This window comes from Camelus ferus, chromosome 5 (genome assembly GCF_009834535.1).
Source record: "Camelus ferus isolate YT-003-E chromosome 5, BCGSAC_Cfer_1.0, whole genome shotgun sequence".
Lineage (NCBI taxonomy): Eukaryota > Metazoa > Chordata > Mammalia > Artiodactyla > Camelidae > Camelus > Camelus ferus.
In genome coordinates this window covers 57,465,417-57,537,505 of record NC_045700.1, presented here as the reverse complement: position 1 = coordinate 57,537,505, position 72,089 = coordinate 57,465,417, and the positions used below count along the sequence as shown (strand labels likewise).

The following is a 72,089-nucleotide window of genomic DNA, read 5'->3' as shown; positions in this document are numbered from 1 at the left end:
ATGTGGCCACTTGGGACTACATCAGCAAGGATCGACAGAGAGAAAGAGAGAGAACTCATCTGGGGTTCTGCTTTCATTGGGGTGGAAGATGGGGACCTGGGTTTACGGGGCTTACTCTTTATTAGTGAATTTAAAACATGAGAGTGGGAATTTAAAGAGAAAAAAAAAAAAACTGGTCCAATGGTCAGTTATCAAAGTCAATCAAGATCTAAAGGAACCTCCATGGGGGAAGGCCACCTGGTTCTTTACCTAGTCATATGGCTGACAGTGTGTTTACTTGAGATAGCCATCTTTGAAGTGGATGCCTCTTTGAAGTGAATGCCCCTTTGAAGTGTTTGTGTTAGCAATCAAAGCTTAAGTCAGGCACTTGCATTACAAAAAAAAAAAAGCTGTCAGGGTTTACAGGACTGACACTTTGGTTCACTGATTCAGAAACAAGAAATAAAAAAGGAAATTTAGTAATAACTTGAAAAACAAACTGTATAAGTCACAGATGGCAAATTTCTAGTTATGTGAAAAGACAGGAAGAAACATTCCAGGCAAGAGCAAATAAAAAGCAAAGCTTCATTCTGTGATATATCACAGGAATTTCACAAGTAAGCAAGTTACTTAAGTATATAAGTAGGACTACTGCCTGTAGGAACCATGAAATAAGCACCCTAGTATATGAAGTACATGGTCTATGTACATGTATGGTCTCTGAAAAAGAAAATGATCAATTGAAAGTTCCATGAAGCAAATTAATTAAGTGCCATCTAAAACACTAGAAAATTAGATGTATGATGGAACATAAAGTGATCAGGATCTCTGCTAAAGACCCTGGATGAGATTGGATAATGGATTGAAGTACCTGAAAGCTTTTTCCAAGTAGAAAGTTGACTGTTTTACTTCTAAAGAGAATAGAGAACAAAGGATTTATGTCCTATTTAAGGAATAGTTTCCTGGCAAAAATTATAAGCATAGGAAAGCATTATTGATAGAAACTGCAGATTTCTTTTCCCACAATCGTTCTGCAAAGGATAGGTGTCTGTGCATCTAAAGCAGATTAACATTTGGCCTAGTGATACAGTGGTGTGAATGACACAGCTACAGTGTCCGTTTGATGCTATGGAACAAATACACAAGTTAGCTAATGGACAAGTCAACAACTCTTTGCCCTAATGTCGATCTTAGAAGGCATGGATCTAATTTCAGATTTTTATCATGGGGTGACCTGAGTCCTAGAAAAGTGATAAGACTGCCAAGTGAGTCGGGTCTTGGGCTTAGGCACTGGACAGAGAAAACTGAGTCGTAACTCAGCTCTACTAGATGAAAGATATCTATGTCTGAGACTAAATGGTCCAAGGTCTCAGACAGTGGCCTAAGAAGGCTTTTTAGAGAGTGAAACCTAGATTGATAGGTACAGCTAAAGCAGTTTTCACTTTATGCAGAAGGAAGGAACATACAAAAAAGTAAGTCAGTTCCCTTTTTTAATCCCAAGAACTGCAAGATACTCAGCATTACTTAGAATATGAGGCTCAATTGGGGATTATGACATAACACTTCCAAAGAAAAGGCAATTCTTAGTTTATGAAGTACTTTTTAAGACAATATCAGGAATTTGTATTTTTTTCTGAAACAATTTGGGTAATGTCTTCACAAGTTTAGGACAGTGTAAAGGAACTCCATGAGTACAGGCAGTAATTGTGTGCATTTTCTTTAGAAAACCTAAAAACGGTAATAGAATCAATTTAGACTTTTTTTAAAAAAATTATGCACCAGCAGTTCTAAACAATCAGTGATCAAATACTCCTCCCAAAAAAAATATTTTGTTGGTCTAATATTAAACCATTTCTGCAATTATTGTTGAATTTTAATATTCCATATGCCAGTGTGGCAGACTGCATTTTTCAAAAACAGCTGCAATGATATTTCTAGTTCTATATGCTCTTCCAGTATTTTGTCACTCTCCCAACAAGAGTTGGAAACTTTCTCCCCTCTGCCTTTGTGTGGACTTTTGCGACTGCTTTGTTGAGTAGAATGCAGCAGAAGTATGGTTAGGTCGTATGCAGCTCTTTCTTGTGATGCTTGCTTTTGGAACCCAATCACCCTTACTTTGAGGAAGCCAAGCAGGCACTTGCAGGGTTACATGGAGATGTTGCTGATGGCACTTGACCAAGGTGGCCTTAATGCTCTTCTCAGCTGACTAAATTGTACACAGGTTTCTTCCTAGCTTCCTGACATTCCTCTTTTTAGAGTGCTTTCTTTAGAAAACTTGAAATTGTCTGTTCTTTCTCTGCCTTTTTGAAATGTAAATCTCCAGCCTCCTGCCAGTTTTACAGCCTAGGAAATAGGTGAAACCAACACCATGGATTTTTTTTTTTTTTTTTTTTGCCAGTTTTCACTACACAGTGGTGCCTCTTTCAAAGACTGAGTTACCTTGACACATAGATAGTATATGTTCTATAGCAGTTTTCCAGAAAGGGCAGTAAGTTGTTTTGTTCTAATAAACTTAATGCATTATGACAATTTTATGGAATAAAATGCATCTAGAAAAGTTGGCCGAAAGTTCCTGAGTGGAATAATAGTTATTTGCAATACCAGCATATGCAAATACAAAATTTCTCTGAAAAGATAAAAAATATGACAAAAAATATGCTAAACTAAAAAGACAAGGCACATTTGGAGAAGGGATCTCTAACCCATAAAGCCAATAGAGGATTTTTTTCTAGAATATATAATAAACATCTATTGTGTAAACAAGAACAAGACAGAACAGAAAATCAAACATTTTAAACTGTGAAAGGATATGAACAAGCATTTCTAAGGAGACTAAACCAGTAAACATTAACACTTCCTCACAAGAAATCTAAGAAATCAAATCAAATCAACAATAATACATCTTTTCTTACATATTAGCTTGGCAGAAATTGAAAATTCTGACAACACTTTTTGGAAAGCATTTAGAGGAATAAGTAAGTACTCTTACATAGTGCTGTGGTAAGACTACTTTGTAGAGCAACTTAATAATACCTTGTTAATTAAACTGATTATTCTACAGTGATTTAATTCTTCCATACCCGAAGATACACCTACATTTATACAAGGTGTCATGTGTAAGAATGTTCACTGAAGCAAAAAGAAATGCAAGGAAACTAATCAATCTACTGCTCCTCAGTAGAGGAATCGAAAAAAAAATGTATTTTTTAATAAATGGAATACTCTACGATAGCTAAAGCAAAAGAAGTACATCCAAACATATATATTTCAGAACTATGATGATGTTGAAAAAGAAAACTGCAAAAGAATAAATTGAGTCTAATACTATCTATGCACACTAAAAAGAAGCAATTGTATAATTTATTTGTGTGAATATTATATACATCAATGTACAGCATCAAAAATGGGAAAAATTCACTCAACATCAGGATATTGACTACTTCTGAAGAGGAAGACTGTGGAATGGACTGGAATTAAGGCTGTTTCAGACTAAGGTAAATCTGGATCCTTCTTCGTTATGAAAGGTAAAACTGTCCACAAAGTTTGACTATAACAAGCATCAGCAGAAGACATCCAAGATGAAGAAAGCCCCCATCCATGTGCTATAAAGGAATGTTAATACGCACTGCAGATTATTTCCTTGTTTAGTGACATGTAGGGAACTGAGTCTGAGATCCCACGCTGAAGTAAATGCATTGTTCAGCTGTCATCCATTTTTGTGAAAGAAAAGGTAGACTCCTTGACTTTAAGATAAACATGAAAAATCTAGATTGATCTTTCATTTATGCATTTCATTACCTAAATTTTTTGAGAGAATGAAAACCAAGTATTGTCTTTATGCCTTCATTGTTTAGTCTGACTTTGGTTATAATGAATGTCACCTGGGTTCTAAATGACTTCCATATTGAAAGAGAAAAATGACTCTTGCCAAAGAAGTAGAAATAGATATTCTTCTCAGTCCAAGTGAGTTTTTGGCAGGCATCCCACTTTCTAAGCTATCTAATGAATCACTAATATAGTAATCAGACACAATCCTAATAGAACTCTGGAGGAAAAAAGTCATGCCATGAAAATACGTTTCCTGAATTGGTTCCGCTATTAATGCAACTGAATTTGCAACTGTGGTATTTCTGATTAACCTTGCTTTTCTGAGTGTGCAAGATGGGCAGCAGCTGTTTATCACTATCTCCATGGGAATACAGAGGATGTGGATTTGTGATTGGTTATTATGGTACCAATTAATCAAGCTTATTCTGCTTACTTTCTAAAAACTGCTCTAACTTGAAACAAAACTCAATTTTAATTTATATTTCCCTTCTTTCTTGTTTCTTTCAATTCAACTCACTAAATTTTGAGGATCATGTTGACTGTGTGACAATTTTCTATTATTCTGCTGCTTTCTTTTGCCCCCTAAACATTTTCTCCAAGGCCAAACCTTTCCTCCAAGAATTCTGAGAAATCCTGCTGCAGTTATGACTTTATCCAACCAAAACCCACATGGTAATTCAGCAAAATTTGCCATGCCAATGGGGAAAATTGAGAAAGTTTTATGTATGCCATTAAGAGGGCAAAAGCTATGTCATGTCCCTGAATACGTACCCTGATGAAAATGTACTAAAATGTAAGTTCCAAGAAAATAGGAATGTTTATCTGGTTTGTTTACTGCAGTAGTCTTAGTAGTGGCCTGCAGTAGAAGGTCAATAAATAGTTGGTAAATGGATGATTCAGAAAATGCTGTGCTTGTATCATAGGAAAGTAGGAGGCAGCAACGCATTATGATGAACATATGTTAAACTTAATATTTAAAATTATTAACCAAGTTAGAAACTACCATATAAATTATATTCTATCCTACTTAGACAAATATACTTTCATAAAGATGAAATTGTAAGATATGTTGTAAAGCCATAAATTTTATATGGCTAAAAGCTGACAGAATTCTAAGACATCACAGCTGAATTTTTACTGTGCATATTTGGGTGTTTGGTTAATTGGCCAGTGATGCTTAGACAAATAATAAACTAAATATATACATAACTTATAAGTATTTATATGTTTATTCCATACCATTGATCTTTCCTGCCTTCATTTCAGCAAAACTAATAATTATGTGACAATCAAGATATCACATAATTTTGTTATGCTTTTAATGCATACAATTGGAAATATTTAGTCCAAAGTGTAAATTAAATTAAATTTAAACTTAAAAATTTTTCATTTTTTAAAAACAGTTTTTTCTTCTAAAACATTCAAATTTATCAAAATACAAAGCGCAAATTTTTAATGAATATCACAATTTAAAATAAAAATTCACATGACTGAAATTTTATTGTAATTTTAAAAATCTGACTGTATTATTGTTTTAAGAAAAGTAAAACTGTCAGCAGCTCTACTGTTTAGTGTCCATCTAGTTGCCAGTGTAAAGAATTATTATGCTTCACATGTTATGTATACACACTTACATACAAAAAATTTTAGTTACATCAATTGTTTAATATACCAAACCATTCCTCACACTCCAAGAACAACTATTGCAGATACCTCACTAATTTGTGTGTTTCTTCAGAAAGAGACTTTGGAATTAAACAAGAAGTCAGGAAATGGACACTCAGCACTATTGAGAAAATAGTACCTAGCATCTAAGATCTTCTTGCTACCTGAGAGAAAGGATATAACAAGGTAATTATTTTGATTTTGTGTCTTAGCTGAGCATTTCTGTCCCTCAAATCCTATCTGTGCACAGAAGCAGAAAAATTAGGTAGCTTACAATGGAGAAGCCTGCAGACAACACCTTGATCAAGTGATCAAAGTTAACATCTGTCATCTAGTAAGACATGAGAACAAAACAGCCTCACTTCTCTAACAGTCCAAGAAGAGATTCATAACTTAATTATGAGAAATATCAGGCAATCCTAAATAAGGAGATTCTAAATTTGCTTGTAATCCTCAAAAGTATCAATAAAAGGAAACCATCCTAAAAAATGAGTTTTATCTGTAACATAATATGGAATAAACTCTAAAATATATGTTTTACATTTGAAAAAAGTTGAAGAATAGTACTTTGATTTTGGGAAAAAAAAAATATATATATATATAATTTCCAGAATGGTAAATAAACAGTTAACAGTTGCAACCTCTGGGGGTTGAATCAGATGGAGAGTGAGAGAAAGCTACTCATCTTTCCCTCCTCTATTGTATGATTTATTTTTAACCTGAACAAACATTTTATTTAAATTTTTTAAATAAAATAATTTATTTAATTTATTTGATTATTGTAAACTTTGTTTTTGTGTCAGAAAGTGGAAAATATCTCAGGCAAAATAAAACTACTGTTTTTAAGTTAGTCAACACAAGACTGGTGGTAGATCATTATACCTGGGGTCTCATCCTGTCCTTGTCTTTAAGCAGCCATGGCTGTTCGGACAAGGCACTTCTATTCCCTGGGATTTCATTACTCATCTTATTGGTGAGATTTCTGTTAACTCTAACCTTAAATATTCTTAAAATATAAATTAAGACTTATATACCATGTTGTCAACAGAGGGCAGTACTTAACCACAAGTAGTTCCGTGTTCTCTATGTGCAAGAAATGAATCATTTTCACAGAATTTGAAGGAAGATAATATTCAGAGTACCACGGTTTTTACTCACTGTTCCTGAAAATTTGGATCAGATTCACAAGCACTTCAATCATTTCTTTGTCTCACAAAATTCAGTCTTTAATAAGATAAAACATGATAAGAGATAGAAAAATTTAAAGTGAGTTTAGTGATGACAGAAGAGGCTTTGTCAGTGGGACTCAGATTGTCATTCCTCTCTTCTGATCCCTTGCACAGTGGATGTTAATGCAGTAGCATCCATTGGAGAGACTGCAGAAGAAGGATTACTACATATTAGGATTTACACTGTGTTCAGCTGCTTATTATTTGTAAATGTTAACCTATGGCCAACTGAATTAAGCTTTCCAATGTTCAGATTCCTTCATATTTACAATAGTAACAATAGCTACATTAGAGGATTGTTTATGGATCAAAATAATTATTTGTAAAAAGTATAACAGAACAGCAGGTAAATAGTTTTACTACTTAATGTTTACTATTATCATCTAATGTTATTATAGGTTATTAGTGTCATACCTATTTCCTTGTTTTAGTATAAGAGAGTCTAATAACAGAAGAAATACTGCATTTTATCCTTGAATATATTTGTATTTATGTATGTGAACATATATACATAATATGTATATATTCCTTTATTAAAAATGACTAACATTTTCTTTTCTTGAACCAAATTTTGGATAATTTATACATACTTTAATTAATTAAAAAGAAACACCAGTTGAGCTTTTATCTCAATTCTAAGCATTTTAAAAGAGAAGAATCTGGGATACTAAATAAGAACTCTTATGGGTCAATAAGAGAAACACACACCAAACCATAAAAAAGAGCAAAGACCATAAATAGCAATTCACAAAAGAAAAAGAAAAATGTTTAATGAGAAAATGAACATTTAACTTCAGTTTTACTCAATGGACTGCAAATTAAAACTTTTGCAATGTTTTGCCTGTAAAACTGACTGAGAAAAAGCTTTTAAAATGTCATTGAGGGAGTTGGTACATGGATACTAACATAGACTGTGAAGCTCAAGTGGTTAGAAACTGATATAAAAGTGTAATTTTTAACCGTGAAATTCTATTCTGAAATTTTTGAGAAATTAATCAAGAAGTGAAATGAATAACAAATTGTCTTCTCATTTCAGTATTAAATAATTGAATAATCAATGAAAACCTCCACAAGATAAACTAACACTTTTTTTTTTTTATAAATTAGAAAGAAGCAATAAACTCTCACATGCAGCTCCTGGAACAACTTCTTTCTAAGCAGCTTTAAAGGAGGTATTTTAAAAGGTGAGGTATTCTTTCTTTTGTTCGCTGTAATCCTCGTTCACTGAGTGAGAACTGTGATCGTTAGTAGCATTCAGTGTATGGCAGGCACTAAGATTAAAATTCTAAGACAGAGTTTTATCTGTCTTGTTCTTTGCTGTTTCCTTAAATCCTAGAACAGTGTTTGTCACATAGTTGGTGCTCAATAAATATGTCTGTGTGGTACATTTATGTGCTATTTTATTTTACACTTTGAAATTTTTCCTAAGAAATTTGTAAGTAAAAATATTTTAATAAAATTGTATAAACTTATGAGAAACAACTTTTTAAATTTCTAAAATAAAATGTATCTGTTAGCAGTGTTTTTATGATTCTTACCAAAAATCTAGTCAACTCTGCCTGCCGACTATTCTTGCTTTTGTAGCTGTGTCTTATATCATTGGACAAAGGGAGACAGATAACCATAAAACTACCATTGTAGTGAGCCTTTTTTTCCCTCCAGAATTCCAAATTGACACTGAACAATATTGCTTCTCTGGATTCTCTTAAAAAAGAATAGTGAAAACACAAATATATATTTAACTAAGAGATATAAAAATAAAATATTGTGAATATAAAATTGTTAGCCAAACGCAGCTGAGATTACAGTCAAGGAGAGAGTAAGATAATAGCTGGTCTCTTTTACTTTGAAATTCTGGGTAGGATCTCATTATCTAATCAGCAAGTCTCTCTGAGGGTAGGATCAATTGGATTAGTTCCCTGAATCTAAAACAATAGGAATGGGGATGTAAGGATTATCCTCTCTGAGGCCAAACTTCCCTTAGCATTCCTAATCAATAAAAGAGGTAAGTTTTGGTATAAGTAATTACCCCTTAAACCCAGTCAGTAAAGAGATGTAAATTAATATGTGCATGTTGGTAGTGGAGACTGGAATAAAACTTTCCTATCCATACACACAATCTTTCTGGGAGGTTCAGAATGAAAGTTAGTTCTGTGAGAAGATAGATTTTTTTCATGTAATTTGCCAGTGTCTTTCTTGGCTGTATAGGTAAACCTGTGGTTGGAAATAATTTTTGTCTGTGGGCCTATCAGATTATTCAGTGTGGTGATCTTCAAGTCACTGAGTCCCACTTTGGTTAAAGGAAGGATAGTCTGTCCTAGAGGATTGAGGACTTGCTGCAAATCAACTTGAAGGTAATAAAGACCCAACTTTCCTGGTTTACACCATGCTGTATTCAAACACGTGAGCATCATACATCATATTGTTATCAGTGTAGTACTAATGATAATACTTAAGATAGACACTCTTATAAAAATGAGAGTTAACACTAAAAGTAATAAAGCTAGTTAAAATATTATAGATGGGATTAACAGTACAAGTAATATAAATTAGAAGGCTGATTAAAAATAATGGTATTACAAAATAATTAAAATAAAAGAACCATAAAACTAAAAGCCTAAAACAAGTTTTAAATATAGAAAATAAATAGAAACAAAGCAATTAAAATCTAGAAGATTAAAGAATAAAGCACAAAGTTGTTAAAAGTATAAGCTTCAAGGCTTAATATTCCAGTGCAGAAGCAAGCAAGGTAGAAACCACAGAAGTCAAGATTACTCCTTTCCATTGTTCTCCGAGGTTGGACTTTTCTTTGAAGGGACTCTCCAGGCAGACATCCTAAAGAGAGTGTTTACTGAAACTCAGGTGATCTCAACCTGAGTTCCCTCAGGAATAGGGTTCTGAATGTATTCTCAGCATTCTTGCTTTTCCTTTCCATGGCCTTTTCTCACTTTGTTTGTGATCACCCAGCCAAGGTTTTATGTATCTTTAATGATCCCAACCATACTGTAATGAAATAGGGATCCACTTTGGTCTTAAAAAATGTAGTGAGACAACAATTATGAGTATCATAAATGTTAAGCTCAAGGACTCTGGAGTTGGACTTACTATTTATAAGTTATTTAAACACTCTTGTGGGCTATCATAGAGCTGTTAACGAAAATCACAGGAGTTCACTGAGTTAAAATTCTCTGAATAACAGACTAGCTATTTAAAAGACTGTATGGTGAACAGACAAATTCATTCTTCATTATTGGTGCATTTCATACATGGTGCATTTCATTCACACCTGGGATAACAGATGGGCAAACTGAGACTTTTTCTCACTGCTTATCAAATAGCATCTCACAGGAGTTATATTTTCCATCTAGACTTTTTTCTCTCTTAGGGAAGTTCCCAGAAAGGACGAAAAAGCAAGCTGAGCAAGAAGGCTCTGTCCAGATTTTCATCTTCCACATAGAGTTAGGGAGGGACAGGAAGAAACAAGAGATTTTTATCTGCTGTCTAATGTTTTGTTATTATTATATATTCTAAATGATTTTTTTATTTAAATGTTTAGAATCAAGAAAAAGTACAAGGAATAAAAACCAAAAACTCAATAATGATCATCTACAATTAAGAAATGCTAACATTTCCATTATATTTTCTATTTACTTTATCTAAAACTGTTTATATTATGCCACATACTATTTTATATACAATATAGTGTTATGTAGAACTTTTACACAGAAGATATAAAATATTGCAAATATAGTTGAAGTCCATACTATTCTTTATAGCCTTTCCTGGTTGCATTCCTCTCATTTTTTTTCCAGAGCAACCAACTAACATAGATGTGTGTCCTTTTACTCCATACATATCTTTATTTAATATATAATATTTTTGTGTGTATTTCCAAAGTTAGTTAAGTGACATTGTTCTTGATTTTGCATTTTTTTACTTACTGATTAATTTTTTAGTTTTGGTCATGTTTATACATATTCATGAATACCTACTTTTCCGAACAGTATTCTATCAAATGATTATACCACAATGTATGTATGCATTTTGATTGATTTTTAAATTGTTTTCAATTTTCCATTTTTACAAAAAATATTGCACTTGATATTGCACAGGTGTCTTCTGATATACAAATACAGTTTGTAAATATTTTTTAGAATAATAGAGGTAGGTTTATGAGTTAAAGATTATGCATACTTTCAAAATTACAATGTGGCCTTGGGAAATTTTTTTTCTCTTTCACTAAGAAGGACAATAAATATTTATTATTATGGCTATGGGAACATACAAAAGGTAACAGAGAAGTAGTGCGGCCTAGCAGTTAAGACTGTTCAGAATCTAAACTATCTGGATTCAAATCTCGTTCTTATTTATTATCTGTTTAAACTTACACAAGCGACTTAACCATTTAGCTTCATCTCTAAATGGGGAAATAATATTTCCTGTCTCATGATGATCTTTATAAATAACACACTTACAATAATGTCTGGCACTAAGTAAGCCTTCAACAAACATTATTATTGTCATGTTTGTCATTCATATTATTGTTTTTATATGCTTAGCTATATTATCCTTACCATTGATCAAGGAGTGAGAAGGACTAAAAGGTTTTGAACATCGGAGGTAATTCTCCAGGACTTTTAGTCCAGTTCTCTCATGCAATGTCAGGATGTCCTTTGAACTGCTTCCACATTTCTTCCTTCTCCCTCCCTCCTTACTTCTGGAATGGGCACACTCCTTATTGTCGAGTAGCTCATCCTATCATTGTGAACTACGATTGGTAGGAAAATTATCCTGATTATAAGCTAAAAACTGTGTCCCCAGTATTTTCATCCACCTAGTCATTCTCTCTGAAGGAAAACAGATTATATTTACTCTCTTTCCACATAACTGTGTCCTAAATACTTTAAGATAACATGCATTATGACTCTTCCTACCCTCTAGGCTTTTTCTTCCTAAAGTTAAATACCCTAGATTGCTTCAACATTTTTGGAGACATTTATATATATATATATAATATATATATATATAATATTTTTTTTTTTTTTTAAGGTATCTAAATGTGTACACTTCAAATAACATGGTTTTATCTCACTCCTCTGAATACTCTGCTTTGACAATTTCTCTCCTAAGATTTGGTCCAGATTTGAGAGCAAAATACTACAAGTTTGAAGAGAACATTACTTTTCTTATGCTAGAGAATGAAGATCAGTTATTGTGACCTAGGATTGTACAATACGCTTTTAACAAATGTGTTACTTTTATAGGACTTATTTCACAGAAATAAATATATAAGAAACCCCTATTATTCAGGGGGGAAGGTAGTAGCTCAGTGGTAAAGTGTGTGCTTAGTATGCAAAGGGTCCTGGGTTCATTCCCCAGTACCTCCATTAAAAAATAAATAAAATAATTAAACCTAATTACCTCCCAAAAGTAAATAAATAAAAAGAAACCCCTATTATTCATCATCAAAAAGCAAAATGATCTACTTCTTTATTCATGTATTAGAGACACAGGTATACTTCCCAAGTTTTCACAGAAGGATGTAGACAAACTAAAAAAGATTAGGAAAAAAGCACATAATTGAAGTGAAATTTCAAAGTAGTATCACCGTGCCATCTAATAGAATATCTGATTCTAGAAAACTTAAAGAAATAGCTAGGAACTCAACTCATTTTATTTTCCCTGTTTGACACATTATATATATTTTTAAAATATGAATATGCAGCAATAATTTATTGTGAAATGCAATGTCTAAACACAGATGATAAAGATTACCCTTTTTCCTACTCTGTTAGTTAATATGTTTTGCCTGATGAAGGAAAATCACTCAAAATTTCCACCTGTTAATAATGCAAATTATCACTGAGATTCCGGTGGTGACTCTCCTGAAAGGGCTGAGAAATCCTTAGTCATGACTTCATGGTCCCACATGTTACCACTACGTCTCAATAATCATTCTTTTTTTAAACTGGGGAGGCAATATCTTATTAATAGGAATATGAGTTAGATAAACAAAGATAACATAATGATTTCAGCAGTCATGTTTGCTGAGTTTGTCTGCATTTATTTTGAGTTCCCTGTGAAAATTTAATCTAATTTGAGAAGAACTTGTTTTCCCACAGATGGAGGCAGCTTGCTTGTGACCATAAAACTTCTGAAAACCCTTTTGTTACTACTATATCACTTAACAAGAATTTACTTTAATCTGCAACATATTTCAAATTGTTGGTTGTTTAATTTCGTTTATACTGCTGCTTAACATCAATAAATTTCCAGAGAGAATTCCCCCCCAAATTACTTCATATCCTGCAATGAATTTCATGAAATGAAAAAGAAGACAGGAAACCAGGGAGACTGAGATCATGGGGTCCAAGGGTCTAATTTAGTTCAGTGTCTAAAATAACATAACATAATAATATATATGCTGTTAAGATAACATATCTTTAAAGGAATAAGGTAAGGTAGTAGGGAGTATATGGTTTACTTCTGCCTAAGTTATGCTTGATAGCAAACTACCCCCAAATCTACAAGGTTTTTATCAAGAAAGGATTTATTTTGTCACCTTTGTGAGTCATCTTTATTGGTTCTCCATTTCTTTTTTATTGTGATCCAATTTTAAAGAGTAACCTTTATATGAGGCAAGCATTATCTGGCAGAGAAAATGAAAAATAATTATAGAACCATAAAACTCATAAACTTCTCATAAATCTCATAAAAATCTATTTAGCTGTGGCTTATATTTTTTTATCTGCTCATCCTATTAGCCAAAGCTAGTAATGTAGCAAAAACTTGATGTCAATGTGGAAGGAAATAACTCTTCTCACTGGTGACCCAGAGGAAAGGGTAGCAAAAATGTTGAACAAATGATATAATCTACCACAGAGAGGAGTCAGAAAAGAAGCTAAGTATTCTCTTTCTTCATGATATAGATCCAGTTGTCCCTGCTTCCCTATGAATGGATTGTTTTTTTGAAACTTCCACTTAGAAATTAAGAAAACTAAGCTAAGTGTAAAAAAAATGCATATATCTGAAGATAAATTAATCATGCAGATACTCTGACTTTAAACTCACGCTTAATACCATTAGAGCACGTCAATATTGTTAAAATGAACATGATACTAAATTTGGCTAAAAATGAGGCAGCTGGACTGTAGCTGGTTGTATTTTGGTTTACAACCACATGACATGTTTTGTTCGTTTACTTTTGTCCTTACTCTTTACCCTGGGCAGATAAAGCTAAGAGCAAAGAACAGAGGCTTTGTGTGACTTGCTGAATATATGTCTTAACCCAACGGAGAGAAAATATTCTTGAAATCTATGGCTTTAAATTGTGAGAACTAGGATCTAAAGCAGGAACATATTTTTAATTACAAAATCTTGGTCAAATGTTAATAGATATGACCAGACAATGTGCCTGTCTCTCAGCAGAGGACAGTCAGGGCAGAGTGCAGCCCTGCAGCAAGTGGTCCCCATTCCCATCCAAAGGGTTCAAGAGCCCTAGGGAGAAGAGAAGGAGTGAGGGCAGGGAACATTTGAACTGCCTGAGTTAACCTGGAAGTGGCCAAATTTTAACTGGTAATTAAGTCAGTAGCAAATAGGCAAAGCTGTATTTTTCACATCAACCAAAATAGGGACTTAAGAGTAAAATTAATTGTTAGTGAGGAAATAAATACAGAAGCAACTAGGTACCCATGTTTGTATATGCCATAAATATTATGCAGAGTTTCAATGAATGTAATTTGACAAAGTCTAGATACCATTTGTTTTACATCTGAAATCTGAAAATGTATTGTTTTCCATTTTTTAAATCAGTTTTCAGAAATTCACTTTCAGGAAAAGCAAATCACAACCTGTACATGATTTAGATTTTGGATAAAAGGATGAAAACTGAGGCAAAGAGTGGAGTTCAAGGATTCATCCCTCCCCCTAATCCAATTAAAGACCTTGGCAGTCACACTTCGTATGAAAGTAATTGGTTGAAATATGAAATAATGGAATATATAATTTTCCACATGCTTTGGAGTAGACAGAAATACATGAAATGAGTGTTCAATGTGATAAAACTTAACTTTGTTTTGGATGTTTGTCCAAACTTCTGTATAATTTCTTTTTAACATCTTTTCTAATTTTGATGTTCTGTCCTACAATGTGTACTCTTCTCACAGTGCCTTTAAGGAACCAACTTCCTTCCAGATTTGTCACTTCAAATAGGGTTACCTGAACTTGTTGAAACATTTAATATCTTTTAGTGGACAAAATTCTTAATGGATAAAATTAGGAAATGTTTTTTTAATACATAGGGCAAGTAAAGATAAAAAAATGACTATTTCTTGGACAAGAAATAAATAAACTTACAGGAAGAGCCTGAAATATTATTTGAATTTTGTGAAAGTTGGAAAGAAAAAATTAACAGAACATGGTGAGGAATGAAAAGGAGAGTGCCTAGTATTAGGTGGGTACTGGAACATCTAGATAATGACTGGATACAAAGAACTTTAAGATATAATGGTATACAGTCAAATTGTTGGTGAGAAAATCTTTTTATCCGAATAATTCAGACTTAGTGTTGTACACAATAGAAAGGTGAACTAGTGAGATAGGAAGAGGGCAGGGCACAGCCATTCAAGGAATGCCACAGCAATTAACATGAAAATGGTGAAAGATACAACCCCTAGTAGGCCTTGAGGCTCAAGATGGTAGGAGATTTGACTTCTAGCAGATCTTGAGCTTCATTATATGCTCACTGTAATATATTAACATGATGAATAGCATGCCCACAGGCACCATGGCAGTCCCAAGGCTAGCCACAAAAGGTCAAAGAGTGGGAAATGGCCAACTTCCTGGGGAATCCCAACCCTTTCCCCAGGCTACTTAGACTGTTCCTTCCACTTATTAGCATATGAAGCCACCAAGCCCATAAAAACTGGCAACACTGTACCTCACAGCCGCCCCTCTCTCTCCCTTTTCGGAGACGGCCCACACTCTGTCTATGGAGTGTGTACCTACTTTTAATCTGAGCACCCAACCCCCACACCTCATGGCCTTTCTCTTGCCTTTCATTGTATCTCTGAATAAATCTACCTCGACTCACCTGTGGCCTGCTCTTGAATTCTTTCCTGTGTGAAGCCAAGGACCCACACTTGGCAGGAAATGTCCCAGGGGCTCAACCAAAGCCTGGGACACGTCCCTCCTCACGCCCCACATCCGTTTTTCCTGTATCACTAGTAATAAAACCTCCAAAAGGAGCTCACACAAGCCTCGGGGAGAGAAAACTTGAGTCTGCAGAGCCCTTAAGTAGCAGAGTCAGGCTGTGTTATCTTAACAGTAGTTCATGTCAAGTGCCCACATTCTCATCAGCACAAGAATATCCAATTATGTGTAAATTACATGGAAACAAAATGGTAAAAAGTCTTCATTGATTCCACATGCAACTTAAATATAAAATCAATGATCTTTGGGAAAATAATTTCAGCCCAGCCGGGGCTCTTTCAGTTAGGGTTCTTTACAGATAAAAATAAGAGATTTCTTACATGACCTTAGGGAAAAAAGGGAACTTATGAGAAGGGGATATGTTCTTGAGTACTTAGGAAAACTTGAACTAGGCCTGGGGAAGGACCGTCACTGTAGAGCTCAGGCATCACTCTCTCATCTCTTTTGCTCTCACACTTGACTCTTGCTTTCATTCTTTCCCTATTTCTCTCTCAGAGGTAACACATTCTCTTTCATTTATTCCTTTCACTATTCTAGCTTTCTCCACATAATTATCTTGCACACACTATCATGGCTGTCAGCACTCCTGCCTTCATGGCTTTTTAGTTAAGAGCCTGGCATTTACTGTGTGCTTTTTTTCTATAGCTCTTAGTTCAAGTTTCCAAAAAGGAAATCCGATTGGCTAAGTGTACCTCTATCTGAGTAGAACCTGTACATTAGCCAAAAAATGAATCAGTGTCCACTCCTGTCCAAAAACAGGCAATTTCCTCAACAATCTGAACAAAAAGGGAACACTGAATGTGCTAGAGTTGCAACGTGTGCGGTAATAAGGGGTAATAATTATATAACAAAGTTCTGTTAAAAATAAAGTTTCAAAGCATAGCAAAGTTTTGTTGTGGTGTAAAACCCAGAACACGGGTGAGAAAGAAGTATAGAAGAGCATTTAAACATCTGTGCTCTGAATTCAGACTACTTGATTGGAATCAGAGCTCCACAAACCCATAAAATGGTCACGTAGAGAGGGCCTTCTGCATAAACTAGCTGTAAGAATTAAATGAGGTAATTTATATGACAGACACTTAGGAATTATTCAGTAAGTACTAAAAACACACAAGAGGAAAAATTACTCCTTACCCAGAGGTCAAAGAAAAGAAGCAAGAAAAGTTGAAGGTAGAGAGAGAATCAGAGTTGGAAAATACAAACTTTCTGACGGATTTTCTGATCAAATGACTTCAGCCTTCATGGCAAAGTAGATTCTACCATCTTATAAAATCTTAGTCTGATATAACCATATTTCCATTACAGGATTAACTTCAGTGATAGCCAAATACAGTAGAGCAAGCTAAGTGATGCCTTCTAAATATTTACATATTGTGTAAAATAATAATTATGACATAAACAATAGCAATACGCATGATCATTAACATTTATTGAAGGTTTGGAGGCCTGTCTTAAGAGCTTTATATATATATATTTATATGTTTACATACATGTATATGTATTAATCCATTTACTGCTATCTAACCTAGGAACTTTTATTATCATTATTTTAGGGAAAAAGAAACTGAGGCACAGAAAGTTTAAATAATTGACCAAAGTTGCAAAGCTAGCAAGTAGTTGAGGCAGGGTTCACAGCCTGACATTCTGCAACAGGCAATAATTTATATTTCCTCTCTAAGCAGAGGAAATTTCAATAGCACTCAAATTTTTTTCATAAATACAGTGACAATACAGATGAAATAATTTGAAGAGGATAAGAAAATAAACTGCAAAAAGGGGTCATTTAATTAACTAACAATGTAATGACAAAAATATAATGTTTAAAAAATATGTAGCTCTGGGGAAAAAGTGTGTTTTTTGTAACTGATTACAAAAAGAATCCTGGAAAGAAAAAGGAATAGTAATTTTGAAATCTTAGTGTAAGCTGATTCCTTTGTCTGTTTCCTCCATAACAGAAAAGGCTTTTGAAGAGTTTGGCAAAATTAGCCTAAAAAGAGTTGGAGTGACCTAAACAGGAAGCCTGGCTATTCCCAACTGCCAGTGATCTCTGAAACCGGCTCTGAGGCTCCTCTTTGCTCCAACAGACAGAGCGACTTTGGGCTGGATAAACGTCAAATTCTTACCTCGCCCTTTCACCGCTGGCAGGATCAGATTGCATTTCTTTCATTATTCTCCATTCTCCAGTTTCTTGATCTGTTTAAAAGAAGAAGTAGAAAAGATAAATCCTCTCTTCAATGCCTGGAAGGGAACACAAAATGACTTCAACTCCGCTTTGAAAAAAATCTTTCCAAGAACTTTCTTCAGAGATTTTACTCGTGAGTACTTGGCAATATACTTTCTAGCCCACGAGAAATAACCTTTATTTCTTTTTCTTGGGTGAAAAGCAGGGTACTGAGAGGCAAAGACTTGCAGGAGAGAACCATTGTCTGTACCCTACAATGAAATTCCACCCTTCTCTGTAAACAAACTCATATTGCAATGCAAAATTAGATCTCAGCACTTTGCATTTGGTTCTTAGGCAAATATATATGCAATATATGCTTATGCTTTTAAGATCATGAACATTTCTTTTTTAAGTTGGTGAGATATAGCCTTCTTTATAATTTTATGCTTGTTGCGGCAATTCTTTACTAATTATGTCTTTAATTGGAATTTTCTAAAGAATATTTTTACGTTTAAATATTATTTAGTAACATATAAAGAAATAAAATAAAGAGGCCATCTGGCAGAGTTCTGTTTAAAGAAACATCTTTCATTGTCATTAATTGGTGATATTTAAAATGAGGTATAACCATGAGAATTCTTATCATCTAAATTAAATATTTCATGCCAGCATTAGCTAATTTCTCTAAGGAAATATTTTACAATTCTACAAAGACAAAAGTTCATATTTTGAGATAACTTAAATAAGAATAGATAGGATTATATTATATGTGGTACAATTACATAAATTAAAGCAATAGATTACATATCTATATGATGTACTGTCATGTTCTTGTTGCTTATAAAACAATATTAAATTTAACTTCTGATAGTAAAGGAAACCACAAAATATACAAGTACACAACCACAAAACTATAATGAGACAAAAAATTATATAACTCTGGAAAGAGCTCATTGGAATAAGAGCATTACAAAAAAATGAGAGCTAAGAGCAGTGTCGTGCAGAAAAAAAAGAGAAGATAAGCAATAGCCACACTGTGACTCAGTGCTCTGGAAATTAGTCACAAGATGACTTTGTATAACTGTGATAACATAAACACAAAGGGCAGAACCCAGGCAGGAAACATACAGCCCAGAAAGTCATATTTTATGTGTAAAAGCATAATATTTACGTCAGAGAGGAAGTTTTGTCAATTTTGAGATACTGCAAAGTTTTTTAACCTGGTAAGATCCTTTCATAAAACACTTTTAGGATTGTTTTATATTCATCATTCTAGTGCATGATTATTTCAAGCTATATTATCTATGTCTTACCTAATCCTTAAAGTGTAAATAATCTCTTTAAAAATGAAAATTCTCAATAAAGGCTATCTCCAGCCACCTTTTTTTGTATACCATCTAAAACATTTAGCTCAGGGAATTTGATTTGCAGAATTGTCTTTTTAAAAATATTTTTAAATGCATTATATGTTTTGGTAGAGATCTACCAATACTGTAATTATTTCTGGTTATTATAATGTACATTGGGAGAAATCTGAATTCAAGATATGGAGTGACTCTTGAAGTCCTTGTTTCTGGATAGTAAGTCTCACCAAAGTGAAGAAGGGGTGCAAGTTACCCCAGAGAGTTTTTGGGTTTTGTTTTTTGTCTTTGTTTTTTAAAATTCTAATGCTAGATCATCTCTCTTGGGTCTCTGAGATCCTCAATAATTGCTTTCTTGGTGTGAGGTATCATTTCCAGGAGCCCAGTTTTCCCATTACCCTTCTCTTCCTGTCTTCACTTCTCCAAGTGGCAGGTGCCAGGTAGCAGGTAGAACCAGCAACTACCAATAGGATGAGGGCAATCTAGTCATTTCCACTTTTCTTCTTTCCAAAACCAATAACAAAAAAGCACTGAGTGCATATCAAATCTGCTATGTTCACCTCTCTTCAGGCCTTCCTTTGGAATTCTATATTCCTTCTTAGTTGGAACAACCACATTTTTAAATTATTTTAAAAACAAAAGGGTAAAAGGACATCATGGTTCATGGTAGAAATCCCAGTGTTGCGATATTTCTCTCTCAGTTGTTCCATCTGGTACATGTCCCTGGGGAGACACTGACTTTCTGTAAAGAATTCCCCAACTGAAGTGTGATGGTAGCATTCTTTCTAGACTGAATAAATATTACATGTTTTTGATTAGGCTATTTCAACATCAGGAATGTGAAAGTTATCATCAGTATAGCCCTGATAAAAAGTTTTTGTACCAAGTATAGTGTGCCTTTGACTGTACCACACCCTCAGTGCCACCACCATCCTGCTGCCAACCTCATTCTATCTCTTCTAGTCATGATTCTTATCAACATCTACCCCATCCTTGAATCTTGCAATAATCCATCTCTTAGCATTACCTCATTCTTCGTTTTGCAAGGCTTTAGGAATGGAATAAATCTCAGAAATTGGGTTAATCTCTAGAATAATAGTGTTTATTGCAAAATTTTGGTAACATTTTTTTAAGTTCATCTATGAAGAAACTTCAGAGTATCCCAGAAAATGAATCAAAAGGATTATATCAAAATATCATATGCCTACTCTTACTCTTTTATGTGCAACTGATTTCAAATATACATGACTATAAAATGAATTTCTGATTCAAGCTACATGAATAAATTTGAAAACATGCCAAGTGAAATAAGCCATGCACAAAAGAACAAATAGTGTATAATTTCACTCTTCTGGAATATCTAGAATAGGCAGATTCATAAAGAAAGAAAGTTGAATACAGTTTACTAGAGTCTGGAGGAAGGGATGAATGTTGAGCTATTGCTTAATGGATACAGAGTTTCTGTTCAAGGTAATGAAAAAGTCTGGAAATAGATAGTAGTGATGATTGCACACTAATGTGAATGTAATTAGTGCCACTGAGTTGTACACTTAAAAATGGTTAAAATTGCAAATTTCATGATATATTTATTTTACCACAATCAAAAATAGTAAAAGAAAAATAGTAGTATTTTGGGTTTTTTCTGTTTTCAGTTTATATAATTTCTATCATCATGTCTTTACTTATCTTTTCTTCTATGTCTAATCTGTTTATATCCCATTTAGTGTATATTTAATCTCAAATATTGTTGTTTTCATCTCTAGAAATTCAATTTGAGTCTCTATCTTCTTTCCCTGTTTAATACACTCAATACTTTCTCTAGCTTCTTGCACATATGAATGCAGTTAAAATTATACACCTTGTAATTTTTATTTGAATGCCTGATATTATGAATTTTCCTTCTGGGATGCATTCCTATAAATAATCTTGAACCCTATTCTAGAATGTAGTTTAATTACTTGGAAGCAATTTAGTATTTTGTTATCTCACTGTCAAGCTTTGCTAGGCAAAATCAGAGAAATATTTATTCTATGGTTAATTTTTCACCAGTACTGAGGAGAAAACATTCTGATGCCTCTACTGGGACAAGAAATATTCACAGCTTTATATGTGTTGTAAGTGTTACCCCTTCTAGTCCTTTGAGGTGGTTCTTTACCCAAACTTGAGTATTTTTCCTTCATGCATGCACTGATCAATATTAAGCTGAAGAGTTGAGGATCATCCAAAGATTTCTGATCTCTACTTCTGCATAGCTCTCTACTCTCTGTTTCTCTACCCTGCATATTCCAGATGCCTTGGCCTCTCCAGACAATGTACTTTGTCTCCTAAACTCAGGGAGATCACCAGGCAATCCCAGAATCCCCCTTCCTGAATTTCAGTGCGGAAACTCCCTTTAGTCAGTGTGCTGGAGCAAATCGGAATATAGGGCTGAATCATGTTACTCATAGTTGTGGGATCTCTGCTTTTCACTGGCCAATACTTAATTAGCTGAAAACCATCATTTCCTATATTTTGACTGTTTTATTTTTTAAGCTGTTTCAGGTGGGAGGATAAATCCAATGTTAATCTATTGTGGCTGGAAGTGGAAGAGCTATTTTTTTAAAATTATATTTTAATGATATCCTAAAAAATAAAAATAAACTTAAGTAGAAAGGAAAATTTTAAGGGCATATACACTGTAATTCATTCATAGTCCTGGATAAGATAAAACATTTTTTGCCTGCTGTATCTCAGCAGTTATGCTAGATAAGTAAATACATTTACATGTTTATAAATGAAAAACTTAAATTCACTATTTCTGCAAAATAATTATTTCATCTCAGATAAGCAGCTTGATTCATTATGTTTTTCTGATAACAGTAGCTGTTGGGCAGCTAATATTTTACTCTCTTTTATTTTAGATGACAAATGAATTCTACAAGGTTAAAACCAATCAAGTTGTCACTTGAGCAGGCATTTCCAAAACTCTTGAGTGCTGAGTGTTGTTTACCTAAAGCCTCCAGAGTTTTACAACGAATTAAAGATTGCCTTTCCTGATAATTTCTTATCACAGTTTCTCATAATTATCTTTCCTTCCCTGCTTCCTGGATACTTCTGTTGACAGCTCAGAATGTTCATTGACAGCACAAATTAAAACTTTCTCTTTTTATGAAAGGAAGCTTAGTTTCAGGTGTTTCCTGCTTAATTATATATACCAGTTGAGGTAAATAGATAGTCCCAAATGACAAGCATTATAGACAAAATGTATATGTAGCATTAGAATTTGTTTTTATACTTATGTAAGAGTGTACATAAGTATAATAATAAGTAAATTATTCAAGTTTCTATGCATCTTATTTGAGTTCTATGGTTTTGCTCTCCTTTAACGTATTCAGTCTATGAGGAAAGGAAGCAGGTAACACAGTAAGGAAATGGGTATGACATCCACATCCTGGCACTAATGCAAGTTATCAGAAAATTATGAGATAAGCAATTTCTCTTAGAAACACTCAGGCCCTCCTTTCAATGCCAATCATTTTATTCAACTTCCAGACTTCCCAGGATTAACATCTTTTTGTACGTTTTTCTCCTAAATAGTTGAAGAATGTGCCAATGGAAGAAAAATGTTTAAGTAGGGAGAATTTAGATTAGGTTCAATTCACGCGGCAAGAGTTTTTTTTTGGTCACCACTGGATGAAACTCCTTTAAAGCCATTTTAACTTGCATTTATTAACTACAGCCCTTAGCAAAGTAAAAGGCTCCAGTGTTTATCCTATCACTACTATGTCAACATTACTCTCCCCACCATCACTTACCTGCATTCTATATTATCATCTCCTTATTTGGAGATCAAAGAAAGACCATCTGTCCTTCCTAATAGGTACTGGAAGCCTCATGTGAAAAGGCATGAGTGAGTGGGAATTCATGGATGTTCCTCAAAAGTGTGTGCGAAGAGGTATCTGGGCATGCATGTACTGCACTTTAGAAGACAATCTGTAGAGAGAATCTCATAATCTATAGCTTATACTTCACCATGAAAGATGTATTTGAGAGATGATTAAATATCTAAGGAAAGCAAGATCAAAAAGAGTATCAAGTAACATCCTTCAAAAAGCACGCTAAAGATTTGAAAGGCAGAACTTAACTTAGGAGGGGTAGGGGTGGGGGAGGGATGAATAAGTTATCCTATGGATAAGAAATCTTCGAGAAAAGATCTTTTTGAGAAGCCTAGAAAGAGATTAAATCATTTAAGACCTTCAGTTCTATCATTACACTTCAATTAGCAGATTCAATTTTTAATATCTGCAAGCTGAGCGTTAACTATATGTTTTTATATATTAGATCTTTTGCAAGATACAAAAAGTATACAGTGTGATCATTTTAACCATTTCTAAATTAATCTAATTATTAGGATTTGAAATAAACTGCAAAAGATCAAAACTCTGGTTTTCATTCTCAGAAAATTACATTCAGGGGAATTAAGTAGGGCATTTAATAAGAATATGCTCTCCAATTCCTGATTATATGATTATGTGTTAGGTAGAATTTGGATAGGAGAAAAAGGAATGGCAATTTGGAGAAACTAGCCAGTTATTATAAAAATGTAAAATAATGAGCATTCAATGTGAGGAACCAAGAGAAAAACAGAACTATTTATTGGACGCTGTGAGTAAAAAAAGTAAGTGATACCAATTTCCTGTCATTCTCTGAGCCCTTAGTTCACTCTTTCACGGGTCTGACATTTTAAATTCTGAATGGAAGTGGCTGAAGATCAACAAGTTGATGGTTCCTGGAAGACCATGACTCAGCTGCCTGAGGCCCCCTGTTCCTTTGCAAAGATGATTCAGAAGGTTGAACTCAGACTGTCATTTAAATACATGCATGTAGTCACCAACAGCTGCAGTTCCAATCTTGAACTAAGCTCAGTTACTTTTCACTAGAGCACAATCAGAAATTCCTGGATTTTTCACATTAGGATTTATTTCATCTGCAGAATTACTCTCACTGAGAAGGGAGAAAATTGATTATTATGGGTTCATTATGTTTATTGTACTTAAAGGTTAAAAAAACTTTAGCTAATATTTGGAATCATAACACCTTTAAAGTCAGAAAGAAAGTTACCTGATCATTTATCTGAAACCAAGTATGTCCTAAATATCTAGTCTCAGGTATACTGAGTATAAATTTTGCTTCTCTTTCCCTCAAGGAAGTGATAGTATAGGAATATTTTGTGAGAATGTCCTGTACATGGGCTAACATTTTGCTCTCCTTCTCTCATACTACAACTATAAAAAGCAGAAAGTTGAGAATTCTCCAATATGTTTGACCAGAGACAAAATCTAAGATAGCAACAGACTTTGAGGGGAAATGAGGAAATAAACCTTACTTTAGCTATTGATCCTTAAAAAAAAGGTGTTATCAACCTGAACTACAGAAGCTGTGAATCAAGGTTCTAATTAGAACCCTGTTAGGAGAGTCTCAACTATCTTTCTGTCTTTCCAAAAATACATATACCTCCTGCCTAAGACGTCACATTCAATATTAATTAATAGATTAATTAGAATTAATAAATCAATTGTATAATCAAAAGAGAGAGATTGATTGATAGACATATAACTAGAGAAACCATGGTTCTGAAATACCATTTTCTTATCTTACTAAATAATGGGTACCTAGAAGAGCAGATACAAACAGCATAAAAACCAGAATCAGCCGTAGGTCTTTCTATATCATTTATTTCTTAATATGGACAGTAACGATGATAGAGAAAGACGTTAATATAGTCAATCCTTTTCTTTTTCCACTCACTGTATTATTTATTTATTGTATTTATTTACTTATTTGCATTATTTTTTATTTCCTTTCATTTGGTGCTACTGGCTTCAGTAGTTGAGCAGAAATCTCCATTTTGGTTTAGACATGTAGTACCAACTTTTTACTTAGTTATTTAGTTATTTATTTTCCCACTTAGAGGAAAGAAATGAAAAGAGCATACTATGAAGAGCTTTGCTGTTAAACAAACTGGATCAGATGAAAAATAAGAGTCACTGTGATGAAGAAAGGTGAACTCATTCAAAGAAATGAATGCTACCTTCTTTTGGCAAAATGTCTTATGAATTTAACTATAATATCTAGACAAAATATTTCTACATATTATTTTCTAAGAGTTTTAGTAGTTACGGGCAACTCTAAGGAGGAAGAATCTTTGTTATTATTTCCTTTATTATGTATTTATACTTTATTTTCCTTTGTTCATTGTATTTTTATTAGTAAAAAATATACATTAGTCTTTTCAGATTTTACTGACTAATTTTCAGTAATATTTTTACGTATTTACATATTCTTAACTTTCTAATTATTTACTCTATCGCTCTTATTTTACTTATAGAAGTTTGGCCCAAACCAGAGAATAAAAATCCCCTACTTATGAATTGAGAAATTGCTAATTCCTAGAGATTGTAAATAATCTGAAATTCACTTTACCAAAAAAAAAGAGGAAGATTTTTGTAAGAATAACTGGTTCTTTCTTAGGCTTGCAGTTGCCCTTTTTTGAGATGGTCACAATTTCTATGCTTGAGGTGAAGCTCTGCCATTATGCAGATATAAGACTTTGGGGGATAAAATTAGCTCTGGGCTTCAATTTACTCATTAAAAACCCCAGGATATTCCAGATACTTATCCCTGTAGTTTCTTTTATCTCTAGCAGTATATAATTCTTTGATCTTGTCCTTCATTTCCGTTTTTTTAATTTTTAAAATAAAGTTAGTTAACACATGTTGTATGCTTGATTGTAACTGAAGATACTCACTTTTTTCCTGTGGCATTGCTATTTCTTTTCTAGGGTATTTTTTTTAAGTTTTATCTCTCATATTATGAATGACAAGAGATCAAACCTACATAGTGAACAGCTTTTAATGTATCATTCCTAGAGGAAACTTTCCTACTTTATAAAATCATAGCTAACAACTACTTCTATATCTAAAAGAGGTAGAGTAACAAACTTTTTTATCTGTGAAATTGTCACCATGCTTGTTCCCAGGCAGAAAATACAGAGAAATGTTGTGATTTGGCCTATTAGCTAACATTAAAGAATTCCACATTAAGCAATTCTCCAGAAATATGACTTCCTGTAACAAGGGCCAAATCCAACAGACTTTTCCTAGAGGATTGGTCAGTCCTTTAGTAAACATGATTAGAGTCAATAGTCTGCAACTATTTGGGGAGGCTTGTTTTCTGTTGTTGTTGTGGTTTAGTTTTATTATTTTTCTCATATTAATTTACTTACTAGGTTCAGAATGTTTTGCTTCATTGTTTCCCACATTTTAGCATTAGTCTGGTTATATTTTTAAAATAGAATCTGAATATTTGTTCCATAGCAGAATATCAGGCATTATTTTAATAGAAAAATAATTTTAATGATAAGAAAAGGGGATTCTGACTTGAGCTTTACAGTGATGATATTATTTTCCCATCCTACAAGCATCCTCCAATGAAAAGCGCCAAAAAAGTGGTTAATAGTCAGTTAGTGAAAGCAAAAAAAGCAAAATTGCTGTCAGGTTACATTTGGTTGCTAGAAGGAAAAATCCATGCATATGTAGCTTAAAAATGAGGCCATTTACTAGCTCACATTATACAAAGTACAGAGGATGTTTCAAGATTTGTTAATTCAACACAGATCCAAGTTCTTTCCATCGTCTTACTTTATTATTAAAAGCAGGTTGTCTTAATCTTGGGGTAGTTCTCCCCAGGATGGATGCTTCAGTCACAGGAATCACATACAGACAAAACAAGTGGAAGGAAACATCACGTGACCCTTCCCATGTAGCTTCATTTAGAACAAGGATCTTTGTCAAAAGTACCCCATCCCACCCCTGGAAGATAGCATACTTCCTCTCTCATCTAATTGGTCAGAGAGTAATCATATTGAAATTTCTAAATCAATTACTGTAAGGGAAATGGAATCATCATGATTAATGTGGATTAATGAAGGGATTATTTTTATAAATTTATTCCTTAGGTGGGCAGTAGGCTGTCCTTCCCTGAGAGCTGCACTTATGAACATGTTTAGCTCACCTGCTCTCAACGAAGTGTGGCAGAGAATGGTTGTTGCATAAGCAAATTACATGACTGAAACAACATTTTAAAAAGTTGGAAAAAAAAGAAAATTTCATCCATAATCTCACTGACCTGATGTATTTTCCCTTATTAAAGCGTATTTTCTGCATAAACATCAATTTTTGCTTAGTTCATCTTAAAGTATACATATATTTTTGCATACAGCTTTTAAAATTCATATTACCATGATTGATCCTCACTTTATCTTCTAGTCATTGTCATTACCAATTTAGCTTTGTGTAATATTACATCTGATGGATGGAGGTACTGCCTATTCTAATAATTGTCATTAAGTTGCATGCCTACATTGTTTAAAAAATATTATGTTATTTTCTATGCTAAAGTGAACATGAATGTGCATTTAGTCACTTTCATATTTTTAAATTCCCAGGTGTGATAATAACCGCCTTAAAGTATCATTTACATTTTTTAACAAAGAATGTACGCATCTAGGAAAAATTATTAGTTGATGATTAAATAATAAACCACTTACATACTTCCTCTTGCCAATACTCTTCAAAGCCCTGCCTTTTTTGTCCTTTATCTGTCTCCAATTGATAAAATCCAACTGTGAATCCTTCAAAAGTTTAATTTCTAAATCTGGAGGGATGGGGCACTGAATTTTGAAGACTTAAACTACTATGTATTTAAAGTTTAGGATTCCAGCAGCCCAGAAATCCTTTAACATTTTTAATACCCCATTTTATTTTACCTAGAGAAAATGGCAAATCCTTTTAAAACCTTCTAAAAGTCCACTAATTCTTGACATTTTGAACAGAAAATCTCAACTGTTTCTTCACTTAGAAAATTGAATTACAAGAAAATCTCAGTTTTCTCTCTGCTCCTGAACAACTCCATCACAAAATATATGCTCACACACACACCTGAAAATGTATCCTATTCCCCCACCGTCAGAGAACTCCCATTGTAACGAAAGATACTCTTTTCCAGGCCAGAGTTAGACCCTCTTCACTTGTGTCTAGGACTCAGCCTCTATTTATTTTATTTTTGTTTTAGCTTTGTCTCTTCCTCTCTAATGGCAGAAACGTATTAAACTATGTTTTAACCAAACGTTTCCCCTCTCTCACTTTTCAGCTTAGATTATGAAACGGTATCCTTAATTGCTGTTTTCACAGCCTTTGTTCCAATTCCTTCCTCAGGTCACCAGCTGCTGCCCCCAACACTGTACCAAATTTTCTTTTGCAGTTTTGCAAAGGTATTAACAATGCCATTGTCACTAAACACAATGCATTGGTTTTTTTTTTTTTTTTTTTTTTTTGGCTCTTGCCTCAGTTGAACCCTCTGTGCGCTACACACATTGTAAACGTGTGACAATTTTATGAAGGATTGACTTCCTTAGCATCTGCGTCACTACAGCCTCCCAGGTTTCTTCTGCTTTCCTGGCTATTTCTTATTCATCTTCTTAGACCTATTTCTCTTATTCTTGTTCTCCAGAGTTCACTTCCAGGGTGTCCCTTTCCAGTTTTCACATTCACCTCATAGAGTCACTATGAGGATTATATGAATTAACATTTGTAAAAGCACTTAGAATACTACCTGCTTCATATCGAATGCTAAGTAAGTACTTTTACACAAATCATCCTCCATTCCACAGAAGTAATTATCGTTTATATATTCTCACATTTCTGTCTCTATCAGAGATGTCTACCCTGAGGTCCACATCTACGTATTAAGCCTCTTATTTCATAGCTCCAATGAACATCTCACAAATACTTCAAACTTCAAAATACTTCAGTGCTTCAAAACAGACAGTAAGCAAATAAATATATAATGTGTTACATAGGGATAGATGCAGTGATTTAAAAAAAAAATGAGACAAAATTGAACACAATCATGGAGCAATTTTGTGTGAGGTGTTCAAGACAGGATTCTGAGAAGACACCATTTGAGCAGAGATTTGATACAGAACCAGTATATCCATAGCATTTATGAGATTGAGTCAGAGCACAATTCCAGAGGTGGAGGTGAGGAGGGCCCTGAGAGAAGGGATTTACCCCAGAATTTCCTCACTGCCCTGACTTCTCATTTTCCTAAAATCTTGTGGCAAATGTTATATACTTAGCTTTCAGGCCCTTAGGATTTTGTTTTAATAAACTTGATTATGCAAAATTATGAAAAATCTAATCTTAAAATAAAATTTCTCAGTAATTTCATAGTTAGCCCACGAAAGTAAGTGAATGAAAATTATCCTCCAATTTCAAGTTACAAGAACTAACATACAGGGCAGTACTTTCTGCTTTGGAACATATGATTTGCAATTACGGTTGAATGAATGCCGAGTCTTTCCTTCTTATTGTGAACTTTAAAAGATACTTTCTTCCCAGAAGAGGTTGTAGAGAATTATTTTCTTAGAACACATGTCCCCTCTTAGTAAATAACAACAGTAAAAGCCCTACAAAAATACCTAATTTGGAAGAACTGGTTACCAAGCGTCCTTCTTATATACGTGATTTCTACATTTCCTATAGGAATGTGGTAGGCCATGGCCTGTCCCATCTCAAGCTTGATAATGCAAAAAGAACTAGGACATGGAAGTCTGTAGCTGTTCAGGAAGTAAAGAATTTGCTTACACATTAAAAAGTAGGCTCAAGGGCTGATGTATCTCCTCCCACGGCCTAATGACAAAAGAGATGTGGCCCTCACTTCTGAAACCAATTTACTAGCCAATTTACTACCAGTTTACAAGTTTAGAATCATTTTCTTAAGAAATGAGGAGGGGTCCTGCTATGGACTAAATTGTCCCTGCTCCTTACATTTGTATGTTGAAGCTGTAACCCCCAAAATGATTGTATTTGGATATCGGACTTTTAGGAGATAATTAATGTTAAATGAGATCATAAGGGTGGTCTCCTGATCTGATGGGATTGGTGGCCTTATAAGAAGAGGAAGAGAGAGCTCCTTCTCTCTCTGTATGCACACACAGAGGGAGGGCCATGTGAGGACGCAGAGGAAAGGTGGTATCTGCAAGCCAAGAAGAGAGCTCTCACCAGGAGCCTAAATCTGCCAACACCTTGGCCTTAGATTTTCCAGCCTCCAGAACGGCGAGAAACTTGTTCTGTTGTTTAAGATATCCAGTTTGTGGTATTTTCTTATGGCAGCCCTAGTAGACTAAGACAGCTCCTGTGAGCTTTATCTGCAAAATCACTTGTATCCTTACCTAACAAAAATCCATTTCAAGTCTTGTTGACTGGTTTGAAGTGATGTCAAAGAAAAACCACCTTCTAACTAGGTCTGATTAAGCATTCTTGCCTGACCTCAAACCTGGACTAGGTCACTGAAGATTGCCTATCTTAACCATTGAAGCTCTTTTATTCATTTTTTACCAGCTGGCCTATCAACATAAACTTCATTTATAATATTGTGTGCTCAGAGTTCCAAAAACCTTATCCTGCCAACATGGTTTGGAACATGATTCCACTGTAAGATGATGACTGTTATAGTCAAATCTGTAGTGTCTTTCTCAAATCTTTACTTACCATCTTTATTACAACAAATCACACTATTTAATCTACAGATGAATTTGTAAATGTAATTTTTACTAATATTTAAATTTTATTTTACAAAAAATACTTTTTAATCTGACAGGATAAAGCAATGCCAAAGGCATTTGCTTTAGAATTAGGTATATCTATACAACCACTTACAAGCTGTTTTCTTAGAAAAATTTATCATTTTTATTTTCTATTTTATTTTACTACTTTATTTTCTGTATCAACTGAGGATAAATTAATATCCTCTTAGGGTAAGTGTGAAGTATAAATAAGAAAAAAATAATAATTAAGACTCATTATTGGAAACTGCTATTCACATTATGATTTATTATTATTAAAGTGACAAAATGTAATTTAACAACCCATGGTTAAAAAAAAAAGTGGCTGAGAAGCAGGCATCCAGGGAGAAAATCTGAACAAAGACCTAATCTACAACACAAAAATTAATCCCAGATAATTCCACAGCTGACTCTAATTACAGGTTTGAAATGGGGCCTAAATAAAATAGGAATGTGTTCTTTTCAATTCAGGTCTTTAGCCAGATTTTTTTAAATGAGTGTATACGTGGTATCTATTTCTTCTTAAGTTTGGGAAAAAAGAGAAAATATGATACTTAAAACAGATTTTTCAAATACCTCTTTTAGATGTCCCCTTGTATTGGCTTGTTCTAATCTATTTATTTAGGCCTTCACTGCTGGGTGAACTTTGGTGTCCTTTCCCCGGGTGTGAGGGGCAAACATCCAAGGTTTTCTAAGGCTTATGGCCCATGCCCTTTGCCAGTATGGCTTGCTAAGGCTTGGGCCAAAAACCAACTACCCATATACGTAGACAGAGTGATGTGGGAATATTTACACAGTAATAAGTATAGTCACTAACGAAGTATAAAGTTAACGCCAGGAATAGAAAACATTTAGGCAACTTACTAAATCAAAAATTACAATAATGATCACAGTAAAAACTTATGTAGATCAATTAATCATACTTGTAGGATTAGTAAATCACAGAAATCAATTTTTTTGAGAAATCAACTTTTATCCTGTAGTTCCTTTGGTGATGTTACGTAATCATCTTCTTCAAGTCACAATAAAGGTAATATTTCAAAGAGAAGTATAGAAAGATTTAGTGATTAATACACTTTCCTAAATTAGATTTGGTCTCTATTTCACAAATCTTGTTTACACGAAGGGTGCTATAGGATCCTGCCCTGCCTCTGTCACTTAATAGTCTAGTCATCTAGGCCTATGACGTTGGAAAATAAATCATGTATCATAAATTCAATATACCTGCCCCATTGGCTACACAGCATTATTATCAAGATGCGGTAACCTAATAGATAAGAAACCACTTCAAAAAATAATAAATCATTACAAAATACAAACATTTTATAATGATATATCTTTGCATTTCTATTATCATGCTTAAAATAAACGTGGTGTTTACACCATACAGCCAGAGCCTCATGAAATTTGATCTTAATTTTAATCACATGTCATAGATAAATAACCCTGATGCCAAAATAATGCTTATAGTGATGACTCTAAGTCTGAGGAATTTGGGATCCAGGGAGGTAGTTAATAGAGAGATAAAGAAGACTCTGTACTGACTTGTTAGAATTTGGTATGTGGCAAATGTGCAGTTACACAGCCTTAAATCTCTCTTGGGAAACTGCCCAAACATTTGCATTTCCACAATGTATTTATTTAGAAAACACTCTTTTCCTGAGAAAAATCTGGCTCTCAAACCTCTCACTGAGATATACAAGGTCAGTAACTCTCTATTCAGGAACAAGTTGTAACTCCAGTAAGAATTGTTTTTAACAAAAATTCATTTCCATATCCTAGTTGTTATGAATATTTTGGAATTTTCAGTTGAAAATACTACTTATAAAAGATGAACTTCAAAACAAAAAAGGAAAATAGAAAGCTGTAAGAATCTCCATTAGATTTTTTTTATCTCGCTCCCTCCACCATAGATTTATTCTAATGTTTCCTTTCTTCATTCATTATCCTTGGTATTAAAGTGCTGCAAACTCACCCAACATGAGAAGCAGCCAAAAAAATACATAGGTTAGAGATAAAAGCAGGTGTTAGGTTTCAGTGGGCAGTTCCCTGGGGATTAGCAAAATTGACCAAGAAGATAACAACATTAGCCACTGCTGAGCAGAAAATTGGAATTATTTTTCAAGTTACATTTTTTCTCTTTCTGGTTGTCAGGTTTTGTCTCTCCTGTCTTTCACTGGTACACTGCAGATAAATAAGCAGTCAAAATTGAGATCTTTCTTTTAGACATGGCAAAGTACCCATGAGCTTAGAGATTAATAGCAAAATTTTTAAAAAGAGTAAGTTCAATGATATGTGATAAAGAAAATCTGAACCAGAAAGTTTAAATTGTATAAGCACCATGTTGATAATATATATGCAAACACAATATGTGATTTTCCAGATAAATTTATAAGATGATATTAAATAACAGGAGTTTACTGCAAAACTTATGATAGGATGGAACAACACCTTCTACATGTTGTTACATGTCTTTCCCAAAATGATGTGCTAGAAATTTAATGGTATCATTCCAGCCTACTATTGGTCTCTTCCATTCTCTGTGAGCGTTTTGCTTTTTGAATCTTGGCACAAGTTCTCATCCACACCAACATCCACTGCCATTTCCTTTGAGTTGTTCTGTATCAGTCACCAAAGTCAAATTGCCAACATATTTCTAGTTCCAATGGACTTGGATTCTTAGAAAAACAGTCACTTTACATAAAGATCTGTATTGCCTCATCTTATAACTTAGAGTCCAGCAAACTTCCCATACCTAACCAAATTAGAACAAAAATGTCTCTCAGTTTGGCCCTAAAGTCTTTCCAAATCAGTGCTATGTTTTCAATCTTTTAGACTTTCAAGGAGCCTGAGATGACATTCTAAACAAAGAATAAGCTCCATGAATATTGTGCTTCCATTTTTACAGTGCACCCAAAATGATGTCAAGAATTACAACAATTATAATAGCTAACATTTATTGAATTAGTCATCATTCTAATTCTAATTCTTTCCCATGTAATCCTCACATCCTGTGAGGTACATTTTAGTAACATACCCATTCTATAAATAAAGAGAGGATAAATACACTGTCAAATTCATATAATTAGTAAGTTACAGCACTGGTGTTTGAAGCTTTATGGTCTGTGCTGGTTGACTAGGGCTGCTGTAACAAAGGACCACAAACTGGGCGGCTTACACAGCAGAAAGGTATTTCCTCACAGTTCTGGAGGCCAGAGTTTGAGATCAGGGTGTCAGCAGGGTTGATTTCTCCCCAGTAACCAAGTTTGTTTTCTATGTCTGTAAGTTTGTTTCTGTTTTGTAAATAAGTTAATTTGGCTTTTGTTTTAGATTCTACATATAAGTGATATCATATGGTAAAGACACCAGTCATACTGGATTAGAATCCACCACAAATGACGTCATTTCTCATTAATTACCTCTTCAAAGGCCTTATCTCCAAATACAGTTACGGTCTGAGGTACTGGAGGTTAAGACTTCAACATAGGAATAGAAATCATTCTGTCTGGAAAAATTATACTCCCTTTCTGCGCTCCAGTTTTCTTAACATAGGTGTAATATTTCATATAGGATAGGATTTTTTAAGGGGATTATATTTGATATGAAGTTCATAGATGAGCTCATATCCTCAACAAGTGAAAAATCTCAAAGTTCTTCCTTTTTTCTTTTTCTTTTTGTCTCCTTACTTCCTAGATCCACACAGACAACTTGCCTTTCTTTCACGTACCATCTCAAGAATATTAATATCATAAATAAATCATGAAACAACAAATAATACATTTCTTTCACTAATTACCTTTTTTCTAAGCACATCTTTATTTAGTATTATCTCTTTTGATTTGATTTACGCAATCACCCTATTTTCCTACTTCAATTTGGAAAAATATCTGTCACTTAAGCAAAATTTTATAAATATGAAATCTGCACTACTTGTGTTACATTTTCTTTGAAAAATTTCTTTTAAACAAAATTTTCAATTAAAATGTTTCGTACTTACAAAAAAGTGGAAGTAAGCAATACATGAAGACACATTAGAAAAATGAGCATGAATAGATGGCTTTCCATCACATTGTTTCTAATCTCTCTTAGTTTTCGGTGCTGTTGGTAGAAACAAATAAAACTGTGGATATATCTAAAGATCCATATTATAACATAATTTTAATTCACAAAGTTTATCCTAATTAACTCACTTATTCATCATATCATTATTATTTGGGGTACTGAACACAGAATTGTGAATGTTAATGCCAAGAATGGAAAATGCTTTAGTGAGGGAGACAGTGAATAAGTATACAAATAAATATGTAAGTAGTAATAAGTGCTATTCAGAAAACAGGGCAAGACATTACTTTTAGAAAAATGTAAAATGGTGCAGCTGCTTTTGGAAAGCAGTCTGGCAGTTCCTCAGATGACTAAAGAGAATTATCATATGATCCAATAATTCCACTCTTAGGTAAATATATAAAAGAAATAAAAACATATGTCCACACAAAAACTTGTGTACAAATGTTTATAGCAACATTATTCATAATATCCAAAAAGTGGAAACAGCACAAATGTTCTTTAAATAATGAATGGGTAAATAAATGGTGGTATATCTATAGAATATTTTTAGCAATGAAAAGAAATTAAGTACTGATATATGCCACAGCATGGGTGAACCTTGAAAATATTATGCTGAATGAAAGAAGCCAGACACAAAAGGCCATATATTGTATTATTCCATTTTATGAAATGTCTACAATTAGGTGATATGTCGAAACAGAAATTATATTAATTGTTTCTTACAGATGTGGACATGGGAAAGTTGGTGAGGGATGACTGCTAAAGGATGGGGAGTTACCTTATAGCGTAATGAAAACGCTCTAAAATTGATTGTGGTGATATTTGTACAACTCTGGGAATATACTTAGACCTATTGAAATATTTTTAAAATCAAATCTGTAAAATTAAAATTTGTGCTCATCAAAAGACACTTGTATAAAATTGAAGAGATAAGCCATAGAGCAAGATAAAATATTTTATATATATATATATATATATATATACACATATATATATACATATATATATATACATATATATACATATACACATTATATATAGAGAGAGTAACAGAGGAACTGGTGGTTGTTACTTTTAAAATATGGTGCTCAAAGATGATCTTTTGGAGGACAGGATATCTGACAAGTGTTCTGACTAAAGGAAGGGACATTGTCATTCCTGTATCTTGTAGAAGAGTGTTCCCAGGACAGGAAATAGCAATTTTAAAGTACTAAACCTAGAATTAGTATTGTCTGATCAAGAATCAACTGTTTCAATGGAGCCAAAGGATTAGGAGGAAGTATCCATAAAGCTAAGTAATTAAAGAAAAGACTGACAGAAAATAAAGTTAAAGTGGGAACTGGGAATGACTTATTGGACACCCTTTCCCCTGGTGAAAAAATGATCCTACCTCATGATCGTGATGATGATACAGCAAAACTTTTCCTAGCTCCTGCCCTTATACTGGTCCACCTAGAAAACATAACCTCAGATTCACTCTCTCCTGACATAATTCATCCCTAATACGTACACCAGTTAGTACTAGTATGAATTTACCAAGTTGTATGACTAACACAATTCATTCAGGATATACTTGAATACTTTGTCCTTCATATCCTGTATCTACTCAATTATTCAGTTTTATCAATACTAACTCAAAACGTCTCTCACACCTGCCCCTTTCTTGGTAGTTCCACTGATAACCCTCTGTTCATAATTTCAATCTGATCTGCAACATTCTAGCTGTTAATTCTACTTATAATTTTGCCCTTTCAACATCTTTCCAACTCAACATCATTCCAACACAAGCTGGATTTTATTAAAGCACAAAGCACATTATGCTTTTTTATATTTCTCTGGCTCAGAAAAATCTGGCTTTTCCTTATCTATAACGTTATTTCTCTAGATAGTTTCCAAAATATTTTATGAGAAATAGTCCTTTGACATATAAATTTGGAAATACAGTTACTATATTCTCCGATAGAAGATACTATCACACATTACCATATTAAGGATTCTTTAAAAGTTCTACAGTTGAGAAACCAATATTAATTTTTAACTCAGGTATAAGTATGTATTAACCTATGAACACCTTTTTAATGTAACAAATAATAACATCCTGCTGAAATGCTATTGTAAGAACACACCTTGACCTAAAGGAATAAAATTGATGCTGCAAATTATCATTGAAGTTAATAGAAAATGTAAGTTATACAACATAACTGTAAGTTATTCTGCAAGTGAGTAAAATGTGTTAGTTCAAATGCATAAATTTTTAGAACTGAAATGGAAATTAAGGACAATCTAGCCAAAGTCATGCCTTTTATGAATCAGGTTCAGAAACATAAATTTATTTCCAAAGGTTACTTGGGTTGTGGCAGAGCTGAGTTTAGAATTTCTAGTTTATTGCCCCAATGTATAAATACTGTTTTTATTCAAGGTAAATAATTTAGCATATATTTATTCTCCACTACTATGTTCCTGGTATATGCAAAGATATTCTCATAATTCATCTTGGCACGTAACATTGCATTTTTATTTAACTCAATTGGTTGCGTATAAATTCTGTAAGGGTTAAGGCTTTCTCTAGATTTTTAAATCTCCCTTAGTGTCTAAAACATCTTGCTATGTGCAACTAGTTACTAACACGACATGACACAACACATTCATATAATATGTTCTTGCTTAAATAACTTCTGATGACATGTTAGAAGTTAAAGGGGATTTAGCAAGAGTGAAGGCCCTCTTCTGCATTCATAACTGGTGCCTTCTCGCTCTGTCCTTACATGATGGAAGGGACAAGGAACCTCTGTGGGATCTCTTTTATAAGAACACTAATCCCATCCCTCATGACCTCTGAAAGGCCCTGCTTCCTAATACCATCACTGTTTGGGAGTTATAATTCTGCAAAAGGATTTGTTGAAAAACAAATGTTTAGACCATAGTATTATCCCACCAACAATGTTGGAAGTCCACATCCTCCACGACACTTTGTATTGTCAGTTTTTATTAATTTTAGTTGAGGTATCTCACTATAGTGCGAATTTGCATTTTATTGATGAATAGTGATGCATCTTTTAATATGCTTATTGGCTCTATGTATGTAACCTTTTGAAAAGTGTCTATTAACTCTTTAATCCATTTTTAATAGGATATTTATTTGTAGTTTGTTATACTTTTTCAATATTGTAATCTCGAGATATATGAATTTCAAATACTTCCTCTCAACTTGTCTTTTCAATATCTTAATGGTACTCCCTTTGATGAACAGAAGTTCTTGATTTTAATGAAATCCAATTGTCAATATTTTATTTTAATTGGTGCTGTCTGTATCCTGACTCAGAAATCCTTGCTAACCTAACCGTGAATATATTCTCCTGTTTTTTTCTGAATTAATGTTTTATCTTTCACATTTAGATCATTTAATTCTCTTGAATCAATTTTTGGGTATAATACCAGGTTGAGGAGTACATATTTTTAATGGGGCCAGCTATTTAAGACAGTAGAGTGTAGAAAGGTACAAGGATGTGTAAGAAGATAATCAGTGCACTGCTTCAGTTTGAGTTTGTTTTCTTGTTTGTGATTTTGCAATGTTAATGGTGCATTTTGAAATTTAAAAAATTAATTACAATAATATATAATTAGCTTAGTTCACTTGAATTTATCTCCACAAATTATAGTTTTATGAGTGTTGTAATAAGACATACTATTTTTTCAGTGATCAATCTTCTACTGGGAAACTGAATTATTTGGTGCTTTGGCCTCTTTTCAGAGGCAACTTTGTGGAGAAGAGCACTGAACTAGCAATCTGCTGACTTGGATTCAAGTTCTGTATCTGCTGTTAATTAGCTATGGTTTGCTATAGTGTGTATGCATAGTTTTTTTCTTTCCAATACCCTTCCTTTCTTCTGGAAGCAATAGTCCCCTCCTCCTGGGAGTTATATCTGTCCACTCCACTCCTAAAATCATATACTTACATTAAGATTTGCAGTGTTTTTACATTTTTCTATTCCCTGACCCCTGACATTTTAAGGTCCACCAAATCTGTGCTAGTCTCCTGTAGCTCTCCACTTCAAACGTATACATCCAAAGTGGGACACTTCCAAATTTAAACTATCAGTGCTGTTCTCAAGCTGTTCGAACCTAGCCCATAGAAATAGGCATACTATTTTGATTTGGCACGATTCCTTCATATCCTTGGGTCCTCTGTACCAGCAGTTGGACACTCAAGGATTCAAGCAACTGTGGATCATGTAGTACTGTAGTATTTATATTGAAAAAAATTCATATATGAATGGACCCTGCAGTTCAAACCCATATTGGTCAGGGGTCAACCATTTATATGTATATCTATGCATACATTTAAATACATATATATTTGTGGACTCAAATAGTTTATGATATGATGTAGAAAGTATATAACTGCATGACTAAAATTCAAAAGTGTGTTAACATTTCCAAAGTATTGTGAGAAAATAGGTTATACATTTCACTAGTGATTTTAATGAAGCTTAAAGCAAAATGACATTTATTACTTTATTATTTATTATAAGGCTACACTTTAATGATGTATATTGCAGCTGTGATCTACTAAACATAATCAGAGAATTCTCTAAATTGTTTTTGATGAAGTATCTGTTCTTGCATTTGTGACTGTTTACTGATAAGATTGCTCTCTCCTTCCTGATTCTGACAGCAGCAGCAGCTGAACGTGCGCATGCCTTCCCTTCTTATTCTCTTCCCTTGCTTTGTAAACAATATACATTTCCTTCTACTGTTGAATATAAAGGATAAATAGCCTTAAAGATAAAATGTATATATGCTTTTCCATTATTTTTCTGCTATGGATCCTTAAATCATTTTAAAACAGAAAGTTTCACTTTCCTACTAAAATGTTTCCTATGGAGTGTAAATGTGTGGGTTTATCACTTAAATCACTGAAATTCTTGAATCAGTTAACTCTCTAAGTTGAGGTAGAAGAACTAGAGTAAAGGACTGGCTGGAATGTTAGACATTTCTTTTTCAACAGTTCGGTTTGCAATCTCAAAGAAAACCTGTTTAGGAAATTAGTTATGAAAACAGAAATACATTTTAAAGGAAACAAAGATGAAAATTTGGAAATGTGTTTCTTTTTAAAACATTGGAGTAAAGGGGGAGAAATTAGAAATTCAAAGTTGTATTAAATAAATAATAGAAAAATGCAAGAAAAATTAAAATATTATTAGTACTGACTCACAAAAAACAACAGCTATGAGAAAGATGTGGCAAATAGAATTGCGTATGAAAATGGCTCTTAATACATACTTAGTCATGTTGATCAGCATTTACCCATGTCTTTCAGTTATTGCCATTTTAATTTGTATTTTGAAGATTGAAATAAGACCTGTGTACTTGGATATTATTAGATATATGCACAGAAAGTAGTGTGTCTACAATATTGAATGCTTCATATACATGTTTTAAATCTGACTCGTGGAATTTGTGGGCAGATATGTATGAGAATACACATTAAATGTCATATAAATTTACATTTGGAACTGTGCACAAGATTCCTACTAGTCTATATATAATCCCACATTAACCCTTTATTTATTAGATATATCTGGGTTCTATATTTCAGAGATGAATTACACAATGAAGAAAGAACAGATTTTTTTGGCTTTTGTATGCCTGCTGCTTAGTTGTGCCTCTGCCCCTCTTACTGCTGTCCCTGAGGAAGATGAAGAACATACAAACAGCACAGGTAAAATCTTAGCATTCATCATTGTAAGCTAGTCATATCTCTCAATTTTAATCCAAATACTTAACATTTTTCTCCGTCTTGTAGGAGAATCAGTTTTTATTGAAGTAACATTTTTCCAAAACTTTGGTCCAAAAACGGTCAATTTAGCAATAAAGATCTCTCTTTTGCAGCCTCTATATTAAATACTGAAGTATCTCTGGAAAATTGCAAGGAGCAAAATGCTGTAGAAACAATGCTCTGTGAATCTTGCTGTTACCCTTTTGCTGGGAAGAGTATGAGAAGGAAAAGGAAAATGCAGACATCTGAGGTTTCAGCCATTCTCTCCTTTTTGCCCTTATTCCCCAAATAAGAACTTTCCAGATAAGTCCAATGTGAGAATCTAGTCAAGCAGGACACCAAGAGATCTAATCCCATAGAGTTCTGCGTCTAAAAATAAATTACAGTTGACCTTTGAGCAGCGCAGGGTTAGGGACACCAAAAATCTGTGTTGTCAAAAATCCATATATAACTTACAGTCAGCCCTCTGTATCCACGATTCCCCTATGCCTGGGGTTCTGCCTGCAGATTCAACCAACTGTGGATCACGTAGTACCATAGTATTTACTAGTGTGTGTAAGTGGACCCACACAGTTCAAACCCATGATGTTCAGGGGTCAACTCGATAACAATAAAACAATAGGACAAGGAGAAGAGCATGTAGTGATTGTTATTATAGATTTATTTCTTTCTTAAAAGTAGTATTTTGTGGCAAATTAGAAAAACATTGATAGAAATCTCAAGCATTGTTAATAATGAGAGACTGAACAAAGTGATAGTTTCTATTTGTATGTATGTTTATGATGTACAAAAAGATTTGCATAAATACATTTTTAGTTCATATCTCTAACAGCTCTTTAAAGTGATTTTGTTCAGTGTACTTCCCTTTGATAAAGATTGTATAAATACATCTTAAGTGCCTGAAACTCTGGCTGGTGCTAGGGAAGAAGTGATGACTGAGACGAGGTTCTCCAGAATCTCTTGGTTTCACAGGGTTTCACAGAGACTGAAGTGTTGACAGATTATCTAGTATAATGTAGTAAATGAATTGATAGAGCCAGGCATAGGGTGCTGCTGTTGATGCAAAGAAGGGGACCCATCAGGCTTGGCAATGGGAAAGTTTGACACAGAGAAGTGGCCAAGTGGTACATGCTGCATCACTTCAGTCTGCACCCAAGAATGAGACATTGGGAACAGATCTGAAGATCTGGACTCACAGCTTGACGTCCACCTGCCCAGGCAGACCCAGCTTACATCTGCCCCGGCCGACCAGTGGACAAGAAGCAAACTTCTCTGGGATCAGAAGGGCCACTCACATCCTACTAATGGGTGAAAATTAGAGGCTTATTGTTATATGCCACCAGAAAAAAAATGTATATTGTTAGGAAAATTTCCTAAAGATGGAACATTACTTGATACAGTAAAAACCATTATGTATCTTTCGAAAACAGAAATTTGGGCACTATGTATGAGATGAGCTCTAATCCCTCACTTGGCTCATTTCTCAAAAGGGTTGGCTAAAGTTCTAATATTTTGGAGGTTAGGTAAAGACGGCATGTGGAGGTTAAAGTAAGTCCCAACAGGGAAAAAGCAGGCAATCTCATCTTGGCAAGCAGGAGGAGGAAAAAAGTCCAAGTGTTCGCAATATTCACCTAGTCTAAGCTCCCTCCCTTAGGCTGAGAAAATGCTTGCCAGTTAATCAGGTTTCTGATGTTGTTGCTGCTGCCATTGTTGAGTCAAGGAACCAGAATTAACTCACCTATAATTAAGCCAGAGTTTAAAATCTCTGGATAAATCCAGACCAAACCCAGCTGGAGAAGGAAAACATTTGATCTTAAAGTTAGACTTGAACACCACTTAGCTGACTGGCTGCACAGTCTTATCTAGTTTTGGTTTCGTGTTTGTTTTTAATTAATCTTGCAATAGCATGATCCTGCATCTGAATCAATTCAATTTTGGAGATACTATTTATCACATTATGCCGAGGTCATGCCATCATTTTATAGAAGGATACCATTTCATTGAAATAATGTATTATCATTTTATTGAAAAACATACAAGATTTTATGGCTTCTCTCACAAGTCAATAGTAGACTTTTTAAAATTAGTTTAACCAGTAGTGAGGATGAAATAAAAGAAATTTCTTGGTAAGACAAAAATGATAAGAAAAAACTAGTGGTGATAAGCTTTAAAAAAAAAAATCCTTTGGCCTAGGAGAGAGATTAGCAGGGAGCATTTAGAGAAAGGCAAGTATCTTTCATAACATTTAGAATCAGATAGATATAAGTTTGCTTGTGTGGTTTGCCACACAGAAGCTTTGCAAAATTAGGTGAGTTTATGTAAACTCTCTGACTCCCAGTATCCTAATCTATAAATAAGTGATATAAATGACTACATCCAAATGGTGGTTGTGTAAACTGCATAAAAGCATGTGGCACTTTTTCTAGCACAGAGAAGGCAGAGCACATATCTGTGTTCTTCCCTTGCAGAGAAATAAAAGCTTTTAGTCAGAGTCAAGTAACATGCAGACTCCTAGATTCCCAAACAAATTCCAGGAGAATAATTTTAACAGTCAAGGACAGGTATGTTCCCAGATATTAACATAAGCCTTCCATCCAACATCCCAGGACAGGGGGAGAGAAGAGTGAGATTGTAATCCTCAGACTATGTGATATAAAAATACAAGCAATTAATTATGAAAATGATTAACTAATAAACTGTAATTCTATTTATGTTGCTTTATCAGATTAAATTCCTGTTACATCACCCAGTATGTGTTTTCCAGTTTTATGGCCTTAGGTAGATTCTTGTCACTGTCAATTCTTTCCTCAGTTTCAAGTCCCAGGAAGTTAACCCCTGACCCCCAAGCTTAAGTATCTCATTATACACTCATGAAGCACCCTGAACTTCTTGAATATTTTCATAAGTGAGTCTTCAGTGTCTGCATGCTCCATGAAGGCGGAGGGGCGGGGGGTTACTGCCACCTAAGTTACTATCATACCTGCCATGACAGCACAGTGCCTGACACGCATGATCAATGCACGGCTGTTAACTTTTGAAAAGGTTTATCCAGAGTAAGGAATGAAAACGAGACAAATGTTCATCCCTTTTGAGTGGAGTGGCATGGCTGTGTTTCCAGTGAGGCCACCTGTTCACTCCCCCCATTCTGGAATGCTGTGCCTGAGTGAGAGGTTGCAAGCTCACTGCACAAAAGAATATTCTAAAATAGAATTCATGTAAGACATACATTAAAATGTGAATGGTAAAGATGAATAATTAGATAATAGCTAATACAAGATATCAATCAAAGTGAATTCTTAGTATTTTCTTTAGGAAATTGCTGTAAAATCATCACCTGCTTTCATCATTGAAACCATTTTTAGTGTTTATAAAGTGAAGTTTAGAAGAAAAATTATTGAGTGGAAATAGTATGATTAAATCTATGTGCTTGACCTAAATGCTAATTTAGGAATCACTGCCACACAGATCTGTAACAATATCGCTCAGTTATTAAGAAGGTGTGAGATATCTGGTATAAAACTGTGGAGGTCAATACTAAAGCCATCACTTATGGTATGAACTGAGCAATTAATTTTTGAAGTGCTATTTTATAATTAGTAAAATTCAGATGGTGATATATAATTCATAAAGTTGTTACAATCATTAAATAATATAATTATAAAAAGTTTGTTGCACATTAGTTACTCAGTAAACGTTAGCTGTTACTGCTGTTAGAACGACAGTGTACTATATTTTGTGTCTGTGATGCACTGTCACCATCTTGTGGCGTAATTACTAATAGCAGGTTGAACTTGAGGCATAGCCTTCATAATACACAAAATGTAAAATAAGGGATTTGGTATGATGATAAGGAATGTCAACTATATGAAGAGTCAAAAGCAGGGCAGTCACCAATGAGAAAGAATCTGATATAAATTATTGATTTATAAGAAACAGTTTTCCCTAACTATATAGTATATGGCAACTCAGGTATTAGGCAAAGCTGTCTGTGTTCTACTGGTGGATATCTCTATTAAAGGTGCCTGTCTGAAGCACTGCTTCAGTAATCTGATGTCTGTAAAAGTTCTAAAGTGACATTAACTTGGGAATCAGGACCATAATTTTATAAGAAGTGCTATAGGAATTTCTGAAATGATAGTATATAGCCATAAGATTCAACATGTCAGAATAGTTTTATTCCTAACTGGTTTCTCAAAAATTGTTCATGTGACTTCTGAGATTCAATTCTATGATCAAATATTTATAGAACTGATAGGTCAAATTTTTGTCAGTCTTAGAAAAATGTATCTAGAGTAGACAAACATAAAGTGCTGATTCAGTGACACATCATGGGCCATCTCTCAGTCAGATGCATCACTTAGCATCCTTAATGCAAAGCTTTCTAGCTGCTCACGACTTTTTAACTACTCAATGTCAGTTATAGAATTCTCAATCTTTAAGTAAGGAAAGAGAATATAAACTGCATTTACAATTATTCATAAATGTACTACTCAGAAAATGCTTCAGTTATTTTTCAGTTCACATTATAATTCAATGATAACTTCAGTGATGAAGGGAAAAACATTTTTTAGGTCATTTTTTGTTTATATGCAGATTTTTATCTGTTAAAAATATTGTCATCAATAATCTAAAACCTTATAATATATAGTATGAATTTCTATAGAAAAAGTACTTGTGTATGCAAATTTAAGAAAAATAAATACTTTTTATAATTTACGATATTAACCACCTAAATTTTCATAATTAGGGAGTGGCTTAATATAGTATGATATATACACACACATATATGAATATAAATATACTGTTGCTTTTTTTTATGAGGGTTGTGGTCATGTCCAATCCCTGATCTGTTGCTTTTAAAGAGTTATTCTATATGTAAAAATATGACACAACTGTGTGTTAGGGAGATGTCTTTTCTTATGTGTAACGTCAACATATCATCTTACAACTACTACTCAGTTCCATGTTGGTCAACTGGTACAAGCTTAAGCAATTTCTTTAACAAGGGTCTAAAAAAATATTCGATAAATGAATAATCAATTACTATTAAAGTTTAATAAGGTTGATAAGACCTCTCATTTAATAAATTTATATACTTTATCTACCTCTGCTAACTTTTCATAGTTTCTTTTATCACTAGCCTGTTTTATTATTGTTGTATTTTTCCTTAAAATTAAGATGTATTAAAAAGGAAATAACATTATCACAGTGTTGTTATGTTATTCTTTTATTTTGGGGTTGTATGTTATTCTTTTATTTTTACCTTGTAGATGCTGAGTTGCCACCTTTGAAACTTGTACATTCATTTTGTGCATTGAAAGCAGATGATGGTCCATGTAAAGCAATGATGAAGAGGTTTTTTTTCAATATTCACACTCAACAGTGTGAAGAATTTGTATATGGAGGATGTGAAGGAAACCAGAATCGATTTGAAAGTCTGGAGGAATGCAAAGAAAAATGTACAAGAGGTAGGTTTCTAGAGACATTTATCACTCAGGAGCATTTAGGGTTATTAGATCTAATCATATATTAGATAATTTTAGAAAAAAAGTTAGAACTATTTTAACATTCCAATGAATCATTATAAAATATATTAAGCTTATTGTCCTATACTCTTCTATATAATAAAGAGGGAAAAAAATCCTTAAGTTCTCAGAACAGGTTTTATATCTCAGACAAATCAAGTGTAATTCAGCCTTCATGGGCAGCTATGAGTTGGTAACAAAGAAATTATTATTCATCATGACTTAGACTTTCCTTTATGAATACAATGATCTCATAGCTGTCTGCTGCCAAGATAATAAACCTGATAATCAATTCTGAGGCTCTCAATAGCTACTAATTAGAATATTGTAGAAATTTATATAAGAAAATTAAATCATTTTCTTTGGAACCTTGGAATAATGGAGAAAAGAAAATTTCATCCCTACTAACTTGTGAAGACCTTACTGAACCCAACTTTTCTCTTCATATTTCTGCAAAGTTATAAAGTTTAAAAGCATATCACATTATATTGTTATCAACCTTTATTGAACACTCTTATTCTCTTTTAATCATATTAAAACAACATTTTTTAGAAAACTTTACAAATTACAATATTTTATATGTTTTCCTCTCTTCAGACTGAGATGAATTCCAAAAATTACTGGTCAAAATTTTGATCGTTTTTATCTTATTCTTATTTTTCTGAATTGTGAGCTACTTGAGGGATAGAAGAACCCGAATTGTTTTTATTTCTCCAGTTTCTAGCCCCAGATTTTCCCACTGTATGTTTTTAGAGCCAGGTGAATTGAACTGTAGGGTTATAGAGATGGTATCTTTAGTTAACACTGGTGTCTGTTTTTTTGCAAAGCGGGCATTTCTGTATTCTCACTCTCATAATACTTTCCTAAACAGCTTTTTTAAAATGGTCTTGGCATCATAATGCTGTTGGCCTGTGGGAAAATCTCAATGTGGTAAAAAGAGAACTTATCTCCTCTGTGACTCTGTGAGATGCTTTGTTGTATACTCTAGAGGTGACAGAAAGGAAGTGATGTGAATATATTTCTTTATCTCAGAGCAATTATTTCCCTATTTCCGCTCCACAGATGTGCTAGAAATGTTAGTAACACAGATTAAGCAGTTCAGTCATTCTCTGTGGTACCTTTGGTTTTTCTGATTGCCTGTTCATTTTCAATTCATCACAGATTTCTATACCCTGTTCTCTTTTGTACCAGGCCAAGTATACTTCTGTGTTGAACTATCACTCAGGTTCAGCACCTTGGCTAGAGGCCTGGTTGCCTCATTCTTTGTCATCTTCACTTTTTTCAGGTAGCAGCCTGCTTATTTTAATCAACTGGCCTCTCCTCTGAAATACATACCTATTTTGTTTTTACAATTCACAATTCTGTTATTTCACTATTGTGAAAAGTTACCCTTTTCCTTAGAAATTAATCAAATATAATCATTTTGTTCTTCAGTGAATCCCCAGCTATAATGTCTTCTCAAACATCATTACTGCCTACCACAAATATATGACTTTTGACCCCATCTCAACTTTCTCTCTTTAAAAGCCATTTAATATCATTTTTGAATATATAAGTATTTTATGTAGTAAGCAACCATTAAGAATATAGCTGACATATAGAAAAAGAATTACTAAGCTTTTAAAAAATCATCTAAGGAGAAAATTCTGTCTTCAGCTGTGATGGAGTAACTGGAACTGAACTTTCTCTCCAGAAAGTTGGACAAAATATATGAGTCATCTTTTACAGACATTGATTAAAAGGCAGTACAGGGTTGTGATTTCTGAGAGAAGAGAAACATGTGAGGTGAGCCCTCCAATCTCCTCTACATTCTGCATGAAGGTACTTCTTGACTACAGTTAAAGGAGGGAAATCCAAGCACAGCACGGTCGTCTCCCTGGTGGAGGATATAGAAATTGGAGACTGGTAGACTGAGGTGGCTGGGTTTTGAGGGACAATATGTGAGAGAGAATGGGCATAGGTAGAGAAAAAGGTAAAAAAATCTGGATAAGGGTCCCTTTGAGTTTGTCACTGAATGATAAAATTGCATACATTTGTTGAAATTCTGTGAGTTTGAGAAAATTATTAAAGGGATATGTAAGTGGAACAATTCCCAAAGTTCCCAAATGACTAAGAGAAATTTTGCATTTAATTTAGTACTAGGACTAAGTTAGACCTAGAGTAAAAGTTCCTTTAGGCTTGCCATAGTGAAGCTCAAAACAAAACTTAAACATTCCAGATGATCCATATGTAACTTACTACCTGCCAAAAGGCACTTTGACATTCTTTAAAAGAAGACAATACAGAATGGCCATCATCCAGAAGTCCAAGAACGATAAATGCTAGAGAGAGTGTAGAGAAAAGGGAACCCTCCTACAGAGGGAGAATGTAGTTTGGTACAGCCATTATGGAAAACAGTATGGAGATTTCTCAAAAAACTGAAAATAGACTTACCATATGATCCAGCAATCCCATTTCTGGGTATGTATCCAGAGGGAACTCTTTTAAGTCGAAAAGACACATGTACCCCAATGTTCATAGCAGTACTATATACAATAGCCAAGACATGGAAGCAACCTAAATGTCCGTCAACAGATGACTGGCTAAAGAAGTTGTGATATATTTATACAATGGAATACTACTTTGCCATTAAAAAATAAAATAATGCCATTTGCAGCAATATGGATGGACCTAGAGATCATCTTTCTAAGTGAAGTAAGCCAGAAAAAGAAAGAAAAATACTGTATGATATCACTCATGTGTGGTATGTTAAAAAAAAAAAAGTGAGGGGGTACACTATGAACTCATCTACAAAACAGAAACAGACTTGCAGACTTAGTAAACAATCTTATGGTTACTGGGTAAAAGGAGTGGGAGGGAATAAATTTGGGAGTTTGAGATTTACAAATGTTAGTCACTATATATAAAAATAGATTTTTTTTAAGTTTCCCTTTTTTTTAAGTTGCAATTGGGGGTTGTTATTAATTTTTAAAAATCAGGTTTTTTTAACATTTAAAATACAATTAGAATTATACACATCCATATATATATACATCTTTTTTATTTAAAAAGACTATAGATAGACTAAAACATGGTAAAACTCAAAAAGGAGATGAATCCCATCACCTTATCTTTTATAAACATTCTACTCTCCAAAGAATAACTGCAGATCACTGGCTGAAAGGAGCATTTAAGCCAATTCATATTCTCCCCTCTCTGCCTCCCTGTCTGTCTCTCTGGCCATATAACTAATAATAAGCTGCCTTGACCAAAGCTTTTGTCAATAACACAAATGATTATACAACAAAACAAATATCAGTTTCCTAATGTTTATATGAATAAATGAAAACTTTACATATTATATCAATTTGAATTTCATTATCTATCATTTACATTAGAACTTAAAATCCATACTTGAAATACAGTAGGTCAAAGGTAAGTAGCATTCCAGTTCTTGAGTGAAGTTAAGTTCCAGTAGTCCTATGAGATTAAGCCAAAAAATACATCATAGATACCTTTTGCATGATTTCTCCTCTGTACCTGGAAATAATAATGAAACTTATAACTGAATTGAGATAATGAGGCAGAGGAAGGAATCAGGAAAGAAGATAATTCTGGTTACTCTCACTCCTACTCTCATCCCTCTATAGAAATTATCTTTTTTATAGACAAAGTAGACTGTTTGAATTACTTTAATATTTCACATTATTTTAATAAATATTTTAATCTTAAATATTTTGAATAGCAAACTTAGTTTATCATGAATTATTATTTTTATAAAAGTTCTAACATAGTTTTTGTACATTATAATATTAAAATATAGATACCATGGTTATAATAATTTAAATAATTTAATCTTTAGAGAAAATAAAAAGAAATTTATTGACATTCTGTATAAGAATAATTTTAATAATAATAAATATATCATACTAGTTTGTTAAATTGGATTCATAACATTGTATTATAAATTGTAGTGCTTGATACACATATATTGTTATTCTTGCAGATTATCCAAAGAAGATTAGGACAAAGACAATACTGCAAAAAGGTGAACATTCATTTGTGTGCTAATTAGCAGCATTTACATAAAGCACTTGGAATTTCAGTTCTTAGTTTTCTCTGATAGAGGATTCATCATAAATCCATGTGATCTTTAAAATGCTGTTTTGTTTTAGTGAACATAAGGAAAAGTTAGAAATAATATACATGATATTTGGTAAGGAAGACTTCAAACATTATATTTCCTCATTCTAAAGCAGCATGATGTTTAATTAGATGAGTAACAATCGAGAGCCATGCACATGCTATTTTAACATCTCCCAAATATTTAGATGTTGCTGTTCTTACTTTAGTTCTCAGATCTCTAATCTCTTGATAATCTCAGCACTGTGTGGCTTTAGTAAAGTTTATTCAATATTCCCCTCAATGGATATATGTCATTGAATTGTCAACAGTCTATATGCAAAAGTAGGTGGAGATATTTAATGATAAATAATTGCTTGTCACCAGTATTTAGTGCATGCTAGCATATTTTTTATTTTGTGATTTAAACTATTTTATTTATAGTTTTTAACTAAAAGAATTACTTTTGGTGAATATATTGTATCAGCACAAAGCTGTTACAAGAGATCAAAAAAGACACATTCCTTTTAATAAGGGTCTAGAAACTGATGTGGCCCAATTACCGTTTACAGCATTTCGTTTGGATGAGAAAATACTGAAAAAGATCAAAGTACTTAACTTAGGACATGAAAGAGCTACACAATTCAAAGTGAACTTTAATTTTACTGACATTGATTTAATTATGTGAAAAAGAGTTGAAAAATGCTGTGATTTACTGATAAGCTTAAGACTAATATACTGGCCGGAATTTCAATCAAAATTTATAACATAAATTCAGCAGCAAGGTTTGTACAAACAACATAAGTGAATGTATTTATTTACAAGTTTAAAAGTAACTTTCTATAAATATTGAATTAATTTTAACAAAAGTGTTCAATACTTCAATTAAATGAAGTTCTCATTCTGTAATATCAAAGAATACAGTGTATTTATAAATAGGAGGTTTTGTCCACAAGTAAAAACAGTAATGTTCAACATTTAAAATGTTGGGATATTTTTTCAAACATGTAGAATTAGGAAAAAATTATATGCAGGGAAAATCTACTAGAAAATTATGCCATATAGTTTGTATTTAATGATTCAGATTTCAGTCCTTCTTAGTTCATGAAAGTGAGAGAATAAAGCTATCAATTCTATTCACATGTGTGAAAAATATTCAGATGCTAAAACCGTTCCATAGTAAAGGCCTCTAAGCATATTGACTGGAAGTTAACTTTGTGATGTGCTTCCTAGCATCAGAATCAGAACATGATAAAGACAGCAAAGATTCTTTACAACTCCTTTGGAAGAAAGTTCTGTTTAAGACAACTGCCAAGTATATAGCCTCAAACAAAAGTTAATAGTAAAAATCACGTGTCTTGTGGAAGTTGGTTTATAGCTTAAAGTCTGCATTCTGTGTCTTAACTGAGCATTAATTTAGAGCAAGAATTGTGTGTGCAGATTCAATACAAATGTTACTTTATTTATCCGAAGAATATTGAGTATGAATTTCTTAATTTGTAACCATAAGGGTTTTAAACTGTAGGCATAAGCAGAATCATTTTACAAGTGAGCAATTTCAACTCCCAAAATAAATTTATGTCCTAGAATGGGGCCTTATATTAAACAGCAACTTCTAGTTGTATAATTCCTTAATTATATTTTCAGCATAATTTGTTACTGTTTCCTGTTTGTTATATGCAATATTTATACCTACTCCCTTTTGTTAAACATAGAATTCTTATATTACCTGTTAGTATGATTTAAAATGTCATAGGAAGTACATACTAAGACCAAAACAAATCAAATTAGTAATAGAATATAGTTTTCTCTTTCTCATAATATAGTATTATAAAAATTTTAAAAAGTGGGTTTTTTCCTTGTCTCACATGTTAAACTTAACCACAAATTGTTACTATGGGAATAATAGTAAATTCACCTTGAGAAACAAGAGGTAGTAAACAATAAACAAAATAACTTTCTAATTGGTAATTTGAAAAGTTCTAGAAAATAGATATTTTACACTATATTAAATAGCATGTTTTATTTAATAAGGCAATTTTTTCACAGGGGATTGATTTTTCTGCAGATCTGCAACTGTTGAAGAAATCATTAACATTATTAAATACCTGCTCTTTTTATAGTAAAATACTTGTGAATATTGCTTCCCTGAGATAGATGCAAGATGCTTTAAAATGTGAAAGGATACTACGGTTTATTTTTGCTGCTATGGTAATACATAGTTGCAGGGGGAAATTGGGGAGATTGCAGCTTTGCCCTAAAAATTTCAAGCCCAATATGTCTTGCAATCCTAATAACTTAAAGAGTAATTTAATGCTCTTCTTTACAAAGTAAGCATGTAAACAAGGCTTGTAATGTAGATCACAGTGGCACTTTTGCGACAGCTGTGTTTAGAGCCTGGTTTGGAGCACTATCAAAGAATGGGTATTAAACTTTTTCAAAAGCCTCGCCAATCCCTGAGCATGTATTTCCTTTCTGCCTCTGCACTGTTGGAGTCATTCCAATGCCTGGAAGAAGAAAACTAAGAGACACAGAGGTGGAGGATGTCATACCTAATACAGATATTAATTTTGGCAAAAGAATTCAGGAACTTCTAAGTATAGCCATGAAAGCTTCCATACCCTTCAAAGCTGCTTCTGCACTAAAAAATATTGAAACTATTTTTAGTGAAGAACACATTACACTCATTGTGTAATGGAACTGCACACCTGAAAAATATGAAATATTTGTAGATCTTTCCTAAATGACAATGTACATAATCTTAATAAAAATAATTACACCAAAATTTTGCACTTCCAAACCAAGGGTAAATAATCCAATATCTTTTATTCTCTCAATTCATTAAAGAGTTGATAGTTAAAGCCCAATTAATTTATTATGAAAAATTTAGAACTTGAAATTCCAATAGACACAATGTATGACAATAGTTACATCTTCCTTATTCTAAATGTCACAGTAGATATAGTAATATTAGTATTATATAGCTGTGGGTAAAGTTATATTTTTATCATTTATCTTTAAATTTCATATTTACTCCTTAAATAACTTCAACTTAACCAGTTAATTATATGTTTAATTAACATAAATAAATTATTCACAAAAAGGAATATTGCTTTTTGACATTTTTATCATTTCTAGAAAAGCCAGATTTCTGCTTTTTGGAAGAAGATGCTGGAATCTGTCGAGGTTATATTACTAGGTATTTTTATAACAATCAGTCAAAGCAGTGTGAACGCTTCAAATATGGCGGGTGCCTCGGCAATTTAAACAACTTTGAATCACTGGAAGAATGCAAGAACACCTGCGGGGATGAATGTATGTTTATTCTCATCTTATTTTACTTTATTTTGTAGGTGTCCTTTTAAAAATAAGGCATCTTAGAGGATGTTCAGGTTTACCCAGATTTTGTTTCAGCCATGCAAATGAGCTATTTGTATTCACTCTAAAGCTGACAGAAGTTAGTCACTATGTTAGTTATTTTTAAGAAACAGAGAATTAAGAAATTTATAGCAGAAATTATTTCCATAGGCTTGATTGTTTTTTAGGTTACATTATGTAATTTTCCTTCCTAAGAATACTGTGGTACAATTTAGGCACAAGAGTAGGACTGCTGAAATTCCTTAGGGTTATTACAATTTGAGGGCAAATTGTTCTGTGGAACCTACCATCTAAAATCAGTCAGTTTTATCTGACCATAAATTTAATTTAAGGAGTGACTTTGACATTAACTGTTACCTTTTTTTTTTAAACCAAGAACCACAAAGTAATTCATGGAAACATTGTCTTATAAGATATATATATATAAAATTTATATACATACATACACATATATATGTATTTAAGGATGCACTGTTCACTAATTTAACATAGCAACGTGAATAAAGTTTCTAGACATCTACTTTTCTTAACACAACTTCTGTGCTTTGCTTTATGTGTGCAATTATGAGTTTGTGACAGTGTCTTGTATTTTAATTGGCTGTATTTTGTCCCAGTGAATGATTTCCAGGTGAATGATTATAGAACCCCGCTTGATGCTGTGAATAATGATTCCTTGACTCCTCAGCCTACCAAAGCATCCAGCTTCTTCGGTAAGCCCATTTTATTTTAATTGTTGCCAGGAAAACATTATCATAGTAACAGTAGAAGTAGAACGTGTATTAGAGCTATGCTTTCTAAAAAATTATACCTCTTCTGTTATATAATAATAGGTGTGTTGAAATACTGAGATTCAAAATTGCTTAAGACCTTTAATCCCATAAAAGTGATAATGTTCCTCATCTATTTTAAAGTATGTTGTGAAGTATGCTTTTATTACATATCACATGAAAACTTTTATATGATGTTTAACTCTATGCCAAACTTATCCTGTAAAATAACGCCAGGAATTATCAGCCTCAATGTCTAATGGTAAATCATTGTTAACGGCAGCACTGTGTCAAAGGCAGTATAAAATGCTCTTAAATTGAGCACAGCATTGGGCAACGTCTCTGGTGTTAGTCACAGGACTTATTAGGAATTTGTTGACTAACCATCTGAGAGGTTGTGTCACTCTGAGGGCATTTTCTTTTGGATGTATGCAGAACTCTTGTCTGGATACTACCCTGTCAACATATTTATCGAATTTGAACAAACATGCATTAAATATGCCCAAAAAATGCAGAGCTGTGAAAATACTGGAAAACATAACCAGATACCACAAATATCTCGGCAGTTAGAAACAACCTAAAAAGCTGAAAGTTATTGGGATAAATGCAAGGTCCTTTCTAAATTTAAAAAAATCACACATGCTCATTCAGAAATTGGGGATTTTGCTTAGAAGTTAGTGTAAAAGTGTTCAATGTAAAGTTGGCATGAATTGAAAGAGTTCTGTGGCTATTAAAATTACAGCCTTAGGGTAAAAACGGACATAGTGTCCAGGAGAAGGGTTCTCCACCCTGTCCCTGTATCAGAATCAGATGGATTTCGGAATCAGAATGTCTTTAAGCAACTCTCTTTACAACAAACAAGCAAACAAAGCAAGCAGGCAAACAGAAAGCAAACAAAATTTCTACCCAGATGGATTTAAAGCACTGCAAATGTTGACTGTGGTTTTTCTAGAATGAGGAATATAGTCCCATATTGATCTGGTGGAACTTGCTTCAGCCCTGAATGCAGTATCTTAGAGGTCACAAAGAGAACTGGAAACATGTTTCCAGAAGGACTGGAAAGTGTAAGGGGACGTGAGATCTAAGAGGGAACATTATACATGCTCTCAGTACCTGAAACACTATCTGTGAAAGGAGAATTACATTTTGTACATACCTCATTCTCAGTCCTCTCCATTTCAATCTTCCCTGTCCACATCCCTTTCCCTCCCTGCACCCCGTTCCTTACCTCCCTTAACCCAGCCTAAGAATCAGGGTGAATGCATGATATTTAAAGCACAAATTTCTTTCTGTAAAGTGTTTATTTTTAATGTGAGGTTCTGCGTACATCAAAAATTAATGGATGCCTCAGGGATTAAATAAGCTGTAGGCTTTCAAGCAGTGTTCCAATAGCACTTGAGATGTCATAGAGGTTATGCAAAATTTCAGAGGACTTGGACAATATGATACAGTCAGCATGCCTTCAAGTCCTTAGATTCTAAGCTGTGAATTCAGTGCCAGATGAATTTAAGTCTAATTTTTAAATGCTACTTGGTTTGTAAAAATGATAATAAGTATTTTTGTAGTTCTGATTTTTTTTAATCTATGAAATTAAGTAATTCCATTGCATTGTTTCTTTGCATTCCCCCACCCCTTGTCTTTCAGTAACATTTTGTTTAATCCAGTTACATATCACATGTTGAAAAGCATGCTAAATCTTATGGCTTGGAAAGATGTGAAAGTTTAGAATAACAAATCTATTAATGAATTTAAAGATACATGTGATACAATATATCTACAAATAAATGTATAAAATCAGTTTTCAATATGTTTCAATATTTTTTGTTTGGGTTATTTTACTAGTTAAAATAGATACCTTCAGTCATTTACCATTAAAATGAGTAGAGTAGGTTAGGGGATGATTTTGCCTTAAAGTTTTATGAAGTATAAGAAGCATGATTTTTGGCAGGCACACCACCAAAATAGAAAGGGGAGAGGGATAAAGAACATAAGAGGAGAAAATAAATGAGTTTTAAATACTGTCTAATAAATGTCCTCTAATTTTTTATGTAGATGAACGCTAAAATGTATAATAGACAAAGTAATGGTGACATGAGCAAACTATTAACTAAAGAAGCAAATTCACAATATAAATTTAAAAGAAAACAATATTAAGAGAATTTTTATTTAAAATAATAGGCATTTAAGGGAAAATTCTTTCATAGCAACTGCATTTAAAATTAGGGCAAATGGTCTCCTTTGTCTACAGAACTATTTTATTTTTTGTTGTATACATTTGCTTCAAAATCTAAATTTCTCCAGCCATTTGATCTCTCTTCCTCTTTTTCTGGGAGCATTCTCTTCTTATTTTTTGTTTTGTAACATTCCTAATTTAAAACATGAAACAATGTCACAGTAACTTCTGTGAGAAGTTTGATGTGAAGGGCGACTTAACATGTAAAGTGTGACAGTGAAGCTTTGCCTCCACTCTTCCTAAGACCTACATGATCCCATGTCTGACCCATCCAAGATGCAGAAGATGGGAATGCAGCTGTCCCACTCCATCATCTAAGACCTAGGTGATCCCTTCTTCATCCCATCCAAGTGGCAGACTGTAGGAAGGCAATTGTGCCTCCATTCTTCCTAGACCTAGATTGTCCCTCCCCCATTCCACCAAAATCTTTGCTGAGGTCTATGAAGATACTCAACGTTCTAGCTCAAAAAGAATTACATCTGTCACTGCTTGCAATTATTATTAATACATTTTATAATAATTTAAGAAATTATTATATATATGTCTATGTATAACCTTGATGTTCAAGGTTTTAGCAAATGTGTGAGGCTCCTTGTGGATATTCGTTTCTTTTGGAAAAATGTAAATCCTTTAAGGGTTTTGATTCAGTGTACAGGAATAATAACATGCCCCACAACACAAATAGAATAGCATTCATTTAAAATTCTTTCCATTAAAAACAATCCTCAGGTATTTGAATATTCCAAAAATATAGCTAGATTATGCCATTGTTATTAAGTGAAATGTTTGTAAATATAACTTTAATGTTTCTCCTTATGATGATATTAAAAAAACATTTGAGAAGTTTTGTTCAATGTTACCATAAAATTATTTGGTAATTTTTTTAATTGCTATTTATTCTTAACCATAATACTGCCAATTAGCTTGAGAATATATTTTTTCCAATGAACCCTCTTGACTCAAGATATTTGAATGCTCAGTAAGCACAACTGAGGTTTAATTTTCCCCTTTTATTCCATATTTCAGTATTAACAGTTAATAATTCCATACTTCAATATTAATACATAGGCAAAGACTGAAACTTACTCTTCCTTAAAGAGATTTTTACGAATGTTTTGTAAGCATGCCACTGTGCACAAGTGAGAGCGAATGATTTGAATTTGATTTATCATGCTGAAATATGAAGATGTCCATGTAGTTACAATAAATGTTTGTTCTCAATAAACCTGGGAGAGAAATACTTCTAATGTAGTATCTCTAAATGTGTGCAGTTCTGTGTATGATCTTCAGAATGAAAGATTAGCACAACTGCTCCTTCTTGACTTCCCTGCTGTGATTGGCACTGTTACATAGAAGATAAGAGAAATAACTCTGAGCCTGAAGACCAGGGCTCAAATCCCATTTCTTTCACTTACTGGCTGTGCAGCCTTAAGATACTTCTTAATCTCTCTGAACCTTCTTCTTCCAACTGCAAAATGAAGGTAATGAAAATATAGTACTTACCTTATAGGTTTTCTTGTGAAGTGAAATCAGTCAATATACATAGTGCACTTAAAATACTCCCTGATACCTATTCAGTGCTATATAAGTGTAACTTATCATTGTTATCCATGTAGTTCTGAGCAATACAAGTCTTAGTTCCAGGCCTTAGTTTCTCATTTATAAAACAACTCTGTAAACTCCCATTTTCAGGAAAAGGTGATATTTCAGCCACTTATAAAACCTCTAATTATTCAGATAAGTGCTTCAGTACATCTACTATAATAAAATTACAATTAACCTTTAAAAGAGAATTCACAATAGAACTGAATTAATACATATGGGGAAACAAACAGTTCAAATGTGTTTACTGGAAAGAAGTTGAGAATATTGGCAAGCAGAAGTATCATGAGGCTTTGAAACCAAAAGAATTTTATTTGTATAATTTTTCTTTATCATTTCCAATATTTCCAGCTATCCACATTTTCAGACTTCTGCCACCATTTTCCCAATTATTTCAGCATGAGCATTTGTTAATCACTTTTGATCACTTCTCTCCTAGTCAGTTGTTAAATTCTATTGCCTTTTCTGATGAAATGTCCATTTTCGTCTTCTCCATTTTCAGTACTGCCTGTTCTATTCAGACTATCGATCCTTTGTGTTTAGATTACCTCAGCTATCATATGTCATCCAAACTGGAATGCTAATGAAAATGAAAGGAGGATGCTATAAAAATTATGTATTTATTAAAATATATATGTATGGGCAGAATATTGGGTTTGTTACTTTGGTGGATAAATAAATAATTTTATTTTTTAAGTATTTCAATTTTTTAAAAACTCATATATGTTGGAACATGATACACTAAAAACTAAGCATGAACTGATAGTAGTTCAGGCAAACCAGGCAGTATAGACATTGGTTAGGTAGACAGGGAAGGATAAACAGATAGATAGCACCAAGATCAGCTATAACTTAGATATACTATATACATATATTATTAAAATAGTTGTATGTCAGGCATAAGTCAGGTAAGCCATTTTATGTGTATGTGTATGTGTATGTGTATGTGTATGTGTATGTGTATGTGTATGTTCAGAGACAGAAGAGAGAGGCAGAGAATGAGAGCATTATACATAGCATGTATTAGATATGACCTCTTAGACATGATTGTCCTCCTTCCATACATCCATTATGTTAGGGTCAAACTATCTTTAATCAAGCAAATTTACATATTTCTCTTGCTTTATAGAAAAAATTAACTTAATGGATACATTTTCTTTCTGTGTTAGTCTAGCCTCATCTGCTTGTCTTAAAATTGTCTCTGTTATCTGTTAGCCCTCTACCTGTTCCAGATTTTGTCTCACTGTCCTGTAAATATAAAAATTTTCTGTCCATTTAGAACAAACACAAATTATCCATTCTCTTCATTATTATTAAACACAAAGTATCCATTCTCATTTCATGTGATGTTTTATGTGCTGTCTCCCATCTAAAATTCACTGCCTTCCTCATTGTATCTAAGCTGCCTTTTCACCACCATAAGGAAGATTTCTTTCTCTCTCTTTCCCCTGGCTTTTTATTGTGTGATGTTGTATTAACTCTGCCTCACTGACTACATTACAAGGTTTTGAAGGAAAAGACTATGGATTTTTTATTTTATAGACTCCCCTCCCCTAGTGTTAATCTCACTGTTAGGCACAGGACAAATGACTTACATTTTTTTTTATGTATTAATTTTGTAATCCACAGTTACAACAGAAAGAACAAATGATGGTTGGAAGAATGCTGATCACACTTACCAAGTCTTTCTGAACATCATCTGCATTCATGCATCCATGTTCATTTTAAGATTACGTAGCATTTTATGCATATGTTAATAATTGTGCTTTTGACATTTCTTTAACATTTATATAGTATATATGATGCCTTCTATAGCATTCTATTAATAAAGTTTTAATATTTACATGCAGAGAGTTAATATATTCCTCTCAATATATCTCATTGGTAAATGTCTAACTAGCAAAGAAAAACTAATGTTCTCAAGTGTTCATACTGGGTTCTGGACCTTTTGACTGACTCATTCATGAAAAAAGTGAGTAGTCTTTCTGGTTCTTATAGCTCCCTTTGCTTCTATATATCAACTCTTAATAGCTGCCTTGGGACTACGTAAGCTTTATGATATTTTGGAAAAAAATCTTTGAATAGACTTCAAAAGCCTATTGTCAACCCAATGTGGTACTCACTCTATGATTAGGAAAAGGAACACCTATATACCTGGCCTAGTCCCATGTTGCTTTCTGGCAGCTTCCACGTCAAAGGAAAATGATTGGATATTATTCTGAAGGCCATTTGGATACTTGGAACTCTTCTCTCTCCTGACTGTATTCACTGTATAACCTAGTGGCCAGATTCCATACATATGTAAAAAAAAAAAAAAAAGAAAGGTAGAAAAGAAACACACACACATGCACACATATATGCATATATAATACACCTTTTAAAAAAATGTTTATCATTAGCCTTCTGGAAGAGGTGTTATGCTCACACATTGCCTGATTGACACCAAACACCATCACTGATAACAGTCAATTTACAGATTTGCAAGAGAATACTATCTTCTATTTGGCCTCTTTTTGAAGATGTGATATCATATAGAAGAATATCACAACCTTGGAAACTTTTTGGAAAGAAAATGTATCTCATCAGATGAAAGAGTTACATGTTTAGCTGTATCCCACAGTTAATCACTAGCACTGTCAACAATTCTGAAAACCCCCACTTCATCAACAGCCTACTTCCATAGTCCCAGAGAAGTATCCTGTTTTTCATACTGTGTTCCCAGACCAAGAAGAAACTTCCCTCATAATCTAAATATGCCTGCATGGTGAATTTGGTGCCTTCAAGCTGGCTTCCCAAAAATAGATAACAACTTGTGGTAAGAATCCATTGAACTTACTTCCTGCCAGGAGAGCTCGTGAGAAACAAAATTGTAACACTTCATCTCTGCCAAGATTGCTGTCATCCGAATACGGTCATTCAAGGTGACTACTGACTACTTCTGTTAATCCTTTTCTTCCTGGACCATCTCTGGTTTTAACAAGGAAAAATTTTTGCCTCAGTCATAATATTCCTCCAGAGAAGTTGTTTCTCAATATACAGATACCTCTAAAAGAGAAAATTCAGACTTTCATTTCAGAAACCAAATTATTTAGAATGACAATTTTATATGAACATGCAAATAGGTAGGAATAAAATCCTTATGCATGTGACCATTACATAAGTCAACAAAACATTCATAAATTAATATAATACAAACTGCAAAAGAATAAATTAATGATACTAATTCATGACTTATTTGATGGCACGTGTTTTTTGCTAAAGGGGAAAAATGCCTATGATAATATGATTTTGGTATGGATTGCTATAGGATAGGTTAGGAACGAGTTAGGAATAAGTTAGAAGAGCCTGTCCTGCCCTATGTTGTGTATAATTCTCTGCCCTTTTTCTGCTTGAATGCTGGACAATCTTTGCAGGAATCAATTTGAGAAGCATTGATATAAGATATGTTGATTAGGAAAATTCCAACTCTTTCCTAGGGACACAGCAGAATGAGGGTTCTGGTTTTCTATAACATCTTAATGCTATTAAATGGACCTCACTGGCCAGTGCAGATATAATCAGAGAGAGCATAAAATCCGGAACTGTGGTCTGTTTCTAGAAACTTCCCAGGTTGAACATGCCAACGCAATAATTCTTGCCTCTAAATGTTTGAGCTCTCTGAATTCTGTTTGGCTCAGCACTGTTACTCCCAAAACTTGTTTTCAGCCTCCTCCTTTGATGATCTGTTTTAATCAGATATCTTTCTCCTGTTCAGACTTGATAAATTCCAGTTTTGCTCATGTAACTTGAGGGTAAGAAGAATCTAAGACATTCTGAACCTGAGCTTCAAAAAAGAGAGACTGAGAATTGAACATAAAGGGGAAGTTGTAACAACTTTCATTTTACCTGATAATTATTAAAATATCTTTGCCCAGTTATTTTTATTTTCTAGTTAGTTTTCAGATGACATATCAGAGTGATTAGGAGCATTGGCTTTATGAGCAGAAAGAGGTGGGTTTCAATTCCAGTTCTGCTATTTGTAGACTCTCAGCAGCCTTGAAAACAATTACAGAACTCTCAGCCTCAGGTTCTTCATTGGTTATATGTGAACAGTAATAGCTCATAAAATTTTGTGAAGATTGTGCTGACATATCTTAACCCACAGTTTAGCACAAATAAGAACGCAAAATATTAATACTTGAGCTTTTTTTATGATGATGAAAATGGTGATTACCCAATGTCAACAGAGGCTTATAGCAGAAAAAAATAAAATCAGGAGTATCATTTGCATACATTTTATTAGTAACAATTTTTAATACAACTAAAGTATTAAACCAAGTGTAACGATCTGAAATATCTTCATTTAATATACTTAAAACTATGATTATCTGAAATAACATAAAGCACTTGTAAAATTCAAGCATAATTATAAAATATGTGTTTTTGTGTCTTTGGATCTTATTTCTAATCAGAGGACTTGCAAACCTGTGTTTCCAACTTTATGCTATGACTTAAATATCTGTTATGCGTCTTACTTTCGGTTTAGTTCAACAACTATTGAGTGCCTCTTATACAACAGGATTTGCCATGCCAACTGGGAGTCTGATAATGATAAATCAGAGGGTGGCTTTTTCCTTTACAGGCATGCCTGTGAAATAGGGGAAGGAGATACGTAGATGACCTCAATGCCTGTTGGGTGCTAAGACAGAGACCTACAGAAGTGTTAAGGGAGGACAGAGTCATGATGTGCTTCCGTTGAAGGGCGTCAAAATTAAGATTTCCTGTCTTCTCAAAACCTAAGTTCTATCTTCTATCTAACATCTTGAAGTTGTTTGCTAAATGCTGGCTAATCTTAAAGCATAGTTCAAAATTCCATCTTCATTCAGGGATTTTTTTAAGTAAAGCCACATTTAAAGTAACCCATGATAAAATTATAAATTATGAAGCTATTGACTATATTTTATACTGTAACATATTAGAAAATATTATAACATATTAGAAAATATTCCATCTTCTAAGTCAACCAGTCTAGAAATACTAGAATTACCTTCTCTCTAGCTCTCTCTCTACCTACATTCACTCTGGTGCTTAATTTAGGCATTCACACTATAACTGCTTAATTAGGGTCATTTTATATTCACCTCTATTGCAAGTCTCCTATTAGATTCAGCCTACACATCCCCAGTTGAGTTTGTTTCATGTATAAAGATAGATCAGAACTTGTCTCTTCCATCCTTCCATACTTTCAGTTACTTACTAATGTCTACATCATAAAATAGAAATATATTAGTATTCAAGGACCTTCTGAATTTGGTCTAAATCTACTTTTCCAGCCTCGCATCCCACTATACTCTCCATGCAATCTGTTCTTCAGATAGCCTGGAGTTTACAAAGTACCCCAAACAAACCAGGAATATTCTGACCTTTCACTTGTATTCCCCTCTATCTCCTCTGCTTTAAAATTTCATTCTTCCTTGAAAGCTGATCAAGGGACAAGTAAGCATTAATTCTGAACTTTTACTAAAATCTTAAAAGGTTTTCAATTTTTCAGATATGTCATGAAGAAAAGTCTTTCTAATGTATTATAAGGTATAATTATCTTAGATTAAGTTATGCTCAACAGTCTCATAATTTGTAATTTTACTATATCTTTCTTCCTTTTTGACTTTATTAAGAAAAATTCCTGGATGAAGATAATTTTGTGAATTTTGTCCATGTATTAAGCAGTATCTACACAAAGAAATCCAACCCAATAAATACCTACCTAATTTCTCTTCCTCGTTTTTAACCTGTGGGAGCTTCCCTGTCTGGGCAAGGTTTCTTACAGTCTGTTCCTCATGACCTTTCAGTTTCAAATGCCCTGGCAGCCTACCTTTTACCTTTCAACTTTGGCTAAGTGGACCAATACACATAGAAAAAAACAAGTTCCATAGTGCTTGTTTTCCCACTCCCTGCCCTCTTTCCTATATGCCATGTCGGTTTCTGCCAGTTTAACACCATTTCTACCTCATTAGTGAATGGAGATACGTGCTTTTTCCCTGTTGTACAGATTTACTATCTGTAAATAGTAAATTAATAAGTGGCAAGTTTATTTTCCATTCCTAATCAGAAACAGATTCCAGTCTCTAGCCTTTCTTTATGATCCCAGGACACTTGTATCCCTTTAAAAATATTTTTATTATATAATATTATTTCTAATACTTATAATATAATAATTTTGTGATATAATTTAAGCATTATAATTGCAGACAACTTGGAAAAAATACAAAAGTAGAAGAAAAACATCAACCATATTTGCATTACACAGAGACACTCACTGTCAATATTCTAGTATATTTCTTTTTATGGTTTTTGCTACTTTTGTTTTTTGGCTCATCATGAAGTAAATAAAACACTGGAATAGTAGCTTCTAAGGATTCCTAGCAGTATAGAATAGGCTCAGCATCAAATAATCTGTTTTTTCCAATTGTAAACTCTAAGCTCCCTACCTGATAAAAAAAAACACCTCTATACTGATCATCTTTCCCGCTGCACACTTTCTCAGTTTTTTGTGTGTTTGTATGTGTATATGTGCATGTGTAGTACTTAATTTTGGTGTGTTGACACACAAAGATAAACAATCATATATTATTGATTCTAAGATGCATTTTTTTCACATTTTAACATGGTTCAAATCATGACAAAACTTAACTGATGGTGTATAATAGTGTGTGTTTTTTTTCCTTTATAAAGCAGTACATAAAATAGTCATGCATATTAAAATCAATAGCATCTTAGGTTCTATCTAAATTATATTTTGCAGAACACTTAAGGAGCTATGAGCAATTACTTCCACTTTTGTGGATATAAAGAGAATAAAAGCAATAATGGTAAATAAATGCAATGCAGTAAGGTCCTCATTTTGTTAAAAATTTTTAGGCACTTTTATTTTTGTTAAATTGTTTAGGCACTTTTAACACTACTGTAGAAGTATAAATTATGTATAAACTTTCAGTGGAAAAGTCAGCAGCATCTACCAAATTATAAATTGAATATAGCTTTTGCACAATTCTAATTTTAGAACTATTTCCTTTAGAAATACCTGGACCAGCATATAAGGATGTTCATGAGTATTTGTCTGGAATTGAAAAAAAAAAAGATAGAAGTAATCTATGAATACGTGAGTAGTGACTGACTAAATATACTGTAGGCAGCTCAAAAAATAAAATATTGTGCATACTTTAAAAAGAATAAGGTATATAGATGAACAAACATGGAAACAGATGTACAAAATATTGTCAAGTATAATAATAAGACACAGAGCAATATACTAATATATGTTTGCATATGCAAACAATTTGGGGAAAGATACTCAGCTAATCACTGATGGTGGTTTAAAGGGCAAGGGTCAAATTATGGAGAACTTTTGTTTTATATTTGTTATACTTTAGTATTATTTCAGCATTTTACAATGATAAAGTATAATTAGAAATTAAAAATCTTTGTATTTCTCTTCACTATAAAATTATGGGGAAAAATAATTTGTTATTCAATGGAAAGATTTGTTATTCAGTTCCCTAAGACAGTCTCAGAAGACAAAAAATTGTTTACTCAACAAGTGATGAGGTGATTCATAAAACCTAAGTTGGTTGGTGAAATAAAAGCATAAATATAGTCACATAAAATAGTACAGTAAGAAAGTTACCACAATAAAGATTCAAAGTGAGTATAAAATTTGAAGTTTACTGTGTAAGTTTTAAAGCAAATTTATGTAAGCAAGCCACTTCCATATAAAACTGGCTTTGGAGCATCATCTTACAGTTAAGCAGTCATACTAGATCATGGCAGTTCCTGGCAAATATAAATAGTCTGAGTTCTGAAACCTATCATAGACCCTCTAAATGGAAACTAGCCAACTTGTTATTAATGGTGAGATCAAGCCAATGCATTTGGTTATTAAATTCCCTTTGAAAGTGAACAGAAGTCAGGTTAGTGTCTTTTTATTCTATCTTAAATTTCTGTGACTAATTATAATCTAGACCAAAAAAAATCACATTGTCCAACTACTTCAAAATCTTTATATTTTCTTTCATTGTAGATATCAAAGTCTGGATTTTCAATAGGTGAGTGCTTATGTTTATCTAGAATAAATATGTTAATTGGACAGTCAAGCTTATCTCCTCACAGGGTGCAAAAATCTTTGATTTCCTCACTTCTGGAGATTGAATCAGATGATAATCAAGGACTCAAAAAATCTTGAAGCCAAAATGTCCTTGAGAAACCATCTGCTTCATTGTTTTCATTCTGTTGTTTATGTTAGAGTAATCCAATGCTAGTCTTACTGCTTAGAGTTAAAATGATTTTAGGAGAAATTGATTAGTTTATATAGTGGGTATAATTCGTATTTCCAGAGTAATGGCCTTATAAAGACTCCTCAACTGATGATATTTCATTGCATTATTAAAAACAGAATTTTACAAATTTAAATACAATATTCTTAGTGATTAATTTCAAACATTAAGCCACTCTCAAAATATTCTTATTTCTCAATAATATGCAGGGTCAAATGTGAGTTCTGTTCAATGATCTGTGTAGGCAGTGATTAAAATAGGGCAAACAAATGAGACAGACAAACTATCATCAGATTGGTCACGGACAGACACTTTCTGAGTAAGAGCTGCTGTCTAGTAAGAGTGACAGTTCAAGTCTGCATGCCAGACCCAAGGTTGTCAGAAAGCAATATGCCAGATACCCTCAGATTCAGATGTCACAAAGAGTCTCAGGTAGAGGCAATATGATGCCTGGGACAACTTAATGGATAGTGAAACTCTCTTTGATGGCATCTGTGCTGGTCAACTGTCTGTTTGCTTTCAAACCAATCCCCTGCCTTCTTGCCCTTTCCTTTGGCTTCTGAGTAGATTTGGTCAGTGGCAAACTGTTGGAAGGCTGAGTGGCCAAAGGAAGATAGCAGCTATAGTACATCTCCCCACCAAAACTGTGGTGTATTCCGCATGGTAAACGACCCCACTGGAGAGGCCATTTTGGCTCTAGCTTTCACCTGATATTCCAGGCTCCTGGCCTATGATAAGAGAGGTACCTCCCTTATTACCTTCAATCTAGGAACCATAGCCCCAGATATACCAAGCCAACTTACCTGCACTTTGAAATAGCATTGATTTTGTTATGGGGCCAGTTTTACTGTAGGTTGTGTGTTAGGCAAAAAGAAGGATGAATTTGTTCTCTGTCATCAGAAAACTCTCTTTGTCCTGGAATAAGAAACTTTAGGTAGAAACATTGCTATTAAGACATAATAAGTAGCATTTGTAAAGAAGTGTACAACTTACAAGTACATCTGTATTACTATTTTCAACTTACTGTGGGCTCATACATCTTGTGTACAAAATGCTAAAGTGAAATTGATGTATAAATCATTTATCATCCTACTTACACATCTCCTATGAAGTATCTGCAGTGCTTTCTGAGAATATTTATTTAAAGAGAATAGCAATTTTCTCTGCCTTCTCTGTGTCTCAAATCAGGCTAATTGCTTGTGGGGTAATTCTTTTGTTTCTGAACATAGGTGATGATTTTGAAAGCTCATGGAATTAGAAATGGTGGCAGTTGATAATCATCTTTCTTGGCTGTGGGTTGATGAGAATCCATAACATACGTATTGGAAAAGCTTGCACAATAGTAGGGCTCAATTACAATGTATCTCTCCTAGCATGTTAGGAAATTCCTCTTTCATAAACCATTGTTGGTAACGGGAGACCTCAACATTTTCTAGAAAATTAAGCACACATTCTCACCAAATACATTTTAATTTTGATTTATGATGGCAGTAATCATGCAACATAACCCCTAAGTAGGGTGAGGTAACACATAAATTAGACTACAAGATTTCGAATGATGTTTTAGTTTTATAGATCCTAGGAGTTTCTTTAAAATCACAGTGCCCATGGACCTAGTCAAAGACTAAATAATTCAAATGTTTTTTACATGACTTTAGTTCTTCAATTTTGGCACAGAATGTCACCTTTCTAAAATGTTGTATCATAAATTCCCCCCTAGAATTCCCACTCCTTATCTTATGTTTTCCAGAATTTCTCTATTACATGAGCCATTATATCAAGACACTCTAATCTTTAAGTATCTAGAAGGCAGGGGGTTATAAAAACGTGTTTATCAATAAAGTTTTTAAAAATTTTTTCCTTAAGTTGTTTTATCCCTTTTTCAGTCTATTTATCTGTGGTTCACACTGGCCATCAAACTGCTTCTTGCTTTGTGTACAATCTATTTACCTTCATTGCTACTGGATTCCTTAAAGTTCTGTTTTCTGCCAATGTTCTACATTTAGCAAATGCTCTTCATCTGAATCTGCTGTGCCACATCTCACTGTTCGGCCAAGCGACCAAGTTCCTGACTGTACTCCAGTATACCTGCAGTTTGGGTTTACTGATACGAAGCAGTTTAGCTCTACTGCTAACGAGTACCAGCTTGTCCTCATTGACAGGAATTCTGGAGGGATGAAACCATTTTTCTGCTTTGCCTCAAAGAAATGAGTGATCCTTTCATTACCCAAGTTGTACTTTTTTCCCTTTTGTTTTTGAAAGTGGTTGATCTCACTGACAGACCAGCCTGTCTGGTTTAAATCTGTAAATGTTTGATCTTACTGGCTTTAGCAATATTCTTTCCTTTGCAAAAATATCTAACTCATCTAAAACTGATACTTCAATTCACAGGAAAACTTGACTTCTAAGCCAAATCATCTCTTCTGCACTTTTCTAAAGCCTAAGGTTAGAATTTGCTATATGTAAATTCCTATGTGTTACATTGTGATTTGTCATTTAGAACTTAGGTCAAGGGAAGGAACTCTTTCTCAGCTTCAGTGTTTGTGTCATAGAATGAAATAAGGATTTTGCTCATCAGGACCTTTTTCACAAAATTGAATACTTGTGAACAAATGATACGTAAACATTGATAATTTTTTTAAATGGATGTGGTTAACAAATTTCCATAAGTTAAATTGTTGAGCAGTGGTTGTTGACATTATGTACAACTACTTTTGTCATATAAAGAGTAATCACCAATATATCTACTTTTTTATTTGTTGAAGATCTCAGTATAGTGGACACTTGGAGACTGGTTAAGCATTCTCCTGGAATTGAAATACATGAATTTTACTAAGTTCTACTTTAATTTATTCAGATTACTGTTTTACATAAACATGCCACAAGACTAATCTATAAACAATAAATATGAAAGTTTGGGATTAACTATCAGACATGGCTTACCCTATTTTATTGATGTTCTTAGAATATTATGGCCCCTCCTGGTGTCTGACCCCAGCAGACAGAGGATTGTGTCAAGCCAATGAAAGCAGATTCTACTACAATTCAAGCATTGGGAAATGCCGCCCATTTAAGTACAGTGGATGCGGAGGGAATGAAAACAATTTTACTTCTAAAAAAGCATGTCTCAGGACTTGTAAAAAAGGTATAGAGGACATTACTCTCATTAATTCACTAGTGTTTGTTTAAGATAAAAATTGTATTGAAATTATGAATGAATTTTAATCTATGAAAAATATCATAAAATTAGTTTTATTTATGATAAGACACAATATTATGATTTAGCTAACGAATTTCCCCTTTTCAACTACATTTAGATTGCATTGCCAGATATGTTAACTGCAGTTGTTTTTAATGTCTTTCAAGAAAAAGAATCAATTGTAAACAAAATATTTTATTCTTTTAATTTTTACATACTAAGCTTTCATTTTAAAGGATTATAGCAAAATATCTTTATGCTTTCTAGTGCCAAAATTTTACTGTTATTTATTTATAAAAGTATAAATATAAAAATAATGCATATTTATAGAGTATTAATATGTAAATAAAAGTCATCTATAATTTCACCAACCATATACAGCCACATGTCCACTTTAATAAAATGAGCATGATTTCTAACTGAATATGAATAATAAAAATCAATAACATGTTTACCCATTTTTACTAATATATGCAAAGTGACTTCCTTTGGAAGAGATTGTTCTACACAAAGACATAGACAGATTAAATGCTTTTAAACCAAATCAATTTTTTTTTTGTTTTTAAGCATTAAAAACTAATTTAAGGAAATTTTAGATGAAAAGTTTTATTGTGTTACTTTATCATGCATAAATTTGTTTATCTTCCTTTTGTAGGTTTCATACAAAGAATATCAAAGGAAGGATTAATTAAAACCAAAAGAAAAAGAAAGAAGCAGCCAGTGAAAATAGTGTATGAAGAAATTTTTGTTAAAAAGATATAAATTTGTTATATTACAACATCATTTCTACTAAATATTTTGGATAAAACTTTTCATTATGATTTCTATTTTTTTCTTTCCTGAAATCTTTTTAATGAACATTTTCATGAATTTTCTATGCATATATTACCTGCTATTAATATATTTGGACCAGAGTTCTTTTTTTATCAGATTGCTTATTTTACAGCTATAATTTATTAACTGACTCCTATGAATTTTCTTATTCTCTTGATTCCCTTTCTAACTTTCTGCCATTTACCTACAAATTATCATACTAATGGCCACATCAAGTAAGTCCGTTTTACTATTTGGTAATCGTATATTTGAGAGTGTGTTTTTTGTCACTTATTTGTTTTGATTATGGATACAATGATCTTCTTTATAGACTATGTCCAGATTAAGAAGTACAGCTATTAAAGATCAAGTGGTTTTGGAGTTTCACATCTAAAATGGTGACAAGCACCTTCTTCTGCTAAAGATCACTCAATTGTGCATTTGGAAAGAGCTGGTAATAACACAGTTCTGTCATGCGATTCCCTCCTTAGACATACTTTTTCTCCTATTGTACTAACCAGTTCACATAAGAAAAATTTTACATCTTGAGTTCAAATATTTAGTATATAAGTTACTGCCTTAAACAGGATCTTTGCTGTGGATTTTAAAACTTTTGGAAATCAAAATCCTCTGTGAAATATGTCTGTTGTCTTTTATATGTGGAAAGCAGTTTAAAAAAAAGTCTTAGGTCAAGTGGCAAGTTACCATCAAGGTCATATAAACAACAAGTTGGTGAGTTGACTATTTTCCCCAACAACCATTCGTGGGTTCATTACTTAGTCAAGAAAGACACATACTGAGAGATGGTTTGCAATGCTTAATGCATGTGAATATTATTTTTGCTGTGTTTTTAAATAAGGGTCTCCCTTATGGTGGTATTGTCTTCCTTTGTTTTGCATAATCAAATGATGTAACTGTGAATTTTATATAGAATTACCTTATAAAACATATACACATATTTACTGACCTTGTTTATTCTCTGTTCAAAATTAACAGGTTGTGCTGAAAACTGCTCAAATGATTTTATTTTTTACAGTATAAGAAATAAAATATATTATCCTGAATAATAAAATATGAATGTTGTAGTCATGAAGTTTTTATACTTCAAAAAAATATAACGGTCTTTAGTTGCAAAAATAAAGACTTCTAAGACAAAGGAAAACAATTGTTCTACAAGATCTACTCTACTCATCTCTTTTAGTTAGGATTTGCTAATT

At 33.2% G+C, this 72,089-nt stretch overlaps 1 protein-coding gene across 2 annotated transcripts; it reads left to right on the top strand.

Annotated features, from left to right (window-relative positions):
• Positions 1-17,901: 17,901 nt before the first annotated feature.
• TFPI (tissue factor pathway inhibitor) lies at positions 17,902-70,942 on the top strand. 2 transcript variants are annotated; one of them, XM_006189236.2, is made up of 8 exons: positions 17,908-18,226; positions 40,766-40,888; positions 46,216-46,413; positions 50,456-50,497; positions 53,710-53,886; positions 54,564-54,659; positions 69,826-70,005; positions 70,715-70,942. In XM_006189236.2, the coding sequence occupies exons 2-8, from the start codon at positions 40,768-40,770 to the stop codon at positions 70,819-70,821; spliced, it is 921 nt and encodes a 306-aa protein (XP_006189298.1). In that variant the 5' UTR covers positions 17,908-18,226; positions 40,766-40,767; the 3' UTR covers positions 70,822-70,942. The 2 variants fall into 2 exon arrangements, with proteins under 2 accessions (XP_006189299.1, XP_006189298.1); XM_006189237.3 differs by lacking the exons at positions 69,826-70,005; positions 70,715-70,942 and adding an exon at positions 60,181-60,394 and having other exon boundaries at positions 17,902-18,226.
• The last annotated feature ends 1,147 nt before the right edge of the window (positions 70,943-72,089 follow it).

Bases quoted from the DNA above. Each gene is read 5' to 3' on its own strand.
- TFPI (XM_006189236.2), top strand. From the start codon at position 40,768: ATGAATTACACAATGAAGAAAGAACAGATTTTTTTGGCTTTTGTATGC. The intron at 46,414-50,455 runs GTAGGTTTCTAG...TTATTCTTGCAG, and splicing joins CAAAGAAAAATGTACAAGAG to ATTATCCAAAGAAGATTAGG. The intron at 54,660-69,825 runs GTAAGCCCATTT...TGATGTTCTTAG, and splicing joins CAAAGCATCCAGCTTCTTCG to AATATTATGGCCCCTCCTGG.